The 72,041-nt window shown below is 34.7% G+C and overlaps 3 protein-coding genes, 1 non-coding gene and 1 pseudogene across 6 annotated transcripts; 3 read left to right on the forward strand and 2 right to left on the reverse strand.

The window, feature by feature from the left end:
* The first annotated feature begins 6,993 nt into the window (after positions 1-6,993).
* LOC100246478 (uncharacterized) lies at positions 6,994-10,629 on the forward strand. Of its 3 annotated transcripts, none has more exons than XR_009466583.1 (3): positions 6,994-7,240; positions 9,205-9,294; positions 10,596-10,629. It is a non-coding gene; the product is annotated as an uncharacterized LOC100246478 (transcript). The 3 variants fall into 3 exon arrangements; XR_009466582.1 differs by having other exon boundaries at positions 10,591-10,627; XR_009466581.1 differs by lacking the exon at positions 10,596-10,629 and having other exon boundaries at positions 7,002-7,240; positions 9,205-9,602.
* An 8,396-nt stretch (positions 10,630-19,025) lies between these two features.
* Positions 19,026-22,673, reverse strand: LOC100267194 (pentatricopeptide repeat-containing protein At4g31070, mitochondrial). Its single transcript, XM_010656723.3, is given in 4 exon segments — positions 19,026-19,361; positions 19,363-21,472; positions 21,712-21,847; positions 21,971-22,673. Coding segments are annotated over 2 exon segments (1,848 nt in total). The 5' UTR covers positions 21,085-21,472; positions 21,712-21,847; positions 21,971-22,673; the 3' UTR covers positions 19,026-19,235.
* Positions 22,674-22,807: 134 nt separating this feature from the next.
* On the forward strand, positions 22,808-24,805 carry LOC100256735 (3-ketoacyl-CoA synthase 15). Its single transcript, XM_002273762.4, has 3 exons — positions 22,808-23,325; positions 23,466-24,050; positions 24,164-24,805. The coding sequence occupies exons 1-3, from the start codon at positions 22,930-22,932 to the stop codon at positions 24,701-24,703; spliced, it is 1,521 nt and encodes a 506-aa protein (XP_002273798.1). The 5' UTR covers positions 22,808-22,929; the 3' UTR covers positions 24,704-24,805.
* A 993-nt stretch (positions 24,806-25,798) lies between these two features.
* LOC100251609 (glucan endo-1,3-beta-glucosidase 6) lies at positions 25,799-30,307 on the reverse strand. Its single transcript, XM_010656724.3, has 2 exons — positions 29,005-30,307; positions 25,799-27,114 (listed from the first exon to the last, which is right to left on the reverse strand). The coding sequence occupies exons 1-2, from the start codon at positions 29,337-29,339 to the stop codon at positions 25,998-26,000; spliced, it is 1,452 nt and encodes a 483-aa protein (XP_010655026.1). The 5' UTR covers positions 29,340-30,307; the 3' UTR covers positions 25,799-25,997.
* Positions 30,308-60,986: 30,679 nt separating this feature from the next.
* On the forward strand, positions 60,987-62,559 carry LOC100253320 (cyclin-dependent kinase F-4-like; annotated as a pseudogene).
* The last annotated feature ends 9,482 nt before the right edge of the window (positions 62,560-72,041 follow it).

Raw genomic sequence — 72,041 nt, forward strand, 5'->3', positions numbered from 1 at the left:
AGATAATAAGTTACTAGATAGATCTGAACTAGGAATGATCAGTGGTTTACCTGCAGGAGGATTTGTTCTTTGAGATGTGGTGTACTCGGCTAGTTCCTTAGCTAGGAAAAAGTGTTCATCAAAGATGACATGTCTTGAGATGTATACCCGTTTAGTGGCTAAGTCAAGACACCTATATCTTTTTTGGCAGTTGGAATAACCTAGGAAAATACACTTCTTACTTCGGAAAGCCAGCTTATGGTTGTTATATGGTCGAAGGAGTGGATAGCAAGCGCATCCAAAAACACGTAAGTCCATATAGGTTGGCTCAGTTTTGTGAAGTAAAAAATAAGGTGTCAGATTATCTAAGACTTTGTTGAGCAATCTGTTTATTAAAAACACTGAAGTAAGGAATGCATCAACCTAATATTGGGGGGACAAACTTGATTGAGCTAGAAGTGTTAGTCCCATTTCTTGGATGTGTCTATGTTTCCGCTCAACAATTCCATTTTATTGAGAAGTGTGTGGGCAAGTCAGTCTATGGAATATCCTTTGTGCAATCAAAAACTTTTTAAATTGGTTGGAAGTAAACTCTCCACCATTATCTGTTTGTATTTGCTTTATTGATGTTGAGAATAATTTTTCTACAATGGTTTTAAATTTAACAAAAGTTGCAAATACATCAGATTTTATGTGCAAAGGATATAGCCAAGAATACCTCGAATAATCATTAATAAATAAAACATAATAGGAACAACCACCAGTTGATTGTACAGGGGAAACCCATACATCAGAGTGGATTAAAGCAAGAGGAACAGAAGACTGACGACTAGACTCTAGGAAAGGTAGTTGCTTTGCTTTGCCAAGTTGACAAGTTGAGCAAAACTCTAATTTAGTTGAAGAACCTTTGACAGAGAGTTTATTTGAATGAAATAAGCTATTGAAAATGACACTAGAGGGATGTCCTAGTCTTGAGTGCCAAGTGTCTGCATTAGCTCTCACCTCTATTGTTGTTGAAAGACATGTGAGGCTCTTATGAAAAGTCTTGCACCCAGCTAGTGGATAGAGGCCGTTTTCAACCACACCTTGAAGTAGAATTTTGCCTGTCATGTTCTCCTTCACAACAAAATCATTAGCAGTTAAGATAAAGTAACAATTATTATCTAAACAAAATTGATTGATAGAGATAAGATTGGTGGCTGCTTGTGGGCAGTGGAGAATTTTGTTTAGATGAAAATTGGATTGGCCGAAGTTAAAGGTGGTAGAACCAGTATTTAGAACTTGCAAACCTGAACCATTTCCGACAGTTACAGTTTCTGATTCACGAAAGGGCTGCTGATGAGTGAGATTAGTTGCATCTGATGTAATATGGGCATTAGCACCGCTATCCATGTACCATACTTGATGATCAAATATGGCATTAGTCTCAGCCACCATTGCTGCAAGATCTTAAGGCGGAAATCGACCCTGATATGAATAATCAAAACGGTGAAAACAATCAATAGCAGTATGGCCAGATTTACCACAAATTTGACAAATTGGGCGATTGTTGGGGAGTTGTGGAAGAGTAGATCTGGTCTGTTGTGATCAATAATTAGAGGAAGCTGCATTCTGCATTTTAGTAGGAGGGAGTGGAGGTCCTTTCTTTTGCACATAAGTAGGTGCCTTGGATTTGTTTGCAGCAAATGCAAAGTGAGGACCATCTGTGTTATGAACAGAGTGATTGACATCGAGAAGATTTTCATAACCCAGCAATTCAGCTTGAAAGTCTTCAAATGTGAAGTCAATTTCACGGGATGCAAAATTAAAAGAGGTGACAAACGGTGTGTAGGATGATTGCAGGCCACCAAGAAGAAAGGAGATCAGGTTTTGATCGTCAATAGGCTTGCCAGCTGCTGCAAATTGATCTGCAAGGGTTTTGGCACTTTCAAGATACTCAGAACAGGATTTGGTACCTTGAGTCAATGTTTGAAGTTGACATTTAAGATGAGAGATTCGAGAACGCGATTGAGAAGAAAAGCGAGTCTGCAGGGCAGTCCAAACTTGCTTAGATGTTTCTAATCCATATATAGTAGAAACAAGTTTTTCTGAAAGAGATGCAAGGATCCATCCAAGGAGACAAACATCTTTCTTCTGCCAAACAACATAGGCAGGATTTAATGAACCAGAGGCAATATGTTTTGGAAGACAAGCTTTAGTGCCATCAATGAAGCCCATTAAGTCAAGTCCTCGGAGGATATTAAGGAACTGCATTTTCCATGCCAAATAATTGTGGGAGCCGTCTAGCATAACAGAAATAATGGTGGTAGATGGTGGTAGGATAGATACAGGGGTGGAGGTGTCATCGGTGTTGGCCATTTGGATGATGCGGAAGCTGGAGAAAGGATCATTTGAAAAGCGTGAGCTTATAGAATTATGCTCTGATACCATGTAAAACCTTAACAACTCAACAGAAAGATGAACACACAATATATCTTTGACTTGGCTCTCGCACACAAGTTGTGTAGTTTTTCATTATATTTATAGTTGTACAATTGAACTGACAAGCGTATAATAAGGAACACAAGTATGAGCAAAGATAAGGAAACAATCAAATACACATTTGTAGGAGAAAATAATGCTAACAGCTGGATCATTTTGAATCAGTAACAGAATGGATAGAGTGAGGAATGGGTGCAGATGCTTCTGGAATTTCTGTTGAAGATTCTAATAGTCTAACAGATTCCAAGGTATTGTAGTGAACTGGAGGAACTGAAGGTAGCATTCCATTGGCAACAAATTTACCATTGGCCAGAAAACAAAGGAAGATAGTGTTTGATTAAGCCCCATCAAGCTGACTTTAAGTTTTTCCCAGCAATTCATGGTTGCTCTTTTGCAACCCGATTCCACCTGTATACATTTCTGATCACCCTACTGAGGGATCTCATATCTTATAGACTATTATTTTCTTGGTGCAAGTCGACTGAATAGCAATGGGAGGAAGTGGATCAGGAAGATTTAGTAAGTTTGGAGCATTCTTCAAGTCCTAATTTCACTCCAGAAATGATTCCTGATATGAAGATGGTGGTTTGGAATGGGAATCACTACTTTCTGATACTAGCGAACCATTAAGAAGAAAAACATCGATAGACAGAGATATATCGATAGATTCAACATTTGAATTTTAAGAATAATAAATATGAATTTTGGAAGTGTATAAAGTTAGAATTGAGTTAAGAAATATTTGATTTTATTAAATAAAAATAATTTATATATAAATATAATACATATGATATTGCAATAGTTTTAGTATTAAATGAAGATTGACATGGTTCCATCATATTGTTAGATGAAGGGAGCCCATCTTGTTGAAGATAATATTTATTTTAAAATTTTTAAAATACTTTTATAAAATCCTGTTTTATTACATTTTAAATGAAAAATTAAATTAATTTATATAAAATATTTTATTTGAGATTTAATTTCTAAAATTTTATTAAAAATATGTGGTAATAATTTTTTCTATTAATATTAATTTATTTAAATAATTAAAATTATTAATGATTTATCTTATCAAATTAATTTTAATTCATAAAATATCGTTGATAAAAACCGACATTTCAATCCTTGTTTATCCTTACTATTTAATTTGATAACATCAAAATATAAAGAATGAATTATTATTATTATTTTAATCTTAATTCTTTATAAATAATTTTAATTTTATATAATATATAAATTATATATTTATTTTGTTATCGATTCAACCACGGTAATTTTTTTAGTTCAATGATCGATATGATTTTGAAAATATTGATAAATATCAAAATGAACCTTGATTTATTTATTTATTTTTATTGTCAATTTTCTATTTACATAGTTTTATAAATTATTTAATCCCAATGTAAATTTTATTCACAATACAATTTTATTTTCAATTAAAAAAATATAATGTTGCAATGGGTTGGATCAAAGTTGAAGATGGCAAAACATCCAAGTTGAGGGTAGCAATGGCTGGGAGAGAAGATCCAAAACCAGTTATGGTGGTGTTTGTTTTTTTACTTAATTTTAAATAGAACCTTAATAATTAATAGTGTTAAATATTAGGTTATTTGTTTTTGTAGTATTTTATTTCTATTAAGTATTAAAAGGTAGAAGAAAAAAAACCAATATGTTATTTTTTCTATTTAGAAAAAATTATATATTTTGGTTTTTTCTCTTTAATAAAAAGTTTATAATATGTCATGAAAAAAGTAGAAAAACAAACAATCTAAATTTTGAAAACAAATTGCTTTCAATAAAAAACCAAAAACACAAGAGACTACTTTTTTTTTTTTCTTTTTTTAACTCCAAATATATTTGGATGGCCAGGATCAAAACTTTTAAATCTAATGGCCCATATGTATTTTTGGTATAACATCGCTTAGGTATCGGAAAATTTTCCTAAAAACAATTCCGTTGAACACTTTCCCCTTGGAGGCATGATAATCAAATACAAGACTAAACAAGTGATATAATAAGGGGCAGTTTGGGAAAAGAAGTTTACAAGCTCTTCGTAATTTTATTTGTAATATATATATATAAATAGATTATGACTCACAATAAATTTAGAAATGTATATTTTGATATGCATTTTTAATAAAGAAATACAAAAGAAATCCAATCCAAACCTCATAAATTTAATTATTATAAGTAATTTGTATACATTTTTTAATCAAAAGTAGTACTTTTGATTGTTCGAATACTACTTTGACTTAAATTACTAGTAGTTTTAACATGAGAGTACATAAAATTTAAATTACTTTTAGTAATCACTTTTGTCATTAGCAACTTTATTTATTTTTCATTCTCAAAATGTCAAATAATGTATACATGAGGAAGTAATTTAAAATTAAGGCTATGTTTAGTTACGAGAAAGTTTGAACGAAAATTTGGTTCTCGGAAAATGATAAGGAAAGAAAAAAATTATTAAGAAAAATGATTTTCTTATATTTGGTTTCAACATCAAAAGTTGGAAAGAAAATTAAATATAATTAAAATTAAATAATTTTTTTTTATATTTTTAAATTATTTAGCGTGCGTTTGATAGTGATTTTATGAAGTGTTTCTAACTTCTATATCACTTCAAAATTTTAATTCTTCAAGTGTTAAAAATACTATAAATACTTCATATAATCATTGTCAAATGCACTCTTCATCTTTATATAGAAGAAGAAAAATAAGTGAAATGAGTTTGAAATACTATATAAGTTTTTTTATTGATTCTTCTACTTTTTTTTTTTTTTTTTTTTTTTTTTTTACTTTCCCTCTCCAATTTTTCCCTTATATTTTCCTTCATATATTTCGGGACCCAACATAACAAAAAAAAATTAAGGTTATGTTTAGTTCTTAAAAAGTTTGAAAAGAAATACTAGGAAAATAAAATAGATTGGAAAAGTATATAAAAATAAATAAATAAATATATAAATTTAAAGTGAAATGACATCATTGACATCAATCTCTATCAGGATATTTAATTTTGGTGAGTAGGATTGTCTTTGGTTAATGAAGGGAAAACTTGTTATGGGCTTTTGATCCCAAAAAATTAGGATTTTCATCAGGGAAAATCAAGAAATCCACGTTGATGCCGAAAATATTTGCGATTCCATACACTCTGCACTGAGGGAGTTTAAGTTCAAAATAATCCATTGGTAGAAAAAACCGGCAAGAATAGTACCCATCCCAAAATATTTATCAAATTAATCTTTTTGCATCCACGTAAGCATCTACATAGATTTTTTTTTAAGTGTATAAAACCATCGTTGGTGACTGTGGTTTTATAATTTTCCTTAGAACCACAGTTAGTAACTGTGGTTTCAAAATTATTTTTAGTTCATTCATGTTTTAATAGTATTATGATTTTAATATTATTTTTAAAATATTTTTTTTATCATAATAACCATAAACCACCGTTATTAATGAGTAACCTAAAATCATAATTATTAATATTAATTTTTATATGAAAATATAAAATTTTAAAATAATATAAATAATTTATTTAATTATTTTAAAATTTTAAAATAATATGAAAAAATAATTTTCTTTAATTCATATGTGATAAAATTCATAAAACAAATAAATATTTTATTTACCATAAATATATAAATTTTTATGGGAATGCAGACAAAATTATTTTCTCAAAATTTCAAGGAAAATATGAAAAAATAAAGATAATATATATATAATTTTTAAAAAATCACTGTTAGCTTAAAATTATTTTTATTTACAAATTATCTTTAATAAATTTTTTCTTTATTGACTGTTTTAAAATTATATATATATTATCTTTATTTTTTCATATTTTCCTTAAAATTTTGAGAAAATAATTTTGCCTGCATTCCCATAAAAATTTATATATTTATGGTAAATAAAATATTTATTTGTTTTATGAATTTTATCACATATGAATTAAAGAAAATTATTCTTTCATATTATTTTTAAATTTTAAAATAACTAAATAAATTATTTATATTATTTTAAAATTTTATATTTTTATATAAAAATTAATGCCAATAATTATGATTTTAGGTTATTCCTTAATAAAAGTGGTTTTATGGTTATTATGGTAAAAAATATTTTAAAAATAATATTAAAATCATAATATCATTAAAATATAGATGGATTAAAAATAATTTCTGAAACTTGTAAAACCACAGTCACCAACGATGGTTCTAAGAAAAATTGTAAAATCACAGTCACAAACTGTGGTTTTAAGGATATTTTTGAAACTTTTAAAACCATAGTCACCAACGATGGTTTTACACACTTACAAAAAAATCCATGTAGATACTTACGTGGATGCAAAAAGATTAATTTGACAAATATTTTGAGATGGGTACTATTCTTACCATTTTTTTTCTACCAATGCACTATATTGGACTTAAACTCGCACTGAGGTGTGCTTTCATTCCCAAAATGCCCTCCTCTTTCGTCCAGCTCAGCCTCCACATCTGAATACCAAAAAACCTTAAAAGCCCAAAAAAAAAAAAAAAAAATGTCTCACGTTTTTCACCTGGACACTAACTCAACGGAAACCCAAAACTCCATTTGCCCTTGTCCCTCCCGGAACCCTAATCTCTGCCTCGTCTTTCTCTTCATCTTGGAAACCCAAATCCTTGAAAGCCTAACCTCATTTGCGTAAATTTCATTTCGTGGAGTTCCATTCTTTTCGTTGGGTTAATCAATGGCTTGGTACAGTATGTAATCTGTTACAATTTTCAAGAATTTCAGAGGTAGCTTTCAGGTTCGTGAGCCTTTTGTTCTTTGATTTCTTGCAATTGAACTGGTCTCCCTTGTTTATATATATATATTGCTTTGAAATTATAGTTTCCTGAACCGGTGTCTCCCTTGTTTATTTCATTTTTTTTAATTATAGTTTTTTGAGGAGACATTTTGTGGGTAGGATTTAGTTCTTATGTAGGCATTGCCTGCATTGTAGCAGAGAGCGATTCTACCTAAACGTGTGGCCTTCTCATTTTTCAAAAAGAAAGAAATGGGGGATTGACAAAAAATCAAACTAATGGATGGTTGATGTTGCTTCAAGCATTCAGTTCGTTTTATGTTTCTATAGAAGAAATTTGATATATTTTTGACATTTTGATTTTGAGGTGTTTCAATTTATTGAGTTGGATGTTGGGATAATTGGTGATTTTCAATTTATGCTCTCCTGGTAAGAATCAAGTTTTCTACTTTGTTCTCCTACTCGGATAGGTCTTTGTTTTTGCCTTTAGCTCAAGGAAGAAGCCATAATTCTCAAAGGGCAATATTGATCTTATAACATAAAATAGTTTCCCATATAAGCTAAAATAAAGCTTCTACGAGAAATTAACATTTTCCCGGATTTCATATTATGTAGCTTTTAACTCTTTTTAAAAAAATTAGTTAAGCTCTTATTCAGTTTAAAAATAGTTTTTGGCTTCTTAAAGGCCTTTTCAAAGAAGGAATTAATTTGGTTGTTTCACCTATGGACTTATTTACTAATACAATGATCTAAACATTTATTAGGTCAAATGATTTACCCAATTGTTAGAAAGGTAATTACATATCAAAACAAACTGCAAAGCATTTTGTTTCCTTCGTTTAGGGAGGGAAAGCAAGATATGGATAATTAATATATTATATTTTCTTTTTCCATCTCTGTGATAATATGGATTTATCATCCTTTGGTATCTACTAATTTTGTTCCCATTATGCATTATATTTCATCCATAAAATTAGCAAGTTTTTACTAAGTGCTATGTTCATCGAACCCAATCTAAGAGCAGTTGTTTTTCATACTGAAACTACAGTTTTAAATCATTGAGCTGTGTAATAATCATGGTTTTAAGGATTGTTTTTATTCAGAGTGTGAGGCCTCCTCAGTTCAACTCAATATTGGTGATATGACTGTATCAATTAATATCCTTCCAATCCAGTCGGTTAATCCATCTTTTTTGATCCCTTATCATATGCGAAATGAATTTGCATGAGCAATTATTATTGCATTGCAGGCATACCTGATTTAGTAGTTTAGTTTTGTCATAGAATGCAGAGACCAGGTTGAACTGGAAGGATCAAATATGTGGTTGCTTCATGTGTGCCTGCCAGCAATGGTTGTCTGATGCATTTTAATTATAAATGGTGCTTTACATCCCCATATTCTATTTTTTCTTTTTTCAGATGAACCACCTTTTGTTGGAATCATTTATTACCCGATATCTCAATTTAAATGTCCATGGAGTTGGACATGCTTATTATTATTTGGTTGATGTATGCATTGCTCTGTTTTATTCTGCTGAATTTTTTTACTGTCTTAACCAAGTAGGCATTGGGAAATGTCTTTGGGAAAATAGGTTTAATTTAAGATAGTTTTCATTCATTGTGTTTCTTCATCTTTTGTTGATCATCTCTTTTCCGATGTTTCAAGTATCTTAGTTGATTTGGACAAGATTTGTATTATGAAACATCAAATAGTGGTTTACAGCTTATGTTCTATTTGAAGTGCTTGGCTTGAAGTTTGATGGAGTTTTTTTGTCTTTTGAAGAGTTCATATCTAGTTATTTTAGTGATGTGCAGACCCCCCACCCTACAAAAGTAGGAACCAGATAACCTCATAAGTCCTAATAGTGAAACTTAAACTAATAATATTTTCATCTTGAGGTTAAATTTAGAGATTTTTTCAAGTTCATTACTTTCTTCTTGAAGATTGACTTTCTGGGGGTTGTCTAGGATTTAACAAGACACAGCCTGGAAGTTTCTGGAGTTACTAGTGATTTTTGCTTGCCTCTCAACCTTCCATTGATAAAACAGAACAAAGAGGTATTTTTTCCATTTTATTTTGTCATACTTCCACTTAGATGATCATCGTGGATTCTTTTGGCTAATAAACTGTCATTCTGGACGTCTTTAATCATAGAAGAATGATGAGATTTGGTTCTTTATTTATTTTTATTGCTTTGGCTAAGAAATAAAATTTTCATATAGAGCACTTGTTTAATTTTATCTGCATAATCTTGTTTAACAAGTGTCTTAGTTTTGAGGAGATTTTGATTCAATATTCAGGGTCTTTTTCTGGCCTGGGTTTTCTATCATTGTACTTATCTGGAAAATACGAGCATTTGACAATAGAGGCCATGTTGCAAAACTGTGCATTGTGTTTCTTCCCCTACTCATTGCATCTCTTGTTGGCATTTCTCGAGTAAAGCCTACGAGCAGAGACTATCATTAAATGCAAAATAATCCACCAACATTATGAATAACCAACTCTTCAAATTTAAAATTTCAAAATGAGAAGCACAGTCAAGAATATCAATTACTTGAAATGGGATCAAATCAACAAAACTTTGTCTAGTCTCTCCATGCAACATCGAATTGTACTCCTCCACCAATTCAAGCAATCTTGGCTGTGCGAACTCCATTTACATCCTACAAAAAGGATTGACTTGAAGATGACTGACATCCATTAAAAAAATACAGAAGGATGAAAAAAAAAAAAGAAGAAAAAACTTGAGAGAAAAGCATTGATCCAAAGAGCTGAATGAGAAAGAAAAGAGACCATGAGAGGAAGAGATGCGGCAACCCTAACTTGGCCAAACACCTTTTCCCTTGCCTTTCATCCACGGTTTCTTCAAATTTTCTCGCACTTTCTCCCTGTTTATCATTGTTTCTGGTCTCTATAGATTGAAAAAATGGCAATAGTGGGAGTTCTTCTATTCAATAATGTTGCATTGACTTTTGAAAATGTCGGAAAGATGTTTGACGCTTCCATTTTAGGTCATCTTTCCTTCTGGGTCTGTTTGGTTGCCCAGAAAATAATATCACAATCCTCTAAATCTTCATAAACATTGGGGTAAAAGCCAAAATATTAATTAAAAAAAAGAAAGAGATATTGGTATTTGGAGATTTTTTCTCTTTTCTATTTTCAGATGCGCAAGGCTTGGCTGGCAAGGTGGAGGGCATTTTTGGTTTTAAAATACACATCAGCTCAAAGAGCATAATTCTCCAAATATTTTCCAATTGAATTATAAACTTTAAAATATGGAAAGTAGGGTTTCTATTTTGCTGATATTTTTATATCAGCATATCAAAACATAAGTTTCCCTTATATATCATCAGTATAGAAGGTTAGGGTTTCGGTAGCGAGATGAAGCCAGTGGTGGGGATGGTGGTGTCGAACAAGATGCAGAAATCAGTAGTGGTGGCAGTGGACCGTCTCTTCCACAACAAGCTCTTCAACCGCTATGTCAAACGAACCAGCAAGTTCATGGCTCATGACGAACACAACCTCTGCAACATTGGTGACCGAGTCAGTTGTTAAAGCAATCGGTTCCTTCCTTTCTCCACTTCTGCTTTTTCATAATGGATAAAATAACTTGTGAAACAACATTATCATTCCAGGTTAGGTTGGATCCTTCTAGGCCCTTGAGCAAGCACAAGCATTGGGTTGTTGCTGAAATTCTGAAGAAAGCTCGAATCTATGTGCCACCTGAACCTATTGCCAAGACTCAAGGTCCAGCACCACCTTCATCATCTTAAGGTTTGACTTCTGTTAATGTGACTCCTTTTTCTGGAATATAATGTTATATGTGTAAAGTGTGTCCTAGCATGACTTAAATCATTCCTTTCACCCTGCTAATGATTTGGGTTTTCTAACTTTACATGACAAAAATAGGTGACAGCAATTTAAAGCATGCATGATTTAAGACAAATCTAAACCTTTCAGTTGCTTGCATAATTGTAACATTAATTGGGGATGCATACCGAGAAACTTATTAACAGTAAGCTGATACAGTGTTGATTTCTGTTATGCCAATTCACATTTCTTGTTGTTTTCTTTTTTTTTATTTTTGGTGGATGAAATACATAATAATTCAAATACTACCATACTTGTTAGTATTAGACCACATGGGAATAGGAAGGGGGAAGGAAAAGAGAAAGCCTTCGACAGGGAGGGAGGACCAACAGACCAACAAGTTTGTTTTTTGGACCTATATCCTATATGAGCTTTAAAACCTAGATTAGGAAGAAGACGAAAAATGGAAGACATACCTGATTTATGATCTATGAAATGATGCTTAAGTTCAGGGGAGTGAATCAGATACATCAGATAAGGTGGACCTTATGGGGAATGGATAGAATGCTTGAGTTTAGTTAGGTTTGTCCATCATGAATATCGGGCTTGTTAAGTATAGTGAGAATTTTATTTCCATGAGTCGTGGTAGTGTAAAGCCTTTGGATAAGGCATGCTTCAAGAGAAAGCTTAGACCAAGATTCAAAGTTCTTAGTGACATGTAGAATCTAGTTTATAGGTTGATGAGGCTAAAGAGTTCGTATAAAGATCATTAGTTGGAATATTTGAGGGTTGGACTCTAGAAAGAAAAGAAGGGTTGTTCAGGATTTCCTTTGTCATGAATCTCTAGACATTGTAATGCTTCAAGAAACAAAAAGAGAGATGTGTGATAGGAGGTTCGTGAGAAGTGTGTGATCATCTAGGACAAGGAGTGGGCTTATCTTACGACACGTGGGACATCGGGAGGGAGTTTGATTATTTGAGACTCAAATAAGTATAGTTGCACAAAGGTGGAAGTAGGATCCTTTTTAGTTATGGTCAAATTGTTTTTGGATGAAGTTGGGATTTTCTAGCCCACCTTAGTGTATGGACCCAATTTTTCCTCCCTTATAAAGGATTTTTGGATGGAGCTTCTAGATCTTTTTGGTTTAACCTTTATGAAATGGTGTGTGAGAGTGGATTTTAACTTTATAGGAGGAATTTCAAAGAAGTTAGGTGTTTCTAGATTAACCCTTAGTATGAGGGAATGCTTCGTTTACTTGGCCAAATATGCAAGGATCCCCCCCTATATGCAAAAAATTTGGTAGATTTTTGTTTTCAAACGAGTGGTAGCAAAGCTTCCCACAAAGTCTCCATGAAGTTCTACCTTGGTTGACCTTTGATTGTTGCCTAATTGTTCTGGACGCCAACCCTTTCAAGTGGGTTCTAACCCTTTTTGAAAATATGTGGTTGCTCCACCTAAACTTGAAGGAAAAATTTAGCTTTTGGCGGAGAGAGTTTCAAAGTGAAGGGTAGGAAGGACATAAATTCATGAAGAGGCTTCAATTTGTTAAATCAAATCTGAAAGAATGGAATAAGGTGTCTTTTGGAGATATAAAAGGGAGAAAGAAGAATATTCTTGAAGATATTGTTCGAATTGATGTTTCTAAGCAGCAGGGGAGTTTGACTTCTGAACTTGCAGCATTGAGGGCTTTAAGGAAAAGGTAATTGGAGGAGCTATTGCTACAGGAAGAGGTGCATTAGAGTCAAAAGAGCTAGGTTGAGATGGGTAAAAGAATGAGATTGTAACTCTTTAAGTATTTTCATAAGGTGGCCAATGGAAGGAGGAATAGGAAGTTCATCAAGACCTTGGTGAATGAAGAAGAGACAACTCTAGATAATTTTGAAAGCATTTTAGAGGAGATTGTGCATTTTTTTTAGAAGTTATACTCTAGACCCTTTGCAAATTCGTGGAGGTTAGAAGACTTGGATTGACCCCTAATCTTGGCAGAGAGTGCTAATTGGCTAGACGATCTCCTCTTTATATAAGAGGAGAATTACAAAGCTGGTTTTCAATTAGACAAGGAAAAAGCTCTCGAGTTTAATGGCTTCACTTTTGCAGTGTTTTAGGAATGTTGGGATGTTCAAGGATGACTTAGTAAAGTTGTTCTTGGAGTGTTATAGTAATGGGTAATAAAAAAAAGCACCAACACTACCTTAATTGACCTTGTGCCAAAAAAGAGTCAGGCTAACAAAATCTTGGATTTTAGACTCATTAGCTTAGTCACTAGTTTGTATAAGATCATAGCTAAAGTGTTAGCAAGGTGGTTTCGAGTAGTCCTTCATGAAACCATCCACTCCACCCAAGGAGGCAAATTATGAAATGGTAGATGAGAAAAATTGCTAAGGAGAGGAAGGAGTAGTTTTCAAAATTGATTTTGAAAAGACTTATGATCATGTGGAATGAGGTTTTTTTGGATCATGTACAAAGGAAGGGATTTAGTATGAGATAGAGGTCTTAGATGAGGGGTCTACTACAAATTTTATGGGCTTAGTGCATGGAAGTGCTAAAGGTTGTTTTAAAGTAACTAGGGGATTAGGACAAGGAAATTCTCTTTCCCTTTTCCTTTTCACTATAGCAGCAAATGTTTTAAGCGAGTTGATGTTGGGAGCAGAGGAGACTAGTTTGTTGGAAGGCTTCGTAGTGTGTAGAAGTAGTTTTAGAATTTCTCATTTGCAATTTGTAGGTGACACCATCTTTTTTTCTAGAGCCTATATGGAAGAGTTGCATAATCTTAATATAATCTTGTTGGTTTTTGGGCAGATTTCTAGTCTTAATATTAATTTAAACAAAACACTCTATTGGGTATCAACATGAATGAGGATCAAAATATCTAGGTTGGTATTGGCCTTTATTGTACTTAGGCCTTCTATTAGGTGGTAATCCGAAGGCAATCACTTTTTAGGATATAGTGATTGGTGGAATCTCATGGAGACTAGATGGGTGGAAACAAGCTTTTTTGTCATTAAGCAGAAGAATAACTCTAATTTAGTCCTATTTGTCTTACATTCCTATCTATTTTCTCTCTTTTCAAGATTCCATTTTTAGATGAGTCTAAGATTGAGAAATTACAAAGGAACTTTCTTTGGTCAGGGGTGGGAGAATGTAGGAGAGATCACCTCATTAACTAGGAGCTAGTATGCAAGCCAAAGATGGAAAGGGGTTTGGGCTTTGGGATGACTTTCTTTGAGGAATCGAGCTCTTTTAGGGAAACGACTTTGGAAGTTTTGAAACGGAAGTTCTACTCGTTGGCACCAGGTTATTTCAACGGATGGGATACTGATATTCTAATCAGGTAGTCACACCAATCTTCCTGGAAAGCTATTGTATTGGTTTTTCAAGATTTTTCCATATTTACTCATTTTATTATGGTTGATATGGCAAGAATTTGTCTTTGGGAAAATTTGTGGTGGGGGACCAACCATCATGCTCCTAGTTTAGTTGACTTTTCAAAGTTGCTGCAATTAGAAATCTTCCTATCTTAGCTATCCTTGGTTCCTCTTCCCTTTTTCCTTAGAATCTAATTTTTTGCTGCAACCTTAATGACTTGGAGATTAAGGATCTTGAAAGTCTCATGTCTTGTCTCACTCGTATACACTTATCATTTGTTCTAGACGTGATAGCTTGGTCATGGTCTTTCACTGGTTTATTTTCGATAGTCTTTTTAATTAGCTTTTGTCCAATCCTTTAGACACAAGTCCTTTATTTGCAATTAATTTTATATGAAAATCTAAAGTCTCTTCTAAGGTCAAAGCCTTTGCATGGTTAATGACACATAAGAAGGTGAATGCTAATGACATGCTGCAATTAGGAAGACCTTACAACACCCTTAAGCTCTGAATGGTGCATTTTGTGCTCTAGGAGTGGAGAAACAGACGACCATTTTTTATGTTGCTTGATGACTCTCAGCCTATGGCAAAGGCTATTCAGATTAGCTAGTTTGGATTGCATTCCTCCTTGGAGCATTTATGATATGATGATCATCTCATGTAGCGTTTTGAGGAGCTCCATTAGAGGCAAAGCCTTGTGGCAAATAACTTGTCTTTTGTTGATATTACTTGTGTGGAGGGAAAGAAATTCTAGGATTTTCAAAGACAAGTGGAGGAATGCAAAGAGAATTTGAGATCTAATTCATTTCTATTCATCTTTTTAGGCCTCCTGTATCATGGCATTCAAGGGCATTCCTCTCAATATTATTCAGCTCAACTGGCATTCATTGTGTAGGCCATGAGGGTTTGAATAATAAGAAGAGGAGATTTGTAATGATCCTATCCAATTGAGATGTTGTTGTGCCTCATGGTGGTTAAGATGTTTAAAATCTCATTTGATTGAAAGGTTTTATACTGTGTTCTCTCTTTTGGTTCTACCTTGATGTATAGGTTATCTTAGTATACCAGATTAGGTCCTTTCTTTTTTGTTTCCCTTTTGTAAATCTTGGGAGGATACCTCATCCTTCTCATGCATTCACTTTGATCATTCTAATACATTCTTGTTTCTGATTTTTTATTAGAAAAAAAAAAAAAAAAAAAACCAAAGGAATACTTCAGATAAGGGGCTAAGAAGAGACTTTGCAGAGCACAATCCCCTGTTAAAGCTGTTAAATCGTGGTCTTGGACTGTCCTAGAGACCCAAGACAGGTTCTCAATATATCTTTTTAAGATGGCATAAAATGGTTTGATCAAAACAGCCTGAATGAACTGAACTCTATAATTTTGTTCAATAGTTCTCATAAATAATATTGCATGTAACATAGTCATACTCAACCTTTGACACAAGCTGGTTGCTTGGCTCAGTGGAATTTAGCATCCTCCTTTTTAGGGAATGATGGGTATCAATTCATTTAGTCCCTCTAGAATCTTTTTGGGTAGGTTGAGAGGATAGTCTATGAGTTAAGCTCTTATACACAAGTTTTGAAAAGGAAGTAATGAGGGAATCTGAACTTTGGGATCTAAAGTTGGCAGAAGAGATCTGGTGCAACAAGCCATCTCTCAAACAATCAAGTGGAAAGCACAAATATCCATTACTCTGTCCTCAAGATACTTTTGTAGACTTGAGTTATACTGCAAGACACAATAGTCCAATAAAGCTAATGGATGATAGATATACCAACTTGTTTCTAAACAAGCCAGCTATTCATATGAACACTGCATACTCTGCTTCTTTTTTCTTCTTACAACACCCCACTACCCCCACCCCACTTGTTAGTTATGAAAATTAATTCCTGGGTGGCAAGATTGCATGTTTAGTAAAGGGTCTTGTGCTGATAGTCAAGAAATATAGGGCCTTTTGAAAGTTTCCTTATGATAAAAGGTTTAACATCTTGGATGAGTAGCAACTGGTCTATGATGTCTTGGTTTGGTGTTCTATAATAAAAGTGCCATAGTTGAGTAATTTGGCTAATTTTTTGGCAATACGTAAAAAAACTTGATAACAATCAGCTGACAATAGTCAGTTAGTAAATTGACTAAGGAAGGCTTCTTAATCAAATCTTATTAACCATTATGCCAAAGTTCCTTCAAACTTTATCTACAGCAGTGTATTTTTTTAAAAGAAATTTAAATGTAAATTTTATTTTTTCAAATCAATATATCTGAAAATGTGTGAATGATGAGCTAGAAGTTTAACAATCCTCTGCTCTTTGCTGTGGTGATTTTTTAAAATGTTTTTATTCATGAAATTCTATTTGGTAATGTCTTTTCATTTGTAAGTTCGGTTTGTTCTTAAGAAGAAAACAATCTGATCAAAAGATGCTTGGGTGCATGTTTCAATTGAAACCAAGCCTTTTTTGTTCATGGAAAATCTCTTATCAAACTATGGGCTCTGCTGACATAAATAGGCATCATTAGTGGTAAAAAAGGAGAGGAAGCTTGTTCTGTTCATCATTCATTTGGTTGCATCAACTCATCATTGTTGATTGGACGGCCACTATTTAATTTGTAGCACAAAGTGGTTGAACAATGTAAAAAAGAAGAAGAAGAAGAAATTATTCAAATATTTTAATTGGATGATGAGTTTTGCCTTGAATTTCTGTTGGCAAAATGTTTTTTATAATTGTACCGGAAATGAAACAGAAAGTAGGGTCTTACATTGCATATTGCATTTGGAATTCATTATTGTAGATCTGCAACTGTTGCAATATTTTTTTTCTTGTATTTTCTCGTGCAATGCTTGTAATTTGCAATCATAGAATGACATGGATCCTTGGGGATTTTTTTAGAGATATGGTTTATTGTGGTACAGCACAAAGGTGGTAAGTTGGTAACTGCTGAAATTACTGCAAAATTTATGCAAGGTGGTTTAACCCTAAGCAGGTGGTCACTTGCTTTTATCATCTGAGACTAAATTGTAAATATGCTGCTTTTCTTCTTTTGGCCAGTTGAAGCATAACTTGGAGCACATTCAAAAGGCTGTGAAGATGGGCCTAGGCAGCAGTTTCAGAGAACTGATGACAACATTGCCAAACCACAAGAGCCCTTTTGGTGTTTTGTTTGAATTGTTGTTTGCCTCCAGACAAGTGAATATTTTATAGATTTTACCTATTTGAAATAAGGGATTTATTTATATCCACCTCATTGACCAGATTTTAGGAAAATTCTTTCAAAGGCTTTGTCATTATTAGTAGGATTTACATATTTGATGGTCTGTGGATATTGTCTCCATCTTCAAAGGTCTAAGTAGGAGTGAAGGTGCAACTAGAGAACATATTATAAAATTTAAAAGAGAGAATACTTCCTGAAATAGAGTCCCAAGAGTCTGCTTTGGTTTGGACAGGTTGAATATAGTGACCTAGCAAGAGAACCTGCTGCGGTCATTCATGTACATGAAAATCTTGCCTTCATCTTTAGATCATGAACTCCACAGCATGCATTCAACTACTCAAAACCAAGTTGAAAATGGGCTAGGTTTTTTCTGGACTTGTGCGAAAGAGGGAGATGATAATAAAAGGGACTTCCTCCAGGCTGTGAATGCTGCCCAATTCTTTTGAGTTTGTTTGTTGCCTACTCTAGGGCATTTTCACTTATCACAAAATGATTTAAGTAAAATCTATCCAAAACAAATTAAACCCTGGAAGCCTTAGAAGCTCTCTGTTCCCATTTGATGTCTTGAAGATCTTCTTGGAAAAGAAGAAAGAAGTCGTTTTTAGAAATAAAAAATAAAAAGAAAAAGTTGTCAAATTTATCCTTTTGTTCTTTATATCTATGGGGTGTGGTTTCCATCTATTTCTTATCTTTGTTTTGAACTTCCTTCTGGTTCAGTGTTTCATCCTGGTGTTCTTTTCAATGAGAAATGAATGCAGAGAAAATGAAGTAAAATGAAAATTCTGAATTGGATGTAAGATATCAAGATGCAGAGCAGCGGAAGCAAAGTTTTAGGCTGTTGTGGGATGATGTTATTAAAGCTTTCCTCCACTGGAAAGAACAACCTATCATTTAGTTTGTATGCCATGGGGTCAGCCAAAGAGATTAACCTCCTTCTTTCTTTCTTTCTTTTTTCTCTTTTGAAGGTTTGGAAAGATGGAAGGATGCTTGATGAGACCCACTTGAATATGGCAATCTTCCAACAACCATTCTGTCACAATTTATTCTTTCTATTACAAGTTGTTTACTTCCTTTTCTTTTATAGGTCTTGCCCTTCCAGCACTCAGCTTTACCTACAAATGCACCTTTAATCTCATCATATTTCCTTACTCAACTACATTTTGCCTGAATTTTACTTGATGGACATGTGTGTTTTAGATTTTTTTCTAAATGGATAATTCTTCCTCAAAGTTACAAGACACTAGTTGATCCTAAGAATTAGACCACGCAGCAAACTTGGAGTTCCTCGGTGGAAGGACCTGCAGCTCACACTACTAGTCTTATGATCTCACATCTTATATGTTGTAGTCCCCTCCCCAGACAGCAAGTTGTGTATGATGAAAATAATTGGCACCCTGAATTCTTCCAAAAAAAAGAAAACCTCATCATATCAGCCTGAGGTATCAATGTGGAAGCAAATCAAGCATGAAGCACTTGCAAAATCTATCTGATTTGTGGCCATATGCAAATCACATTACTTTCTGCGGCAAACAACTGCTAGTTTGCTTTCAAGTGGAGGTGGTGGCTACCATATAGATATGTAATAGCTCCTCAGTAGAATTCTGCCCCGCTATCAACTTTTATTCTCCAGTTCAATTTGGCTGAAGCCGTAGTTTTTCCTTAATCCTCTGTCTCTCATCACTTTCCTCACTTCTTCCACACCCATCCAGTTACTGGATTCAGCATAAACCATGCTTAAACAATGTATAGTTGGCAGCATTCCCAGGTTCTAGCTTAACAAGCTGATGTGCCAACATTTCTGCAAACTGCAATCTTCCATGGACCTTACAAGCTGATACGAAAGAGCTCCAAATTCTGGTGCTCGGTTTCATTGGCATTGTGTTTATCATATCACAAGCATCTTGGAGCTTTCCTGATCTTCCAAGAAGATCAATATAGCAAGCATAATGCTCCATAGTTAATGATATCTTATTATCCTTCATTGCATCATTGAAGAGCTCCTGTCCCTCTTTGACAAGTCCTGAATGGTTGCAAGCCGATAAAACAGCTAGAAATGTGATTGCGTCTGCATCAACCCCTCTCTCTTGCATCTCACGAAAGAGTTGTAAAGCCTTTTCACCCTGCCCATGAAGGCCATGTGCGCTGATAAGTGTGCTCCATGAAACAGAGTCCCTTCTGGGCATTTCTTGGAAAATTTGATGAGAAGACATGAGGCAGCCACACTTGGAATACATATTTATAAGGGAATTTCCAATGACAACTTGTGAACTTAATCCTGACTTGAAGGCAAAGCCATGGACTCCACGCCCGTGGTTATGTGAAGATAGATTGGTGCAGGCAGAGATTATTGGCAAGAGAGTTACAGAGTTGGGGGCAATGCCCTCCAGTTGCATCTCCCGGAAAAGCCTTATTGCTTCACTGTAGTTCCCACCTGCAGAATAGCTTCTGATGATTGTACTCCACATCACAACATCTTTACGTGTCATTCTCTCAAAAATTAGCTTGGCAGAACGCAGTGCCTCCCCGGATTCACCGTAAAAGTGTACAAGAGCTGCTGAAAAATGAAAATCCGATTCAAACCCATGACGGAAGGCATAGCCGTGAAGCTGTTTAGTATGTTTAGCCCCACCGAAATTGGCACAGGCTGGTAAAAGGGCAAGCAGCGTTACTCGGTTGGGTCTAATCCCTTCAACCAGCATTGCTCGAAAACAATGGAGTGCCACATCATAATTCCCATTAGCACAGCACCCCGAAACCATGGCGGTCCAGGACACATGATTTTTCAACTTTATTCTATCAAATACACGAAACGCCATGAGACAGTCCCCACATCTCAAGTACATGTCCAGCAGAGCTGTCGATAAAAAAACTGACCCCTGCTCCGATTCCAACTCCAACTCCTCCTTGATCCTTTGATCGGCAGTGACAAGAGCATGAATTTGTCTTCCTAATCTCAACTCTCCGGACCTACCACAAATGGATATAATGCTAGCAATAAGTTGGGGCTTTGGTAAAAAACCAGCCGTATACATCTCCTTGAGCATTTCCGAAGCTTCCTTGCAATACCCATTTTGTGCATAACAATTTACCAATGAACTCCATGTGATGGTGTCTCTGTGAGTCATTGTGTTGAACACTAGAAGTGCAGCTTCAACTTGTGAGAACTTGGCGTACATGGAGAGGAGAGAATTGGATATAATTGAGTGAGAGTGAGAACCCATTTTGAGGACCAGGCAGTGAAGTTGGAGGCCGAAGTCCAAGGACGGGGCAAGAGAAGTGGCTTTGATGAGGGAAGGAAAAATGGGGATGATGCCATGGAGGGCTGAGGGTGTGGAAGGGTGGAGGTGCTGCTTGTAGAATACTAGTGTTTGATCATATGCTCCTCTCACTACCATTTCTTTCACTTTTGATAACGTGGGGTCGGCATTGGATGTGAGCCCTTTTCTCATCACAATATGCATTGTCAACTCTTTAGTTGCGGTATCTAATACCGGAATTTGGCTAAATTTCTCTTGTTCATGCTTCCCACCAACATATTTATTATAACGTAAAATAGGAAAAAACTTGAGCTAATTGCTTAACATGGAGAGAAATATGTGTCTGAATTCCTGTACTTTGTTGCGATGAAAGAAACTGATGAGGGAAAGGCTACATATTAGTAGTAGGACAAGTTTAGAAGCCCCGTTTAGGAATGATACAAGGAAAACTTGGAAGGGAGGAGTCCTGATGAGGACCAGAGCTCTGCTCTTGTACCAGTTTTGCGAATCACTTTTAGGATGCGCTTGGAGTCCACATAGCCCATAACCGAAATCTTGTTCAATGTCACATCTATTTCCACGCACGTTACTCCTGCATACCAACTTCATAGTTAAGTTTCCCAGCTCTATTGCTATGTAAGGATTTCTGTATGCGTATCAGGCAAGTACCACAAAGCAATTTAGAAAATCAAGCATTTTCTGCGACTTTAGAACTAAATTTTGGAAAACCCAAAATGCATTTATCCCTACATTTCATTAGATACTGACTGGAAATGCTAACCATGTGGCTAGAACAGACTCTGAATTGATTCAGATGTACAAAATGAATACCTTTGGTCTTGCACAAGGCTTTGCGAACAGCCTTCTCACAGGCCTTGCAGTGTAGACGGACTCTTAACTCAATAACCTCTAACATGGCAATATGCATATATTGCGTCCAAATTCCCTAGCGATCACTTTGAGAGCCCTGTAGTGAATTTGAATGGAATAATTAAGCAGAGATTAAACCTCCTTGTGTGGAGAGAATGTGAACATGCATGATAGAGAAGGGAGTTCTATATATAGAGTAGCACTGAAATAAGAAATTAACGTGTAGGTGATAAGAGTTGGCACAAGGTGGGTGTGGGCGACATGATTGTTAGTTTCATGATAGCTGATGATGATGAATAGTATAGCATGCGGGGATGTGGCCCATCGTCCCCTGCACATTCTAACACAAACCGAGTGTAGCCTTCTTGTTTCTCCACTGACACTGCTGTACCCACTCCACGCTCATTACATATTCTGTTTAGACTATATATAATACCATTTTACATGATTAAAGCTTGAAGTTGAGTCATCCATCAAAGGTTACCCAACCGAGCAATCATCAAACCTTCCAAGTTTCAACTAGGCTTAGGGTGTGTCTGAATCGAAGAAGTTAATGTTTCCAAATACCAAAATGCAAGAGGATTTTTCAGGGGTCTTTTGATGGAGAATCAATTCAAGATCATGCACACATGGTTGCAGAAAATGGAGTTGCCTGCCTTTAACTACCTACAATACTACTAGTCATGGTTTTCTGATAGCTGGGCGGAGTGACTAGCCCAATTTTTCTATTCTTTGATTCGGAATGCCACACCCTAGTGCTACTGAAATTAATTAGACTTAAGTACATATATGGTGGTTGGGATTAATTTGAAATATAATTGCTGTTCCCATCAAATGAAGCTCATTGAGAATGCAGAGATACAATGAGCATGGGAGTCACATGAATCCCCATCACACACATATTTGCTTGCAGCTGAAAAAGCATTTCCACACGCACAGGTTGTCTAGTGCTACAAACCAGCTGCTCCTAGGATTTCATGCACATAAAGCCTCCATTCTGTTACCACCCCCATTATTTTTATTATTTTCTTTTCTAGTAATATATAGCTTCACTTGCATCCATACTCATTCAGAACTCCTCTTGTCCTTTGCATCATCATCATCATCATCATCCCATGGTTGTGCTTCTGAAATTTTTGGTCCTATTCTTGACCAAGTAATTAGGATCATTTCAATTTCATGGCAAGTCATAACCAGGAGCATCTTTCCACTGAGATTGTGAACCGGGGCATCGCTGATTCTGGTCCATATGCAGGGTCCCTGAGCTTCTCTGTGAGAGTCAGGCGTGGCTTGCCAGATTTCCTTAATTCAGTTAACCTGAAATATGTGAAGCTTGGTTATGGTTACCTTATCAGCCATGGCTTTTACTTTCTAACTGCACCTGTTGTCCTTGTGATTTTTGGTGCCCAAATAGGAAAGCTCACATGGGATGATTTTTGCTTGAAATGTGACCTTATGAATGCCCTCTTCATGATGGGGTTACTGAGCTTAATACTCTACATTCATCTAGATTTAAAGCCTCGCTCTACTTATTTGGTTGATTTTGCTTGTTATCGCCCACCTGATGAGCTTAAGGTAACCTGCCTTTTTTCTTTATTTAACGTCAAATAGAATATTCTTGTGCCAGCAGTTTCCAAGTCATGATCATTTTGTGTAAATGCAGAGTTGCAACTGCCATACATGTAATCAATTTTCTTGTGATTTAATGCACACAGACCTCAAAAGAGAAATTCATCGAATTGGCCAGAAAATCTGGCAACTTTGATGATGTTGCCATTGAATTTCAGCAGCGAGTGCTCAAGAATTCTGGCATTGGAGATGAAACCTACTTGCCGACAGGAATATTTCATGCCGGTCACAGGAGAACCCTCAAGGATGGCAGGGAAGAAGCCGCAATGGTCATGTTTGGAGCTGTAAATGAGCTCCTTGCTGCCACTAAAATCAAGATCAAGGACATTAGAATCCTCATTGTAAACTGCGGAATGCTGAATACGACTCCATCGCTCTCTGCCATGTTGGTGAACCACTTTAAGCTGGGGCATTATGTTCAAAGCTTCAATCTTGGAGGCATGGGCTGTGCTGCAGGAGTAATAGCCATAGATCTAGCAAGAGACCTTTTGAATGCCTACCGGGGCTCATATGCACTAGTTGTGAGCACGGAAGCTGTGAGCTACTCTTGGTACAGCGGGAAAGACATCCACATGCTTCTTCCTAATTGCTTCTTCCGAATGGGGGCTGCCGCCATGTTGCTCTCCAATTGCCACCTAGACCGATGGCGCTCCAAGTACGAACTCAAACAGGTATAGAGGAGGAACACAGTTAGTTTTTCCTCCATGCATGGGCTATGCCGCATGAATATATGTAATCCATCTATTTTTGAGTGTTGTTGAATTGAATGCATGTATGCATGCAGTTGGTCAGAACTCACAAAGGCATGGATAACAGAAGCTTCAAAAGCATACTTCTCAAGGAAGATGGTGAAGGGAAACAAGGGCTGTCAGTGAGCAAAGATGTGGTTGAAGTGGGAAGCCATGCACTTAAGGACAACATCACAACCTTGGGACCTCTAGTTCTTCCCTTTTCTGAACAACTCCATTTCTTCACCACTCTGCTCTTCCACAACTCCAAGCCTTATATTCCTAACTACAAGCTCGCCTTCGAGCATGTTTGCATACTGGCCACCAGCAAGCAGGTCCTAGATGAGATACAGAAGAACTTAAAGCTCACTGAGGAGTACATGGAGGCATCAAGAAGAACTTTGGAGCGTTTTGGGAACACTTCTAGTAGTAGCATTTGGTACGAATTATCCTACTTGGAGGCAAACCGAAGGGTGAAGAGAGGAGATAGGATTTGGCAAATCGCATTTGGGTCGGGTTTTAAGTGCAATAGTGTTGTTTGGAAGGCTCTTAGGAATGTTGGGATGCCCAAGCACAGCCCATGGTTTGAGAATTGAGAATCCTGTCAAGACAGGGTAGAGAAAACCAAAAAACTGTGGAATTGTTTGATAGATAATACAAATGTCTGGCTAATAAATGTGCACCTCAATCTATATCCATGTTTGGCACTTTCGGAAAGTGCATTGCTTAAAATAATGTTAGTAATGCCTTTTTCCCCCAAAAGAACAGTGCAACAAAGAGCTTTATTTGAAGCCACAGCTGGGCCCAAATGTTATTATCACCATTGGAATCTTGGATTCACTTATAACAATTGAGGAAGCATATTCAACACCAGACAAAATGGTCACTTGGCTGTAACAAATTGATTCTCCAAAGCGTTGCCAGCTACAATCGCCCATAAATAAAAGGACCATCCTTAAAATGCTATTCAAAGTGACATCCACAGGAAAACCATAACCATCCCCATCTGCTGATTTAATACACATTAATTTGCAGTCTCAGGTTTCTCTTGTGTGCTCTCCAGGTACGACTACTTACTTACAGTGGGCCACGATGGTTTTCACACCAACGTGTAAGCCACGTTGAGGGTGGCGTGGGGTGGGAAGAATCAGTTGATGGCTAGAAATAAGCTCTCAGAAACATGTGGGAAGACAAACCCATCCAAAAATTACGGAAGCCTGCCAGTCACCAGGGCATTTGAAGCCTTTACATGCTTAGTATACACTAGTCATTGGAGTCCAGTAATGCATACTTGAGCTGTCGTATGGCATTCAGATATGAAACATTTTGAGATTTCTATGCAACACTAAAAATTATTCTTTGGATACACAAATTGAAACAATGTGTTCTCTCTTCAACTCATGAGTTCAATCAAGAAGTATCCAAATGAGAGACAGGTGGTTTATACAACCAGATAGGGTTATGGGCAAGTGACGCTACAGTGATGGGCTTTAGCATCTACAACTTACCAGCAGAAAAATACAATAAAGGAAATCTACCTGGACACAAACATGGAGTGGGCGCCACCTGCTAGCAAAACAAAAAGTGAGAGAGGAACCACTAATCATATTTGGGACCTACAGAGCCATGTGGGCTGATCCATTATCGACTCCGTAGTCCACATTTCAACCCTGTTCCATTATAGCCTCCCAAATCACAAAATTTCATGCACTTCATAACATAAAAAACATCCAAGCAATTAAATTTTACATGTTTGCCTTCTAGATTGCAAAATTTGAACTAAGCTTATGCTATTCGTCGAATTGCTCTAAGCTTCTAACAAACTAGTCTAGAAAGCATTGAAAATGATGGAGACAAAATGATACCTGACAAACTAAAATTCCTCCAAGTTCACAGAACGGTCAACAAAAAGAGAATGAGATGCCCAACCAAAATCAATGGGCTTTGAAGACCCCCCTTTTTTCTATCAGCACTTCCATAATACTGCTGTATCCCAATCCTAAATATGCAAGTTCCAGTTGATGGGTCGGTTTTGACAATCTTTGAAACATTTGGAAACTGGCAGGCGGTGTCGAGCTGATTGTGTGTCTGGTAGTAACTATTAAATGCATAAGAAATGTTCCCCCGAGCATCTAAACCTCCACAAGATGTCTGATACCCAAGACTAGTGCAGTCAGCTTTTTCACAAGCATATTGCACACTTGGTGCCACTTGCGGATCATCAAGGCCAGCTGATGGCTTCATCACACACCATTTTTGCTCCAGATGTTTCACATTTCTTGCGGGAATCAAAGACCCTGAGTTTGTGGTACCAAGGTTGAATTGGTACTTCGGTGACCCATCAAAATAAAATACCCCCCAATGGCGCTCAAAACTCCCTGGCTGAATGCTCTTGGCATCCTCATCAATCAAACTAAATAAATAAGCATCTACAGGTCCAGCTCTCTTTGGGGTTCCTTTCCCACCAGAAATATGGGTCATGAACCCTTGGTTGAACCGCTGAGCATAATCTAAGTTTGCATTTTGATCCCCATCAGTGGGCCATCCAATTTCTCCTACTATGATGGGTAGGTTCCCAAACCCATTTTTTTCAAGGGCCCAAACAAGAGTATCGTAATTTGCATCAAACATGTTGTAATAGTATGTCCCACCATCATTTATCGGGGATGCATTGCCATCAAAGAATGCATACTCAACAGGGAAGTTGGAATCAATATAGAGGCTTATGAAGGGGTAGATGTTGACAGTAAAGGGCGCATTATTGTCCATCAAGAACTTGACAATAGGAATCATATAATCATGGATGTCAGTCCGAAAGTCACCTCCAGATGGAAGGCCACTTGAGCTCGCATAGACATCAGCATTAAGGGGGACAGTGACCTTCACTTGGTTGCCAAGGCCAGCTTTTATCAGGGCAGATTGAATATTCTGGAGGGCAGGGAAGGTTGTCCTGAGAAAACTCCCATTATATGTTTCCAAGAAAGGTTCATTTCCAACTGCAACATACCTGTGAAATCATGAGGATGACTAATTACATGAACAACTCAATAAAGTTTGGATTCACACACAGACATGCCCCCCATGTGCAAGCGCACACATTTTATCAATCAAAACCAAATGAATTTATAGTAACATTATGCAATTAATAGAAAATCTATTAATAGGAAAATGGCAGAGCATCTTACCTAAGCAGTTTGGTACCACCTTAACCCTATATGAGTTATCACTAACCCATGAACTTCAGAGAAAACAATTTCACTCACAAGAATACATGGAATAAATATTGAAAGAAAGAAGTAACAAACGCATTCAGGTAGCATTCCAATTTAGATACAAAAAAAGCCCCAGTGAATTATTAAGAGTAAGGCAGGGCAAGAGTCCCATGGAGACAGTCAGACAAAATTGAAGAGAGGGCACAGATGCAAATTGGAATTTGTTAGGAAATTGACCAAAATATCTCTATATAAAAAATTTAAATATAAAAGATAAATAGAAATATGAACACTCTTCATATGAAATATAAACTTAGAACTAAGAACAAATCATTATGATACATAGTTACTCTTTATAGAAAATGCATCTTTCAGTAAAAAAAAAAATGATTAATAACAATCCGGTTGAATAGAAGCATGTGGAAGAGAAGAAATTAGAAGAGAAGAATCAGTTATTCTTCAAACAAACCAAATATGATATGGAAACTGGCAATGCAGCCATCCAGCTCCCAAAAGCCCAATAACACCAAATAAAAACCCCCCTATGGTGAAGGAATTCAGGGGGAATAGGATCCTTAACAAACATCTCTAAGAAATTAGTTCAGCACCTATGGTTGTACAATGTTTTTGTCCAATCTAGACTTCCAACCAGAGGAGCATCTGAACCTCTAAAAAGCAAACTATTCTGCAAATCCATGAATTGTATCCCCAGTGGCCTCCAGCTAAAACCCAATTAGCTTAGAGGAGGCTAGAAATCTCCACTTCAATAGCCAAACCAAGCCCACCTAGATTAGGGGAGGCTTTAAAACACAGGTCCAACTTGTAAATGTAAAAGTTCAGTGTAAATGTGAAGACGCAATTTGATACCTTGGATTTTGGAGGATCTTTTTGAATTTTGAAGATAGTAAACGGGAACACCTTAACATGTTCCTAGATATAAAGCATTGAAAAAGTCAGTGCTTTGTGATATCACTCATCCTCTCCCATTTCCTGTTTGTTGATTATTATTTGCCAACTACATTTAAATGCATAAACAGGTTTTGCACACTAATAATATACGTACCCACCAAAGAGTGCTAAGATCCATCCAATGGATAAAAGAATAAAGATAATATACAGTTCCTTACGGCTGTGCACACCATGGAAACCCCATCAAGCCTTTTCAGGCTTCATGGAATATAAGAAACGGTTGCTAGCAACAGCAGGGCTTAAATTTTGCCAGGATCCAAAAAATACGTAACTCCATGGAAATGGAATTCAAGAAATTAACTATTCAAAAGTGATAATAAAAACAAAACAAACCAAAACCTTGACCAACTGATTACCGTGTGCACTAAGATCAGCTAAACTTAGTGGAATATGAAGTAAAAGAAAAGGTAGGGGTGGGAGTGTATACACCCATTTATCTATTATATGAAGTAATGAAGCTATTTGGTTGTTCAAGCAGAGTAATCACGGTTTCAGAATCCCAATAGCAATTATTCATGATTCAAGATTCAAGAATCCCATATTTCCTTGCATAAGAAACTCCACCATACATACATTGGAGAGGAGTTAGAAAGTAAACATGAGAAAAAGAAATAATCTAGATGCTGTTTTCAACAATTAATCCTAGCATCAATTTATCACAACCAATTCAAAGGGATCAAGTTCAAAGATGAGAAAGGTTGGTAAAGAGAAGTGACCTGATGTTAACATTATTGGTGGTCATATGTTCAGAGACATTTTTAGCAACCCATTTCTCAGCAGACTTGACACTGCCAGCCAGAGATGCAAGCATCTCGTTGGGGATGCCCACCATAACCTCAATCCGAGTCTTACCTAGAGCTTTCAAGTTTCCGTAATCAGCATCGAAAAGCTTAACCTTGTCAATCCCATTGTCCCTCAGCAGATCCACTACAGTTTCAGGAGGCAAAGGGTGGGTTGCCTGTGTCCCCCAGTTGGCACCAATGCCACTCACTGAATGCACCACCAATGAAAACACTGAAACCAACCCATATGCCACTGACAACCACCCCATGTTCTTGATCAAATCTGCTTTTCCAGCTTTATATGCCTCAAAAGCACCAAATCAAAGACCCAATTAAATGGTTCTGAAACTATAACCCTAAAAGAAACTTGGCAACAACCAGATTTTTTTCTTCTTCTTTTAAAAGGCGGCTTGGTATGATTAAAAAAAGGGGGTCTGAGGCCAGACTCTCTATCTGCTGTTAGATCATTACCTAATAAACACAGAAAAAGAAAAAGAAAAAGAAAAAAGAAAAAAGAATAAATGAGAGCTGATTGCAAAAATAACAATAACAGTAAGAACCCAACAAGAAAAAGGAAAGAGCTGATCTGAAATCACTAACAACTACAAATAAACAGCTTTTTCAGATGAACCCCCACATCAAATCCAGAACAGGGTGAGAAACATGTTTAAGGTTGGGGCTGTAAAATTCAAACACAGACAGAAACCAAGAAGATAAAACTGAAGCTAAAGGAAGAAAAAGAAAGAAAATAAAGAAGAAGAAAAAAAGAAAGAAATAAAAAAGAGAGAAAATAAGGGGTGGGTTAATGAGCAGTGATGGTGCAGATAAAGAAGAATCCAGCAACACTAGGATTCAGATGTAGAGCACAAAAGAAAAGGAATGGAATAAATGGAGTAGCAGTGAGGGAAAGTAGAGTGAGAGAGAGAGAGATAAAGGCGGTGGGCAGGCAGATAGATTGATGGATGTTGAAAGGAAATCCAAAAAAGGAAAGAAAATGAAAATAGGCTCAAAGAGATTTAGATTGAAGGGGCAGGTGTATGAACAAGTTAAGCATCCTGTTCTTGAGCAAGAAATGTGTTCAAGAATCCACTTATCTCATGCCACCAACATCAAAACAAAATACAGAAGAAAGCAAAAGGCAGCAGAACAAGGAAGGTGTGCGTTGTCGCATAAACAAGAGAATAAATAATGAATAAATTAATGAAAAGATGGTTGTCTTGATAGCTCTTCTGGCATCTTTTTACAGGACACTGTCCCGAAGCGGCAGTGTTGTTTACGACGTTAGAATCGTGACGTCCGTTAGTGTCACCGTACCGGTTTAGCCGTTTATAACCTGCTTTACTGACACGTGGGTGATACTCACTTAACACTTAACCTTTTTCACTTGATTTTTCTTTTTTGATATTAGGATGGACGGAAAAATGTTGACTTTTATTGAGCATTTAATGACGGTTTATTGTTTTGAAGTTGATCTTAAAAATCTGGTTTTATTTAAAATTTTAAAACATAGAAGAAAAGCGGATGTTCGGGTTCTTCAATGTTTCGTTGTTTAAGGCTAAGCCCACTAGCCCACTACTATCCACATTAAAAGATTCTTTAATTTTTTAATTAACAAAAATTAAAGAATTATTACTAGGAGAACTTGTTTCGCCAAACAATAATATTCTTGCTTTAAAAATTAAAAGACTTAACTTTATTGATCTTCCCGATATTTTGGTTAAATACACACAACCTCTGTTGGTTTGAAATTTTATTAAATATTTCTCCTCTCTTTCTCATTTATTATTTTCACTCATATCTCCTCTAATTTAAAATAAGAAAGATATTTGACGAATTTTCAAACAAGTGGGGACTTCTTATATTTAACTAAAACATATACTAAGTGCATTGTTTCATCCATGTTAATGAGCACTTGTATTATTATTTTGAGTTCAATTATCCTCTCTGCAATTCTATTTTTTTAATCAATTTTATTTTGGAAATTTGAGTTTCATTTCACTAGGTATTTTTATCCTATAGATATAATGCCAAAATGGTTTTGTTCTTTTGATAGAAATATTGGAAATATCGTATTAGCCTTCGCATCCAAAACTCTCAAGAAGTTTTTCTTCATGTTCCTTAGGTTGAGAGAGAGATAATGCATCTCATGAGGTGTTAAGGTAGAGTCCATGGGCATCATGTAGTGTTGTTATTTGTTGCATTAGGTACATAAAGTTCAATACAGGTATTGGATAATAAGACTTAGGATAACATTTGTTGGGTAAAACTGTGTATTGTTATTTTAATAGTGGATTAATGACTAGAGATCTTTGACCTCATGGTTCTTATAGCCACACAGTCTTTAAGGGACTGTGTGGGTGGTTTTTTAGGTAAAGATTGTTGTTTTATGTATTGTTTATTTTTTCCATTTCTCTATATCAAAGGAGGAGGTTAAAAACAATGAATTTTGGGCTAAAAAGAATTATACACCTATTCACCCCCTATATGTGTTTTCTAATCCAAATCTAAAAACTTTTAATTGGCAATAGAGTAGGAAGAAAAAAAAATTTTAAATAAAAAATTTTTCAATCATGCTACATCTAAGTTATGGAATCATAGAGAATTGGATCTTCTATTAACATCTTTCCCTATTTTGATAACAACAATTATCCACATTAGAAGGCTTGATTGGAGTTTTTCTAGAAAATACAAGGAGAATAGGTATGGAACTTAGTGGGATTTAGATGGGGCTGCCATTGAAATTGGATGGTATTGAGAAATCTACCGGAGAACTCAAGGCTAAATAGGAATGAGATAAATTGGATAACGAGGGCAATGATGTGATTGCTTAAGCTCTCTATAATATCTTTAATGGGGTTAGTCTTGATGAATTTCCTAAGATAGCCACATATAAGTGTGCCAAAGAAGCTAGGAATATTCTCTCAGTCACTCAAAGGGGTACTTCAACTATGAAGTTTTCCAAAATTCAAATGTTCACTATCAAGTTTGAGAGCATATGGATGCAAGAGGATGGGACCTTCTCTGCATTCTATTATGAGCTAAGAGACATAGTCAACTCAAGCTTTAACCATGGGGAGAACATTCCATAGTCTAAGGTAGTGAGAAAAATTCTAAGATCTTTTAATGGGGTTAGTCTTGATGAATTTCTTAAGATAACCACATGTAAGTGTGCCAAAGAAGTTAGGGATATTCTCTCAGTCACTTATATGGGCGCTTTAGCTATGAAGTTTTCCAAAATTCAAATGGTCACTATCAAGTTTGAGAGCATACAAATGCAAGAGAATAAGACTTTCCCTACATTCTATTTTGAGCTAAGAGACATAGCAACTCAAGCTTTAACCTTAGGGAGAAAATTCCATAGTCTAAGGTATTAAGAAAAATTCTAAGATGTCTACTAAAGAGATTTAGACCTAAGGTTACTAGTATAGAGGAAAGCAATGACATGACTCTCTGAAAATTGATGAACTTGTGAGATCCCTTCAAACTTATGAGATAGCCATTCTTGATATTCAAAAGCCATGACAAAGCTTTCAAGGATTCTAAGAATAAAGGAAAAAGGTCTGAAAGCTTTTACTAAGTAGGTAGAGAAGAGTTTGCTTTATTGTCAAAATGAATTAAAGATACCATGAGATTTCAAAAAAAAACTTTTCCAAAAACACAACTCAAAGAGAGAAAGAGAGTTGACAATTCCTTTAAGAAAATGGATAAAGTCACCTCTATGGGAAAAAAAATATTGAATCTTTTAATTGTGCAGGGATAGGACATGTGTCACTAACCATCCTTATCCCAAAGATATTAAAAAGGTCACGCAAGTTACTTAGATCGACACGAAATCAAGTTAGAGCGAGCCTTTGAGCCTTAAAGATTACAAGTATGAACAAAAAAACCTTTCTTAATTTCATTACATCTGTTGTGTCTAATAAAGATGTTACTAGTGATAGTGACAACAATATCAATTGTTATTAAACAAATGCATCAAGATAACTATTGCTTAAGAATTTCTAAAAATTGAGCATGATGTGTTAAAAGAAGAGAAAGTAAATTATGTTGAAAAAAAATATTTTTTAGAGAATGAACACAAATCTTTACTTGAGAGAAATAATGTTCTACCTCAGGAAATTGAACAACAAAGAAAAAAAGTCTTATCTATGTAAGGAACCTTAGATCACTCCGTTCTCGATCCTAGGATCAAGTTAGGCGCATGATTTTCTTCCTAGGTTTTTCTAAATCCTACGCATAGTGGAAAATATGCAATTGAAAACCTTTAACAAGATTTAGATATCAAAAGAGAAAACTTTACCTAGATTTGGACATTCCTAAATCAAATTTGTGCGGTGAAGAATCTGAATGAAGTCGTAGAATGCCTAGTAGACCCACGATATTCCATTGTGATGACTCATCCTTGCATTTGGCACAAAACCGATGGGAGGTATGGAGGGTGAAGACTATGACTCTATTCTCTTTGGATGGTGGAAGATGTCTAACATAAAACCTTAACCCCTAAAGGGGTATTTATTGGGTTCTTTAACTAGGCTTAAGTGACTTGAGCCCACTAAGGGCTTAGGTCACTTAATCTAACCCAAAATGAGTTCTAATTGATTAATTAACTACATAAGGTCATCTAATGAATCAATTAGCCCAATCCAAAGACTTTGTTCACTAACCCTTGTGCAACCTTTCTTAATTGCCAAAATGCCCTTATGCGCAAAAGTAAACCAAGAACCAATCTAATCCTCATAGACCGTGCCAACAAGGTATATGAGCTTAATTAGGGATCATTAGGATCCATAACACAATATTGGCTTCCTCATAATCCACTTTTAAAGTTAATTCAACATCCCATTACATAGAATTAATTGCATTCCAATATCTTATGTAAATAACAATGAGACACTAAGTGTTTAGGTCCATGACCTATTATCCATTGTGCTCAACCTCCTCATGAACTAATATTCGAAGTTTAACAAAGTGAAAGTTATTGACCTTTCAAGATTACCTCTACTATCCTTGAGTTATAGATCCTCCTATTGTGTGTTTAATTTATAAATCTTATTTCTTTAAGAGCTTATGTTAAGTTGTACTTAAACAACTACTATGACCATAATTTACATGAGTACACCTCCTTAGGATCACCTAAAGGAACACTGTTAAGAACCTTGGATTACTTCATTTCCATATCTTGGATCTTGTAAGGCACATGCATCTTTCCCTAGGCATTTCTTAATTTATCATAGCATAATAAAATGGAAATAAAAACCATTATTAACTATAGATCTAGAGATATAGTACTCATACCTAGATCTGGATGTGCCCAGATCAGTTACTCGCGGTGAAGAACATGTTTGAATAGTATGGAGGTCTCATACACCCAAGATTTTTCACCTGATGACTTGAATCATGATCTTAGCACTCCAAAGTGTGGGGTTTGGAAGGGTGAAAACATTGAAGCTCTCTCTTTCTCTGGAGGTGGAAGATGATTAACTAAAGTCATTAGGAAACCCTAACCCTAAGAGGGTATTTATAAGGTTGTCCACTAGGCTTAAGTGACTTATGTCCATAAGCCTTGGGTCATTTAATCTAGCCTAAAATGAGTCATAATTGATTAATTAATCATATAGGAACATCTAATTAATCAATTAACTCAATTTAGAGACCTTGTTTATTATCCCCTAAGCAATCTTGCATAATGACCAAAATACCCTTATGCACAAGAGTGAACCTAGAGTCAATCCAACCTTCATAAACTGTATCATCATGGGATATGAGCTTAGAGCGGAGACCATTGAGACTCATAGGAGTACTAGCTCTCTCAAAATTCAATTTTGAACTTGATTCAACATTCCACTAAAGAGAATCAATTGCACTCCAATACCCTATGTAAATAACAATGAGAAGAAGTTTGGGTCTGTGACCTACTATCCATTGCATACAAACTCCTCTTGAACTGATACTCATAATCTAACAAGGTCGTGCTATCACCTATCAAGAATACATCTCAAATCCTTAAGTTATAGATTTCACTTCTTATGTAATTAATTGACAAACTTTAGCTCCAATGAGTATATGTTAAATTCCACTAAAGGAATTACTACGACTATAAATTTCATGATCATATGTCTTTTGGATCACCCAATGGGACATATTATCTCAATCCATGAGATATCATAATGCTTCTATTGAGAATACTTGTTGTCACCAACCTTTATCAATAGTGACTCAATCCATAAGGATATATGACCATTTTAAGATATTACTCATAAGTTAAATCATTTTATTGATTTTGATACATGCTCAATATCTTCTCAAGGTTGAGAGTCCATGTAATATAGTAGTTTAGTGAATCATGACAATTGATAGCCTTGTGTCATAATTCACTATAGGTCATGTCCAATGTACATTACATACACTAGTACACTCACCATAGGAAACTCATCTTGACGACCAAGACAAGTCATCCCTCTAATTAGGAGGTGATGTACTACAGTCTTTACCATGTACTACCATCCTTAAAGACACACTTGTTTTATATCCCTTCCTATATTTGTTACATCCCACCAATCACACTTAAATAAAAAGAGTGTGTTTTCACCAAGATAATGTAGTTCAACTATATAAGTTATCACACAATAATAAGTAACACTACCATAAATTAGATATACATCTCTTGTACTTGCATAACTTGATATCTCTACGATTACAACTCCATTATTCTAAGTCTTTGTTCCTGACTTTTATAGCATGTAATTGATTGATGTGGTCCATGGGATGGTTTTTGTGTTCACTAGAATCCATTAAACTTTGATGAGTGTTAGATATAATTTATTTAATATATATTTTTAATAAATTATCAATTGTACTTTTAATTTGGGATTTGTATGTAAATTAAGCTAATTCATTAATGACTAAGGGTATGTTTAGGAACATTTTTTATAATAGTTCCAAAAAAATGATTTTTGGGAATAATTTTCAACAAAACAATTCTTTATGTTTTTTAAAATAAAAATCTGTTTAAGAGCATGAAATATTGTCAATCTATTTTCTATTTTTCACATGTTTCTTAAAAATAACTTTTATTGATCGTGTTTTATTTTCAAATATCCTTCATATTTGTATAATTAATGTTTAAAATAGCATCATAAAATAAGTGAAAATAACTTAAAATAATTTAAATATATTTTTTAAAAATAATTTATTAAAAAAAAAGAATCTTAAAAACTTGTTTTGAGAATAATTGAAAACCACGCATGCTTTTATTTATTTTATCTCAAAAGCAAAAAAAAAACCGTTTAAATATAGCCTAAGTTTTTCAATTGCAACTTTTAAGCATTACATGTTTGAATTAATAAAAATAGTTAATGGAAAAAATATAATAGATATTCAAAAAGATGAAGGTTATGTTTGGTTTCAAAAAATTTAAGGGAAAATATGAGGGAAAAAGAAAAGTGAAAGAAAATAAAAAATAGATTCAAAATTAATAAATTATTTTTATATGTTTATTCAAACTCATTTCACTTAGTTTCCTCTATTATATAAAGATTAAATAATTTTAAAATATATAAATTTCTAATTAATTTTAATTATATTTATTTCTTAAAAAAAAAAATTATGATGAAACCAAATATGAGAAAACCAGTTTTCTTAACATTATTTTTTTTCTTAGTTAATACTTTTTGGAAACTAAACATAGGCGAAAGGAAAAATCAAAGGAGCAAAAGATGTGAAAAGAAAAGGGATACTGTTGAAAAATAAAAAAGTGTTTAAAAAATTTTAAATTGTTTTTATTTCTTATTATTTCAAATGTAGTTTTACCTTTACTTGGGCTGATAGTGAAGGGTGTATGACGATGGTGGTTGGAATGATAAAGATATTATTGTCAAATCATTGTATAAATCACTTGATAAAGATATGTTTTCCACTTTAGGTGATATATAACCATTTGAAAATTCACTTTCAACTTCCCCATGAACGATTAGTCAAAGATTAAATTCTTCAAGGAATGAGAGTAGTAGCTTTCACATGAAATTCAGCATTACAAGGGACCTTGTATAGGTTCAGATAAGCTTACTGTTAGTGACAAGGCTGAATTACTTACTGGGAAAACTAGTTTTCACATGAAACTTAACATTAACATTAACATTCCTAGAAAATAATAAGAAAAAAAAACATGTTAAGGAAAATGACTCTCATGTTTGGTTTAACAAAGAAAAATATAATTAATTTTTTTTCAAAAATTTATATATTTTAAAATTATTTAATTTTTATATAATAAAGGGAAATAAGTAAAATGAGTTTGAAAAAATGTATGAAAAAAAAATTTATTGAGGTTAAACTTATTTTTCATTTTCATTCATTTTTTTTTCCTTTTACTTTTTCTCTTTATTCTTTTTTTTTTTTTTTATAAAAATTTTCCAAGAGCCAAACATAGTGTAAAAGAAGAAAAAAATATTAAGGAAAATGATTTTTTCGTGTTTAATTATAGTGTAAAAAATATGAAAAGAAAATCAAATATAATTATAATTAGTTAGAAACTGATATATTTTTAAAATATTTAATCTTAATATTGAAGAGTTAGAATTAGTGAAATGATTTTGAAGTAATATTTAAAAATTTTAAATCTAATTTTTATTTATTTTTCATTATTTCTTCTATTTTTTCGGTCTATTTTCTATCTTCTATTTTTTCGGTCTATTTTCTATCTTATATTTTTTCTGTCTACTTTCTTTCTTCTATTTTTTATTTATTTATTTTCTTTCTTCTACATTTTTTCTCCGATTTTTTAAGAACCAAACATATTCTAAGTGATATATATTTTGTGTTGATTTTCAAACACTTGATATATATGAAGCTAATTTTTCACTTTTCATTAATAAGCTCTCTAATGTCCCCACATTTTGGATATATATATATTTTTAAAATAAAAACATTAATATGTTGTGGAATTTTATTTTTCAATGAATACCTACAATTTGTTTTACCAAAATTTGCTCAAATGTTAATACATCACATTATAAGTAAAAGAAAAAAAAAATCATTTGACACTATTAATATAATATTCATTTTAATAAAAATTATAAAATGAAAAAAATTATTTTAAAAAAATAATATTTCCTTGGAACAAATAAACACAGACTTAATAAAAAAACACAATTATATAAAGTAATTTGTTTTTTTAATTTCTATTAATAAGATTTGATTTGATTTTTTTTGAAATTCCATTAAATATAATTTTTAAGTGGATAATTCTCAAACCAATTGGGCCAATTTTTAAGTCGACAGCAAGCCCCTCTCAAAGCCGGCACACTCAGAGTCAACAAACAACCTTAAGACGAATTGTTGAGGCATCTTACCCTAGGGGCATAAAGTTTTCATTTGGTAGCTGCTTGAGACAATCCAAGGAGGAATCCTCGCCAGCTCACCAAGCCCAATCGAATGAGGACACTAGCTTTACTTGGGCGTCAAGGAAGAGGAGGGGCGATAGAAGGTCATATTTATCTGACGCGATGTGAGCTCAATTGGGACCTTCAACACCAGGTATGGAGGTATAACCACGTATGTCAGAAACTTTAAGGGCCCATCTAAGTCCCCTAGTCGTAGCAAATGTGTCAGAACAACCCTCTCAGCTACCAAGGCTGTAGATAGAAGTACTGTTGACGTGAGCTCCGCCCGACTCTATCAATCAATAGTTGGATGACATGCTTTCCACGTCGTTCAACCCCCATATTATTAACAATGAGTCGCCCAAAGGGTTTGCAGTGCCTAAATTCACGATGTACGATGGAATGAGTGACCCATTTGATCACATCATGCACTCTAGACAACTCATAACCCTTGACATAGGGAACGATGCACTGATGTGCAAGGTTTTTTCGGCGAGCCTGCACAACCAAGCTCTCTCTTGGTTCCACCGTTTCCCATAGAATTCCGTGAGCACTTTCCAGGATATCTCAAAATCCTTTGTGGGCCACTACCTATGTTCTACTCACCAAAGTAGAATATAAGCATCTTGTAGAATATCAAGATGTAGGAGAATGAGTCGCTTAAAGACTTCATGAAGCAGTTCGGGCAAGCAGTGCTCCAAGTGGAATCTTATAGTATGGATATCATCCTGTAGATTTTCAAGCGAAGCATTAGCATGGGCAGACCATTCTTTGAGTCCCTCGCAAAGAAGCCGCCTGCAATGAAGGATGACCTATTTAGACGAGTGGAAAAATATTCTATACTCAAAACGATGTCCGATCAACTTCTCAACAAGTCTTGGTCACCAATCGTCCAACTAAGAATAACGAGATGGGGAGTTCTAGGCCATCGAATCAATCGAGGCAAGCTAGCAAAAGGAGAAATAGCCAGTAATAGTAGCAAATGAGACTCACCCTCATCAATATCTCCTATGAAAGACTTCTCCCACTGATCCGCAGTCTGTCAGACTTCAGATGATAAGAGCCAATCAAGATAGATCCGAATAGAAGGTGCTCCTATCATAAGGATCACCGCCACACCACCAAGCAATGCAAGAGTCTACATTACTTGGTGGAGAAACTTATTAAGACCGAGCACCTAAAACAGTATGTCCACATAACCAGCGGGCAAAGAGAGACGACGCAAAAGGCGGTCATCCAAACCCCTGCATCACTAACAACTCTAGAGCTGTCATTAACTACATACATGGAGGCCCCATAGATGATAGACACAACTCTAAGTGGAAAAGGCAAAGGTTGCTCCATGCGGCCTTTGTAAGAAAACAGATTAACTCCGTTCAACGCACTTTTTTAGAAGGAACTTTGTGCCCCATCGACGACACAATCACTTTCCCTCCAATAGATGTTAATCGAGTGTTGTAACCGCACAAAGACGCCCTGATCTTAACATTGGGAGTAGCCAAATTTGACATAAAGAAAATCCTAGTTGACCGAAGTAGATTAGTTGACCTCTTGCAAATGTCAGCCTACAAGCAAATGAGCTACTCACTACCTGTCTTAGAAAACCTAGGACATTTGTTGTCTGGTTTCAATGGAGCTATAATGACTTCACTAGGCGATGTTGTGCTGCCCGTCTAAGCTGGCCCAGTCACCTTGAATGTACGGTTCTTGATGGTCGACGATTTGTCCCCACACAATGCCATTATGGGGTGTGTATAGCTTCATAGAATGAAAGTCATTCCTTACATACCATTAGATGGTGAGCTACCTCATAGAAGAAAGATAAGTTGATCTCCTTGGTAGCCAGTTAGCCGCGTGCTAATGCTATCAAGTGACATTAGAGTCCGGACATCCGACCGATGAGGAAACATGTCCAGAATAATCAAACACAAGGGAGCAATAGCAATTACTGAGCATGAAGAAGAAAGATCCATCCACAGTTGATCCACTCCAACCACTGTGCCTCTCACACGACATAGATCAAATCACCTATACCGGCTCTCTACTTACCCATGGGGAATTAGAATCGCTAAAGAGTATGCTTAAGCGCAACAAAGACATCTTTGCTTTGACTCACTCGGATATGCCGGGAATTCATCCATCAGTGGTTTCCCACAAACTTAACGTCTCACTCACCTCGCGGCCTATCTGGCAAAAGGTCCAACATTTTCATTCGGACAGACAAAAATAGACAAATTATTGGTAGCCAGATTTATCAGAGAAGTTAAATATCCAGACTGGTTCGCAAACGTGGTGGTAGTTCCGAAGAAGGATGGAAAGTGATGAGTCTGTGTTCATTACACCAACTTGAATGACGTTTGCCTAAAGGATTGCTTTCTCTTACCCTAGATAGATCAGATAGTTGATGTCACCGCCAGGCATGGGATGTTCTCCTTTCTAGACGCCTTCTATGGATACCACCAAATCCCTATGTTCCAGCTAGATGAGGAGAAGACAGTCTTTGTTTCACCACAAGAGCTATACTATTACAGAGACATGCCACTCGGGCTTAAGAACGTTGACGTTACCTACTAGAGACTAATGAGGAAAATCTTCAAGCCCTTGATCGGTTGAACTATGAAAGTCTATATTGACGACATTATTGTAAAGAGCGAAACCGAGTTGAGCACTTCCAGCACTTGGAAGAAGCATTCTGTCTGATGTAGGCATACAACATGAAGCTTAATCTAGTTAAGTGTGTCTTTGGCGACAATGCAGGGAAGTTTTTAGGGTTTATGGCAACTCAAAGAGGAATTGAAGTTAATTCGGCTCAAATGAAATACGTCCTCGAAACACCCACTCCAAACAACAAGAAAGAGTTACAATGTCTCACAAACGATCTCACAACTTTGGGTCATTTCATAGCCTGTTTCACAAATAAGTTGGGGTCTTTCTTCCTCATACTTAGGGGAGCAAGCACGTTTGGCTAGATAAATGAATGTAAGCAGGCATTTGGAGTAATCAAGCGCTACCTTACTGAACCGTCCCTTCTAAGCAACTCCAAGTCCGATGAAGAACTCTATATGTATTTAGCTGTATCTGACTATGTTGTTAGTGCCGTTTTGTTTCGGCAGATACGAGACAATTTATAAATGCTTGTCTATTATGTGAGCAAGACAATGGTAGGCGTTGAGACTTAGAATTCCCAGATAGAGCAGACTACTCTAACACTAAAGGATGTCGCTTAAAAGCTTCTCCTATATTTCCAGGCTCATCAAGTGACCGTATTTACAAACCAGCCATTCCGAGTTACCTTCCATAAATCGGACCTATCCAGACGAATGTTGAAATGGGCAATTGAGTTGAGTGAGTACAAGATCAAGTATCTATCACGGTTATCCATGAAGTCACAAGTTATGACCGACTTTGTAGCTGAACTCCATAAAAAAACAAACACATCCGATTGATCACCCTAGAGAGCAATGGTGGACACTTCATGTAAACAAAGCGTGTGGAGTGTCCGGATTCGAAGTAGGTCTGATCCTATAATCACCAACTGGAAAACTAATGGAGCAAGCTATTCGTCTCAGCTTCTTTGCCTCCAACAACGAGGCAGAATATGAAGCTGTCCTAGCTGGGCTAGATCTTGCCCTAATATTAGCTGCAACCAAGTTGGAAATCAGGAGCGACTCTCAACTAATTTTTGGACAAATTCAATGGAAGTATGAAACAAAGACGAACACATGGCTCGTTATTTCACTATGGTGGAAGATCACCTGAAAAAGCTAGACGAGTGAATCATTAGATGAGTGCCACAAAAGGAGAACGGGAAGGCAAACACACTAGTTAGAATAATTACCACTCTCCTTATAAAAGATGCAGTGATGTTGCCCATCTACCTCAAAGTCGCGCACTCAATCACACCCAAGCCAGTGTGCAATACCAGTCAAGCGGACTCAGGTTGGATGCATGTCATCGTGAAATACCTCTAGATTGGGGAAGTACCAGAAGATGGGAAGAAAGCACACAAACTCCGCATATAGGTAGCATGCTTCACTTTAATTAATGATATGTTATATAGACGATCATTTGGAGGTCCATACCTAAAGTGTTTGAGTGATCCAAAAGCCAAATATGTCATGGCCAAACTCCATAAAGGCATATGCAGTAATCGCCCAGGCGGATGAACTTTGGCACACCACGCCTACATGTAAGGATACAATTGGCCCACCATGAAGTGGGACGCTGAAAGCTATGTTAAAAGATGTGATCAGTGTCAATGATACTCCCATCTCCCGTGTACCTTTAGAAGCTCTCAACTCGGCCACAAGTCTTTGGCCATTTGCACAATGGAAATGGACATAGTCAACCCCTTGTCCCTTACAGCAACATAAAAGAAAATTTTGCTCGTTGCAACCGACTATTTCAGTAAGTGGGTATAGGCAGAAGCCTATGCTAGCATCAAAGATAAAGATGTCTCCAAGTTCGCTTGAAAAAACATCGTATGTTGATTCCGGATTCCATGAGCGATTGTTACAGATAATGGACCATAGTTTGACAATATTGTCTTCCGAACGCTCAACTTGGAGTTAAACATAAAAAATTTATACTCAACATCATGTTATCCACAAAGCAACGGACAAGCAAATGTGACAAACAAAGCCCTGTTGAATGCACTAAAGAGAAGATTGGAAAAAACATTAGGAAAATAGGTGGATGAGCTGCTCAAAGTCTTATGGGCTTACCGAACAACATCCAAACAACCAACATGAGCCACTCCTTTCGCCCTTACTTATAGGGTGGAAGCCATTATTCCAATTGAAATTGGCATGCCTACTGCCAAAATAGTCGTGCAAGATTAAAAAGACAATGATGAAGAGCTCATAAGACAATTGGATTGGGAAGACGAAATATGAGAAGACGTAGCTATCAAGATAGCTTCTTACCATCAGAGGACAATCGCTCAGTACAACAAAAGGGCACGACCATGGTTGTTTCGATTAGGGTCTCTAATCCTTAGAAGAATCTTCGAGAACAAAACCGAAGTAGGAGTCGAAAAGCTACAAGAAAATTGAGAAGGGTCATATATTGTAACTAAGGTAAGAGACTCAGGGACATACCATCTTCAAATTCTAGATGACGTATTCCTGTTCTGCCCATAGAATGTAACCAACTTAAAACAATACTATCAATAAAGATTGCTTATGAAAATAATGCAACAAAGACAAATGACTAAAACAAGTATACTTAAATTAATAAGTGCATCCATTTTATTTACAAATTTGGAAGTTGAGGCCATAGCCGACCAAAGTAAAGAAATACAAAGTATCAAGCTCGCTCATAAGAGGAACCGCCTCCTAAAGCATGTCTGCTTCTCTAGGCAAGGTCGCTTAAAAACTCGTCTTCATCATCGGAGAGGAAGCTGGGAGTATCCTGAGCAATGCCATGCTTTTTCATACAACATCGATAACCATAGAAGAACATATCATCTACCTGTTTTTGGTAATTTACCTTCAAGTCTTCCTTTTGAGTGGCAAACCCTGCCCGAAGATCCTACAACTTTTGCCTCAGTCGAGCAACTTCTTCTTCAGCCTTCTCCTTATCAGCCGCCATAGCCACTTTCTCATCAGTTAGTTGACACGCTTCAGCTTGAGACCTCCTCCTCGGCCTTCTTCAACAAACCAACACCTTCTTCAGCCAATTTCTGGGTAGCAGCAGCCTCACTCTTCGCTGTCTCCAAGTTGGCAAGGAGATCCTCATTCTCGTCCATGTTATGGGCAACGTATGCCCTCATGGTGTTGGCTGCTTCTAGCCATTAGAAAAGGTGAACACATTGCCGCATAAGGTTATGGACTTTGGCTATCACCTAGGGGCAACAAATAAATCGTTATAAGACGAGAGACTAAGGCAAAAATGAAAAAAATCACAAGAGAAAAAAAAGAAGATGACCTACCACTTTGATTGTCTCAAAAGTTGTGTAGTCCCATATATGGAGAATACGGGCAATAATGGTGTTTGCAGTACTGTACGAAAACCATGCCGTGAATGATTGACTAGGATTTTTATCTATCTCGATTGGAATCTATTGAGTAGCCGGAAAGAACACCCTCCATGTTTTGAACTAGAGGTTTTCTTTCGATGAAAGAAGGAATACGACTCAAAAGCTCATACATCTTCTCCCAGCTGGGAATATAGGCTGGCTTTGGATAGGGAAGAGGAGAATTCATGCACTCGAATGATTCCTCGTTGAAGTTTCCTGGGACGATAAAGGGTTTTCTCATCTCATGATAATAAATCTCATCAACAAATGAGGGTTTCTCATCTGGCTCCGAAGTGACGGCCACAACAGTAGTCAATGGTGTTGGCATGGACGGAGGATCTGGGGCAGGTTTTGAGCAACCTTTCTTCGAAGGGGAAAGGTTGATAATAATGGATTTAGACAGGCAATTATGCTACCTCTCGCGGAATCCAGCCCTCAAGTTGGAAGCCACTTCTTCATCATTTTCCTATTTCTCACAAACAATAAAGGACACTAGTCGACCAACCCTTGTTTTGGTTCGTTGTTAGAGGACGAAGGAGATGAAGATGATGAAACTAACAATGAAGATGGGGAGATGGAGAGACAAAATGTGGATTTCTCGCTCTTTGGACAAAACGAGCAGCAAACTTCTTTTTCTTTTGAGTAGGAGGGTAAATAGTGGAATCGGAAGACGGACGGTCAGTAGCCAAAACTTGCCTAAATGTCCCCTCTTGGAGTTTTCTCTCCCATTTCTCTAGGCGAGCCTAGAGTGCCTCAAAATTTTCCAAACGAGCAACCTAGTAGAAAGGCAAATCCTTCAGCACAAAGTGTTCTCCAGGCACCAGAGACAGAGGAGCTAGCCAGGGAAATGTAGGGATGATAAACGGCTTGAGATTGTTGATCAACGCTAGTAGGTTCTTGTTTGATAAGAAAACCTTTTGAGCTCGTTCGACAACGTCTATTTCGAACAACTTGTTGAGTTTGGCGAATGAAGCCTTTTTCACCCACTCTACAAGATGTCTCCGTCTCTCCTTGCTTGCATTACACAAACAAAAAGATCATGAGTAGATTCACAACAAGGAAGAAATAACAACAAGATATAAAGAAAGTGACAGAAGCATGGCCTAATCGGAATCTCCAATGAACGTTGTGGAGAAAAAACTCCATCTAGACCCTCAAATGAATCATTCAAAAGGTTGGACACTAAAACATGCCCCTTGGCCTAACCTTTGCATGAATCCAAAACACCGATCACCAATTGGAGAGAAGGAATATGGGCAGACAAACTGAACCTTTCCTTTTGGCTCATCTTAACAATATAAATGAATAAGACTTCTAGCAGGGAAAGATCTAGCTAGAATAGCATGTCTAACATGCTACACCCCATCAATACCTAAACAACATTCGGACGAAGAAAAGTTGGAGGAATTTGTGTGAAATGAAGGAATTGTTTGAAGAGAGAAGGAATAGGAAGACAGAGCCCAACAACATATTGCTTCTTAGTAAAATACATCATGTTATTCAGAAGGTCAACAGAGGATAGAGTCTTGCCATCTGTTAGTTGAATCAGGATATTATCTGGAATATGAAAACGAGCTTGGAATTCCCGCTTGGATAGGACACCAATCAGGCGCTCCAGTCTGAGGTGCCTGGCTCTAGCATTTTTCCATCCACTTTTCTGAGGCCTTCCGCTTGTAGAAATGACTATTTCCCTTGCCATTAGACTAAGTGGATCTGGGTCGTGTAGAAACCTACGTGGGTCAACGCAGTTATTGGAATCAATCACCTGACTTATTCGCCATTCAACATTGCCTCAACAATACAAAAAGAGCCTAGATGGACCATAGTTTGAAGCTAGATGGATTTGGCTATCGAAACTTACAAAGCAAGTCTTTTAGCCAATGATAGAGGAAGAATCATGCTTATCACCCCAACGCGATGGTAGCGAAAAACATGAATCAATGACAAAAACATAAATATATTGACAACGCACCAATAGAGGATACAGAAAAGCCCCAAATCTAGCCATCGACACGTCCATCATCTCTCAAACAAGGCATAAAAAACGAGCAAAGAAACTAAGAAACCCTAAATCTAGACATCGATGTGTCCATTTCTCTCTAAATAAACAATAATCAATGCAATCAAAAGAAGAATAACAAGCATTGAAAAAGAAAGAGTGAGCGATGGAAAACTTACTAGAGTCAGGATTGAACACTCTTTAGCGGAGAAGAAATCCACCAGAAGCAAGTCCAAAGTCAATGACAAAGAAAAGGAAAGGCAGCAATCGGTGGCAAGTGCAACAACGACAAAAGAACAACGCGGGTAGGAGAATTCCAAAGCGGGAGAAAGCCAAAAGGTGACCCAACAGTATGGAGCCCACTATTCACAGGGATAAAAAAACCTTGGTAATCCAAGGGACAAGCCGCTTCGCAATGCTTTCCAAAGCCAAATGAAGAGATACATTGTTTGACAACTAACCTCGATTGATGTGACCCATCATTATAGCCCTAAATGACACTCATCCCTAGGCTCCCAAAGAACTTGAAACATATAATTCGTCCTACCTCAACTTGCTAGCTACCAGATTGGATAGAAGAAGACGAATTAAGAGGACATTGTGAGGGGTTTCCCTCCATGTGTCCTTCCCCAAATTCAAAACCCCTTAGTCCGTCCAAGGTAAGCATATGATCCGTCCGTCTGGCGCAAGAGAGAGATTTCTTTCTTTCTTAATTCCAGACGGAATTGACAGATCAAGCTGACTGGGGCTTCCAGATGAACCAACCAACACAGCCGGAGATTCCAAACATTGAATAAATGGTTAGTCACACCTAGTGATTGAGTGACGGCCTAGACGACATTTACGCCTAAAAATCAATGTCTCCCAATTGCTACATGCAATCAACAACATTGACATACATAAATGCATAGTCAACTACATGGTTTGAGACTCTTACTCGATAGCCAGAAAATGACACCAGTTAGCGACTCTTGCTTGGTATGATTGCCCAATCTGCATAGAGATTATGGTGTTGACTGTCTTGCTAAGGCTTGATTTTCGCTCTGATGGCAAGCATCATCGTAAGAAAGGCATGAATGCACAATCAACGCTATGATGATGGTGTCATCTGCTCTATAAAAACCCCTTGAGAAGCATGAAAAAGATACGCATGCACAAAACCATTCAAAATGTTTGGACTCATCCTCATTGATTTCTAACTTAAGCTTCAGAGAGGCATGCTTGGACCACCTGTCCAGACATCCTTTTGTGTAGGGAAAAAGTCTGTCTAACTCCAGTGAAACTAGATGGACCCAATTCTGGTTGGCACTACAACAACACCTAAACTATTTTTGGTTCCCAAAAAATAAAATGGAAAAAAAAAGTATTAAGGAAAATGGTTTTCTTGTATTTGCTTTCATCATGAAAAATACAAAAGAAAATCAAATAGAATTAAAATTTGTCAAAAAATTATATATTTTTAAATTATTTAATCTTTATATAATAGAGATAAATAAATAAAATAGGCTTAAAGAAACATACAAAAGTAATTTATTGAGTTTAAACTATTTTTCATTTTCTTTCACTTTTTCTTTCCTTATACTTTTCCTCTATTTTCTTTCTCTCACATTTTCCCTCAATTTTTTTTTTTGGAAACCAAACATAGCCCTAAAAAAGTTGAAAACAAAATTTAAATGCAATTAAAACAAATTCAATTTCATTATTATTTCAGATTATATTTTTATTAATTTATATATCACCTTAATAGAATTTAAATTTGAAATAGGTATTTTAATTTATTCAAAGTTGAATAAATATTTTAAATAAAATTTGAAAGGTATTAGGTGGTTAAAAAATGAAAAGTAAAATTGCACTATACTTGACAAACCATCCTTCTATTTTAAAATATCATACTATCTTTCATTGTCAAATTTCTTCTAGTTGGAACATAAAATAATTAAAATATTTCCAATTGTGATAAAGCAAAATAATGTGGTTTTGGGTTTTTTGTTTTTTCCTTTCTTCTCATTTTTTATATTCATTGTAACATGATTTTTTGCTTCTTTCATAGCTTAGTGGGTGTTAAGTAAACCAATTTAATATCTTAAAGAGACTTAATAAATTAATTTAAGTATATTTGGTAAAATAACTTAATGATATAATTTAAAGTAAAAAACAACTTTAAGTAATAAGTGAAAATAATTAACTTATTCTTAAGTTTACATTTTTTATTTTTTATTTTTACCCTTATTTACCTTAGTTACCTTCACGGTCCCTTTTGCTACTTCACAAACTCCATTGTTACTTGACCACTTTTGTCCTAATTATAATTTATGATGATAAATATGTCAATGTAATGATTTAAAATAAATTTTAAGTTAATTTATCAAATAACCTTAATAGTTAAAGTAAAAATGAAGTAATAAGTTTTAAGTCAATAATATAAGTATAATTTAACTTGAAGTCAACTTAAGTCATTAAGTAATAAAAATTAAGTTTTACCAAATACCCCCTTAGTTTTGATATATATATTTTTTTCCCATTTCTATCCTACTTCTTTCTTTTGGTGTTTCCTTTAAGGTATGTTTGGTTCTAGGGAAATTTGAAGAAAAATAGGAAGGAAAGAAAATAGAGAGGAAAAGTAGAAAGAAAAAAGAAGTGAAGAAAAATAAAAAATAGATTTAAAGTCAATTAATTATTTTTATATATAAATTTAATTTTTTTTCATTTATTTAACTCTCTTATATAAATATTACATAATTTTAAAATATAAAAATTTCTTAATAAATTTAATTATATTTAAATTTCTTTCATATTTTTCATAATAGAACTAAATACGAGAAAATCATTTTCCTTATTATTATTATTTTTCCCCATTTCTATCCTACTTCTTTCTTTTGGTGTTTCCTTTAAGGTGTGTTTGGTTCTAGGGAAATTTGAAGAAAAATAGGAAGGAAAGAAAATAGAGAGGAAAAGTAGAAAGAAAAAAGAAGTGAAGAAAAATAAAAAATAAATTTAAAGTCAATTAATTATTTTTATATATAAATTTAATTTTTTTTAATTTATTTAACTCTCTTATATAAATATTACATAATTTTAAAATATAAAATTTTCTTAATAAATTTAATTATATTTAAATTTCTTTCATATTTTTCATAATAAAACTAAATACGAGAGAATCATTTTCCTTTTTTTTTTTTTTCTTTTCCTAATACTTCTACCAATAATAGCTTTAATTTTCTTTTTCATTTTCAAAATGTCAATTTGGTTTTCTTTCTTTTGTGCTCAATTTTATTCTGCGTCCTGATTCTTCTTGATCTTCTTTTTCAAAGTCACACTCTAAGGAGCTCGATCCTTCCACAAATCATAATGCTGAGGCTTAATCCTTCTCTTTTGAAAAGAAGGGAAAAAAAATAAGTCATCCCAAAAATAGACAAAAACAAAGTCCCAACTATTTTTGAAGACGGTTTTGAAAAATAACTTTTGAGAATATTTTTTGAAAACTATTCTTCGATGTTGTGTACAACAAAAGCCGATTTGAAACCTAAAATGTTTTTAACATATTTTTAATATTTTTAAATATGTTTTAAAAGAAATTTTTATATCTATTGTTTTATTTTTAATCATTGCACATGTTTGTATACTTATTTTTTAAAATAGCACTTAGAAAATAAGTGAAAATAGCAAAAAATAACTAAATGCTATTTTTTGAAAACATCATGGCTCGGTTTGGTAATTGTTTTAAAAAATAGCTCTGAAAAACAATTTTTTAGAACAATTTTTGAAAATTATTCTTAATATTTTGTAGAACAAAATTCTGTTAGGAACTTGAAAATTTTTTAATCTATTTTTAATATTTTTAAATATGTTTTAAAAATAATTTTTTTTATATATAATTTTTTATTTTTTATTATTTTGCATGCTTGTATAGTATTTTTTAAAACAACCTTTAGAAAACAAGTGAAAACACCTCAAAGATGTTTTATGAAAATACCCTATTTTCCATTTTTAAAAATAAAAAAAATTAGAAAATAGCTTTCTAATTGTCAAACGTGGTTTCCTCTCTCTCTCTCTCTCTCTCTCTCTCTCTCTCTCTCTCTCTCTCTCTCTCTCTCTCTCTCTCTCTCTCTCTCTCTCTCTCTCTCTCTCTCTCTCTCTCTCTCTCTCTTTGTTCTACACAACAAAAAACTGTTATTGGAAACAGTTACCAAATATACCCCATGTTTTCTTTTAAGTATAAAATAGAAAATAATTTTTTATAGTCAAACTTGTTTTTCTGATTTTTTTTTTTTGTTTTGAAGAACAGTTTTTTGTTTTTCAAAACAATTGTCAAATATACCCAAACTTTAGTTTTGTATTTAACAAAAAATTTCTTTATGAACAAACAAAATGCAACATTAAATTCTCCAAAACTCTCAAATTTCTTCTTTGCAACTTCTCCTTCCAGAGCAAACCCTTACTTGTTTTCCTTTTTCTTTTTCTTAAATCTAATTCATCTTCAAACAAAATTAAAATGAATTTAGAAAAAAGAAAGAAAAACTAACATGAGGCTGTTTTGTCGTGGTTAAACTTATAAAATTAAGATTTCAGCAAATTTTGTATGCAATCATGTTAATCTCCTTTCCAATGAGTATTCAACACGTGTTAAAGCAAGAAACCTAAAAAAAAAAAAAAACCCTTCAATATTCAAATCTAATTATTTTTGTTTTACTTGAATGATTGTTTCACATGATGTAATCTGATATATTTTTTCAAAATAATCAAAAGGGTCACCAAAAGGAAGACTATAGTATAATAACAAATACACTTATGTAACATTATTGAAAGGCTTACAAGCATACAAACCCATAGAGAAGACTGCAAATCAAAATTTTATTAGATATAGCCATTATTCAGTTGGGGTGCTGCATGGATGATAATCGAGGCAGATCCCAAGTTTTACCCTTTTGCTTCATGGCATGTCCTCATCATTTAGATATTTGGCATATTTGACCCCTTGTTCGTACGCTGCCTTGATTTTGGGATCCTTAATATCCACAATGCCATGAACATTATCCTCTGCATTCTCATTCTTTACCGATTTTGCTTGATTAATCCATTGATTATAGGCCTTCACCCATTGTTGGTAGGTCTCCTTCTCGCTGTTGTTAATATCATTGACATCCACATCATTATTCTTTATCGATTTGGCAATTTCAACCCCTCGCGCATAAGCCGTCAAGGCATTATTAAGCGAGTTATCAGCAGCAGCAGCAGCAGCATCCTTGATATCCTTACTCATTACCCATTTAGCAATTTTGCCCCCTCGTGCATAAGCCGTCCAGGCATTATTAAGCGAGTTATCACCATCATCATTATTGTCATAATTATTGACGGCCTTGACGCCATAACTATTCATCTTATTCTTTACAAGTTCGGCATATTTGATGCCTTGTCCATAGGCCCTCAAGGATTTTGTTAACTTCTCATCATCAGCAGCTGCAGCAGCATCCTCGTCATCCTTGATATCCTTACTCGTTGCCGATTTAGCAATTTTGACCCCTCGTGCATAAGCCGTCAAGGCATCATTAAGGGAGTAATCACCATCATCATTAAAGCCATTGTTGTTGATGGCCTTAACGCCATAACTATTCATCTTATTCTTTACAAGTTCGGCATATTTGATGCCTTGTTCATAGGCCCTCAAGGATATTGTAAGCTTCTCGTCATCACCATTTGAATGATCTTCTTGCTTGGAAAGTTGTGAAAATGCTGGCTCGTCGTGGTCGAAGAGATCAGCCACATCATTCTCTTTATCAACACTGTTGGGAGCGACTTTGCTGAAGTAGAAGCTGTCCCTTCCATAACTCCTCCCTACAGAATCAGACAAGAGGACAGTAAGCAAGAGCAAGGAAAGGTGTTTAGCAAAGGAAGCCATGTTTCTTACAATCTGATTGGATAAGGTGTTGTGATGGCCTAACCTTTATACACACCACACTCCCATTTATTTATCCTACTCATTCACGGCAAATGATGCGCAGTATAAATTGTGGCAATCCATTTTAAGAGAAGATATGCCACACCTTCTTCTCTATTCCATTTTGGTCTGCCCTCCTTTACTATGACCCACCCTGGCTTTACTACTTCGCATGTTCTTACCAAATTTGCTAAGAATGTCAAATTCGCATGGTGATGTGAATTCATATTTTAGTTTCCCTTCCTTTTATTCCTCTCTTCTTGATTTTTTTTTTTCAAATCTTTTATGAATTTAATGATCAATGTATTTTCAAAATTTTAATGCCATACCTACAACCTAAAATAAAATTTGGAATTACTGATTTGCAGTTTTTAGATACACTCCATGAATATCATGTCTTTCATGGCTCGTAAGTTAATACATAATCATTTTTTTTTTGTTTCCTTTTTATTCCATATTCTCACCGGCTAGTATACCATATATTATTTATACTTATTAATTAAACCAATTTTTCTTTCCTCGTATTGGCAAGTTATGGTCATTTTCTATATATGTAATAGTAATTCCATTAATAATTCTAGTCTTCATCTTTAGGTGGGCTTGGTAAAACTTAATATTTAAACTAACTTTAAGTTAAATTATACTTAAATTATTAACTAAAAACTTATTACTTAATTCTTACTTTAAATATTAAGGTTGTTTGATAAAATTAACTTAAAACTTATTCTAAATCATCAAATTAATATATTTATCCTCATAAATTATAATTAGAACAAAAAAGATCGAGTAACAGTAGGGGTCGTGGAGTAGCAAAGGAGATTATAGAGATAACTAATGAAAATTTAGACTTAAGAATAAATCAATTGTTTTTACTTATTACTTAAAATTATTTTTGAATTTAAGTAATAACATTAAATTATTTTACCAAACATACTTAATTTACTTAATGACTTATATTATGTTATTAAGTCACTATAAATTATTAAGTTGGTTTACCAAATACCACTAAAAGTTGCTAACTTAAAACCTATTTCTTATTTTTTTACTTTAAGTATTAAGGTTGCTTGATAAATTAGCTTAAAATTTATTTTAAGTTATCAAATTGACATATTTATTCCCATTAATTTTAATTAATATTTATCATAATTAATTTTAACTAATATTTATTTTATTAATCTTAATGGGTGTTTGACAGAACTTAATACCTATTACTTAATGATTTAAGTTGACATTAAGTTAAATTGTTCTTAAGAAGGTGTTTGGTAAAACTTAATATTCATTACTTAATGACTTAAGTTGACTTTAAATTAACTTTACCTAAATTGTTGACTTAAAACTTATTACTTAATTCTTACTTTAAGTATTAAGGTTGTTTAATAAAATTAACTTAAAATTTATTCTAAATTATTAAATTGACATATTTATCCTTATAAATTATAATTAAGGTAAAAGAGGTAAAGTAACAATGGAGGTCATGAAGTAGCAAAAGGCATTATGGAGGTAATTAGGACAAATGAGGATAAAAAGATAAAATGAAGACGTGGACTTAAAAATAAGTTAATTGTTTTTATTTATTACTTAAAGTCATTTTTTACTTTTAAGTCACACCATGAAGTTATTTTACTAAACATACTTAATTTACTTAATAATTTAAATTAAGTTATTAAGTCACCTTAAGTTATTAAGTTGGTTTACTAAACACTCACTTAGTTTATTTTTCTTTAGATTTTACATTAATATCATTTCTATTTTTCCATTTTTAGTGGTAAGGCTCATTATCTTCTATCTATCTTATATTCTATTTATTCTAGTAAATAAGTTAAACACCTTATGTTTTTCCTTTAAATGTCATGTTTTGATATAATTTGTTTTCCTTCTTCAATGGTCATGCCTTGTTACACTAAAACTATGCACTTGTTTATAATATTACAACTAATCCATATAGCAAAATTTTCTTCTTTGTTAGCCATTTTTTGGGATTGGTTTTATGGCCCTTTTAAATAATTTCATTTTACATATTTTTTTGTTTACATATGTTATTTTCTCTTATTCTCTTCTATTTCTTAACTTTTGTCGGTTGGTATTTATATTTTATGCTCCTTATTGTAAAATGTTAAAGAAAAAAAAGGATTTATAAATATATTTACAATAAAAACCCTATAAAATAATACTCTTGGAATAAGAGTGATTATTATCTTAGTTGAATTATTAATCTATCGATAACTGCATATTTACTAATTTAGAGAGAGTATTATGTTCCTATTATATTTTTCTCGAATATGTGTGACTTATAAATAAAACAAACAATAGATGTGGTCAAAAGCTAATACATAGAAGTTTAAAGGACTCTAAAAAAGAAGAGATATTTATTAGTTGTAGAAGATAAAAAGACTCTCAAAAGGAAGATATGTGAGGTCTAATCTTAATAGTCTAAAAGATAAAAATATTTCAAGGATGTGATGACTTTGAAAAAAAGTTGAATTAAGATTTTAATATAGGGGGAAATGCGCTTTGTTTATTATTCAATACTATCTTATGAATTTTTGTTTATTATTATTTTTATATATTTCTTCAATTATTTATTTATATTACCATAGGCCCTTAAATATTTTTAAATAAATTCTTATGTTATGCATTTAATGAGGTTATTAATTTAGTACAGTGAAACTAGTTGGAACTACAAAATTTTATTATTTAAATGAAGATATTAACTTATTAGGATTTTAATATAGGGAAAAGTGTGTTTTTAGCTTATGATATGAAAATATCATGAAATTGAGAACCTAACTTTCCCATTTTCAAGTTTGTCGTGCTAATCTTAAAAATATTTTGGATTTTCATGCACTTTGGGTTGATGTGGTTTTTAATACGAAATTTATCCTCCCATTTTTCCCAGGTAAGTGTCCACATGTGAGGAAAAAAAAAAAAAAACAAACAAGCAAAAAACAAAAAACAAAACTCTCTCTCTTCACTTTCTCCACCAAACATCCAAAGAAACCTAAGATTTCATTTGTTTTTCTCTTTCTCCCTCTCAAAACACAAAGAAACCCTAAGATAAAAACTTTAGCTCCATCTCCATTTCCATCAATTTATCAACTCAGAAATATTAGGAATTCAGAAATCTCTCGCCTAATTAATTTACTTTCTTCCCATTCATTTTCATCATCATCGTGGTCCTCCAAGATTGGATTTCTAGGTTGGTATTTGGGCATGCTCGAAACCCATCCTCTCATCACCAAAAACATTACATTCTCCCTTATCTTCGCAGTTGCTGACTTGACATCCTAGGTCAACCATAAAATCTTGTTCTTTTTTTTTTTTTAGATATAATATTTTTGGGGATTTCATTATTATGTTTTCATTTTTTATTAGAAACTATCGCATAATTACAATGCAATTTTTTTTCAAAGATTTACAACATTTTAATTGAGGTGAAGAATGATGAATTGATTGAGGCAATAAGTAAAAAAGATAAAAAAATTATTTCACAAGATAATAATTTAATATACTACCATGAAACCAAGGTTTAGTTAATCTCGGTTTTGATGATAACAAAATAAGGTTTAGAACTAATAATTATATTTCAAGTGTGATTAGGCAAGACAATTTCCAAAGTGACAATCACAAAGACAAATCAAGTTAAGGAGAAATCATGAAGAAGAAGATCACCTCAAAGAGAAGTGTTTTTCAAGATCCAAGCTTCAAAAAATCTCTTTGTAAGGTTGTTGGTGCACTGGGATTTTCATACATTACATTATTTACTTATGCACCAAAATCATCCAAGAGTTATTTTGTTTTAAATATTTTAAAATTTGGATGATTTCATGTTTTCAACTAAAACCTTGTGTCAAATGTCTTTCCAACTTGTTTAAAAGGTTTTAAGTTGAAAAAGATGGTTTTTTGAGCCAAAAACGGCTCAACCAATTGAATTCGATGAGGAGCCGGTCGACCACCAACTCAACTGGTCAAGGGTATGAACAATAACTAGTCGACCCCCAGCTCAACCAGTCAATGGTATGAATAGTAATCGGTTAGCCCCCAACTCAACCGATCGATAGTGCAAAAAAACTTTCTCTTTCTTCTAGAACGGTTGTTCAACAGGTTGAGGTCCGGTTGAGGTCCGATCGAGGTCCAATGATCACCTGCCAAGCATTAAATGCTAACTGCTAGTCAACCGGTCAACCCCCAGCTCGACCGGTTGAACCCCCAACAGTTAGTTTGGATTTTTTCTTCTATAAAAAGACTCTAATCTTTATTGTCTCATAAGCTTAACCTTCCCAAACCTTTCTTGAATATATTTGAGCCTTGGAAGAGTGTTTTTTAGTGCACCATTGTTCTAAAACTTGCATATCTTTTGTGCACCATTCAATCCTAGTTTTCTTGTATCATTTGAGTTTAAAGTTTTTGTACTAGGATTTTGTGAGATCATTTATTTGTAAATCTTTATGATGAAGTTTCTCAAGTGTGGGGTATCACTTGAGGGGTTGTTCAAGAGTGGGATATCTCTTGAGAAGTGTAAAGGGTGCTTGGAGCCAAAAGTCCAAGAGGGTGAATTGGAACCATAATCCAATTGTATTGCTTGAAGGCTTGGTTTGGAAGCCTTGAATTAGTGGAACCTCAAGCTTGGGATTGAAGCTAGAAGAGAGTAGATGTAGGCCGGGTTACGCCGAACCATTATAAAATCTTGTATTTGCATTCTCTCTTCCTTAATCTTTTAATTTATATACAATTGTCTTTATATTGTTTATTATATACTTGCATATAATTGTCTCTTACATTTACATAGTTTAAATTTGAAAAAAGGGACCATCACCCTATTTAACCCCCTCCCCCCTCTTCCCCTCTTTAGGGTGATTACCATAGGTTGGATTAACCTAATTTTTCTAACAACTACTATAATTTTTGCTCTTAATTTATTTTTCTCAACTATACATTCTTGTTGACTAATAATTTTATGTTTTCTATTCAGAAAATGATGTTGCTACCTTCAAGTTCTTTTGACCCAATTAGAACATTATAGATGATTGGATATGAGTTGTTCATTAACTTTGTGGCAAAATTCCTACCAAAGTGAGATGTGATCACTACCATCAAGAAGATAATCATGGGATAGGCTATCTATCTATATATGGACCTTTTGTCAAATCTTTTTTCTTCTTTGTTAATGTAGCTCTGCAAGTTACACAAAAAAATATGTATTTCATCTCTCAATTAAACAACATTGGTCTATTATTATTATTATTATTATTATTATTTCTTATGTCAATATGGGTAATTGTTTGGTTGCAAATTTATACATTTGTTGTTATTGTTGTCAACTTGTGTTTTAGCATCATATAAATTTAGAAGGCAATACGAAATGACCACCCTAAAAAGTGCATTCACATGAAAACATGTAAATTTTATGTTTTTGTAATACATATGAAAGTAAAGAACATTGAGGCCAAATAAAACATACATAGTAGAATGGTGGAGAAGAACTTGAGGAGCCAACCTTTACCTATCCAAAAAAAAAAAGTTAGGATAGAGCCCTTAAAAGCATGACATGATGTAACAAATTTGAAATTCATTATTTATTTAATGATATTCCAATTTCACTTTTATCTATCATATCCATGCATTATACCTTGTAAGCATTTTGACCGACATCTTTTGCATTGTACATGACTTAGGTGCATTAGGAGTCACACAAAAGATCCAAGTCACGGGTTCCTTGTAGTTAGATGACTTGTTCACAATTGGTTTATGAACCCATTAGAGGTTGTCGTGTACCACCTCCTAATTGGAGGAATGGTTAGTCTTGGCTATCGGGATGGGTTTCCCATGGTGTGTGTACTAGTGTATATGTTTAGACATTAGACAGGATCTACGGTGAGTCATGACTTAAGGCTATCAAATAGTTATAACCTTACCAAGTTGTTTCATTATGTTATTTCTCAACCTTGAGAGAATATTGAGCTTATGCTAAAATTAGCAATGACTTTGACTTATGAGTGAGATTGTAAGTTGATCATATATTCCCTATGAATTGGGTCACTATTGATGAAAGCTAGTAGCAATAAATATTCTCAATAGGCACCATGATATCTCATGGGATTGAGACAAAGTGTCCTATTGGGTGATCCTAAGGAGGTGTGTTCATGGAAACTATGGTCATAGTAGTTCCTTAAGTGAAACTTAATATAGGTTCTTTGAGATCTAAAACATGTTAGTTGAACACATAATAAGAGAATCCATAACTCAAGGATGGTAAAGGTAGTCTTGAAAGGCTAATAGCTTTCACGTTATTAGACTACAGATATCAGTTCATGGAGAGACTAAATGTAATGGATAGCAAGTCATAGACATGAGCACATAGTGTCTCATTGTTATTTACCTAGGATATTGGAGTTTAGTTGATTCTTTGTAGTGGGGATATTGAATCAACTTCATAATTGGATTTTGAGGGAGTCAGTACTCTTATGGGTCCTAGTGGATGATTGGAGCCAAAATCTATGCTCTAATGGCACATATTCAATATAATTCATGCACCATAAGACACTCAAATCATCTTAATTGTCCCAAATTGATGGTAAGGCCCTAGCCATGAGTTTAAATTACAGTTTGGAGAGTTATCTCAGGTTTAAGGAAAGAAAATGGTGAAAATTCAATCACTTTAGATTTTGAAAGATCAAGAAAGGGTAAAATAAGGAAACAAGCGAGTCAAAACTCATGAACTACGAGGAAAGGCAAGAAGAGCATATCATGAGTTTTGGAAATGAGGAATGAACATTACAAAGTAAGAAAGAAGGCACACAAACATGGGAAATGAAGTATGAGACAAAATTCATCAAGTAGCATGGAAATTTAAAACTTAAAATCTAGTGGCAACATGTACTTTGATTTTGTTGAAAAATGTAGATGTAGACCCTCCATTTTGTCCTCTTAGCAGAAGTGACACTAGATGTCTTCCCATACTTCTATCTTGACTCGTTGTCATCCCCTTGTGGCCCATTAACACTTATATAGTTTCATTTTCTAAGCCACCTTCAGGGACCCTTTGTTGAGGGACTCATTCGAACCCACATTGTGACCTTGGCCACCTTTCATCCTTAGGTTAGATCCCACTTAGGTTCACCTAGACTCACTTTGGTTCACATAGGCCCCTTTAAGCTCACTTAGACACACTTGACCCATTTAGGCCTAGTTAGCTTTACTTGACCCTCCTAGGTCACCTTTTGGGCATGTCTTGTCCGGTTTCCATGACTTGTGTTTGTAAGGTTGCATCACTTTTATTTTTTATTATTTTATTTTATTTATTTATTTATTTTATTTATTTTTAATTATTATTATTATTAGTTTCTATAATAATTTTTTGAAATGTTTCAATATAATTTTTTTAATGAATAATTTTTTGGTAATTATTATTACTATCATTATTATTATTATTATTATTATTATTATTATTTAATCACGTTATGTTTTCTTTTTCTTTTTTTTCTTTTTTTTAAATGTTTATTTTATTTACTTAGGCAAAAAATAAAATAAAATTGGAAAAGTGAAAACTTGGGGATGTGTTAAGGGTTTTTGGGAAGGAGTCCTGGTGGAGTTTTCAAGGTGTTTTGCATGGGAAAAGCAAAGAAGGGAGGTGAACGAGAGGCTGGGAAAGATGGTTAGTTTGGGGGGTTTCCGAAGGGACAAGAGGAAGAACTGAGAAAGGAAACTGAAGTTTTTGGAAGAAAAGCGGGGTCGTTGGCTGAAGAAAAAACAGAGGTTTGGATGAGGAGTTTTCAAGGGTAGCTATGACGTAGTCTGGGGGGTGGTATCAGCTATGAGGGTGAAAAACAGAGAAAAAGAAAAAAAAAAAAGGAGACCGAGATGGAGAGATGGATACAGTTTCCTTTTTCTGTCCGATTTTGGGAAGTGAAGGGAATGAACTTGACCGATTTTGGGAATCAAAATACTCTTGTGAAAAATTGAAGTTTGGATATCGATTCAAGGTGTGGTTGAAGGGCCTCTCGATGGGATATCTACCTTCTGATGGCCGATGATCAAATTCACTGGTTTTCAATTGTCAATTCTTTGATGATTGTTCTTTTCCTTTCTGGTATTGCGGGACTTAGATCTTGAGGACTTAATTTCCTTTCTTAAAACATGGAGCAAGCGTGCTTCTGGTCAACTTGCCACCAGTTTCGAGTTTTTTTCCATTCCAGGAAGTGCTCGACTGGCGGTTTCTCACCCTTGGAGGTTTCCTTCTTATTTCTTTTGTCAATTGCACTTAGCGCCCAACTTTACTTAGATGATCAGCACGACAGGCCTAATGCGATTTTTTTCTGAGATAGATGTTGGATCTTTAGTGCAGTTCTCCAATGCATTGTTGATACAACATCCATTCAGAATTTCTTGAGTTTCTGAGGGCCGAATTCCGCAAGTAAACAAATGAGAATTTGCTTACTCAGTTGATAATTAGATAATGTGTTGCATCGGATCTGTAAAGACTTGGTAGTTCTTAGTTATTCCTTCACCATTGCTGCTGAAGGCTTACTTTTAGAAGGCGAGAGACGAATTGAACGGAAGATTCTGCAACAAGTTTGAAGTAGCTAGTATAAATGTGATAATTCTTCTTAGTTCTTTGGTAGCCTTGGGCAACTGTATCTTGAATCGGAGATTCCTTCTTTGACCTAGAAGAATCTTTCTGCGCTGATCCGTCTCTGAGTTGCTCACAGGATGTTCTGCACTCGATCTTTATTGCAATCTCTGCATTGTTATTGTCGTCCAACAGTGGGTTTAATATATTTTCTGAATAAGGCTCTGAAGCTTGTCCATCAAAAAAGTATCGGTGTCACTCTCTTGCACATTGTCCTCGAAAATTAATGGTGGATTCAGCCGGACCAGCCAGGAAATTTGTTTATTTTCTGTAGTGTTTTTTTCTGCGAGTTATCAACTGAAGGCATATGACGTAAATTCATCTATGTGTTCTTCATTCTTTTCTTAAATAAGACAAAGAGCCGCAATCCGTTGAAATCTGTGCCTTGTGCTACAAGAAGAATGGATAAGTATACGATAATCAAGGAAGTTGGTGATGGGACATTTGGAAGTGTTTGGCAAGCGATAAATAAGCAGATTGGTGAAGTTGTTGCTATAAAAAAGATGAAGAGAAAATATTATTCCCGGGAAGAATGTTTAAATCTGAGAGAAGTCAAGCCATTGAGAAAGATGAACCACCCAAACATTATGAAGCTCAAGGAAGTTTTTAGGGAAAATGATATTTTGTACTTTGTGTTTGAATACATGGAATGCAACCTTTACCAACTTATGAAAGATCAGTTGAAGCTTTTTTTTCGGAAACTGAAGTTCGAAATGGGTGCTTTCAAGTGTTGCAAGGTCCTGCTTACATGCACAGGCGTGGATATTTTCATCGCGACCTCAAGCCAGAGAACTTGTTGGTTACAAAAGATGTAATAAAAATTGCTGATTTTGGTCTTGCTCGGAAGATCAATTCTCAACCACCATACAAAGAATATGTCTCTACACGCTGGTATCGAGCTCCAGAGGTTCTGCGTCAATCATCCACATATGGTTCTGCAGTCGATATGTGGGCAATGGGTACTATCATGGCTGAATTGTTTACTCTCCTTCCTCTCTTTCCAGGATCGAGTGAAGCAGATGAAATTTACAAAATATGCAATGTTATATATGGGCAGTCCAACTTAAAATTCATGGGCCGAGGGACTTAAACTTGCTAATGCTATCAACTACCAATTCCCACAGTTTTCTAGTATTCATCTCTCTGTATTGATACCATCTACAAGTGAGGATGCAATCAACCTTATTACTTCACTTTGTTCATGGGATCCCTACAAGAGGCCAACAGCCTTGGAGGCTCTTCAGCATCCTTTCTTCCAGAGTTTCTTTTATGTCCCACCATCCCTTCGTCCTCGAACTGTTGTGACTAGGACACCTCCAGCTGGTGAAACAAAGAGAGCTTTGGAGCATAAATCTGCTAGGAGGTGTTCAACGCAAGCTGGAAATGAATAATCATGATGTTTATAAGAATGATAAATCCTTGAAGAGCTCTCCTAAGCAGCCAAGATATCAACCATACCATGCAAAGAAGATGACAACAAGCTGCCACTTTGAGGACGTCTCGGGATTTTCATTTAGAACATACAGCATATAAAGCATCCGATTGGAAGGATTAAGAGCGTTCTAACAGCAGCCCCTCTTACACGGTGGAAGGTAAGTTCTCTTTTTTAAATTCTTGTTTTAGTTTAGTTTATATTTGTTCTATTAGTTTAGGTCCATTTATGATTTTTCATCCTTAATTTAATCGATCCTTGGTGTTATAGTTCATGCTTTGATTTGGTTTGATCCCATTCTTTTAGTTTGAGTATTTCTTATATTTTTGGTAAATTGGCTTCTAGGTGATGCAGTTTTTATTTTGAATTTGTCTTGATTTATCCTAATTCGTTTTAGTTAGTTTATAATTTTTCATTATAGTGTACTGTATATCTACATCTGTAAATTGGAATCTGACAACTTAGAAACCCTTTAAATTTTCTAGCTATTCTATGACATTCTAGACTCCTTGAACTTGATTTTAGAATCTTTCTTGGGTCAAATATGGTTTTCCAAGTAGGAGATATAAATCAATTTTTCAGAAGGTTCGGTTTTCACTTTGTTTTTTACATTTAGTCTTGTTTTACAAAATTAAATTACTAAATGATCTCTTTAATTTATTTGAACATTTTTATTTTAATCTAGACTTAAATTTAATTTTTGATATGTAAAATATTAATAAATAATTTCTGAAATAAAAGATATAATTTTATTTATTCTTGCACCCATTGCATGAGTGCTCTTCTAGAGCTGAGATATGTTTATTTATTTTTTAAATATGTTATGAATGTGTTATATCCTTAGATTATTTTTAATATAAAATAAACACATTAAAATAGTTGTGTGAATTTTCGTATGATTTTAGGACATCTATAAGTTAATTGTAAAAATCAATTGTTGAATACCTTTAAAAGATACTCTATTCTGGACCTATTATCATCATCATGAAATATGGTACTAAATGAGGACCGGTTAATTAATTTGGTCACTTACATGATAAACTAGACATATAGGATATGTTCTCTAAAAATTTTCTTGATAAAACTTAACTTCTAGGTATTTGTTTTAGATTTATTTTTTATAGTCTTCTATTCTAATCGTCTGCTAACTTTTTTTTTTTTTTTTTTCTGTGAAATAACCCCTTTATGAATAAATTTGTTATTGATTGGAATATAATCGATTAATTTGGCCTATTGGATGTTTATCTAGACATGTTAAAGATGTTACCTAATTTTTATTTTGGTGAGATAACCTTTCTTGATATTTATTTGGAGTTTATTTTGTGAATCGATATTCTACCCTTTTAATAATATTTCCTTGGCTTTTGGTAATTTAGTCACTTTTGATCATACTTGTGAACTTTCCTTGACTTGAGACATGCTAAGTGTATATATATAGTTTTAGTTATTTTTTTATTTACTATTTTTTAATCTTATCATTATTATCAGTGAATTAACCTCATTTTTATAGAATCACTGACGCTTGCTACACAAGTACGCTCTCTATCTTCCCATTTTAAAGTTCCATGAATATGTATGTCATTAAGAACTATATCCTCGTTTGATATTGACTTTGGGTGCCCTGATGTTCATTTGATTTCCTTTGATAAAATGCATGTTGAGTAATATAATACTTGAACTAACTTTGGTGTTTTATGATAGCATTTAAGTTATAGATCTAGGTATGCATATTATCCTTTCTTTATGATAGTGGTTTGAATCCTTGTTTAGCATGTTAGAATTAGTAGAGTTTTTTAGATCACCTTAACTTATCTAGGTATTCATAATCAACTGATTAATTGTCATATTTCCCTCAACTAAGCTAGTAGAGACCTTGTTAGGGCTTAGAGGGGTACTACCTCTTTAGAGGTACCTTCCTGATAGGTAACCTGATCCCCAAACCCAAACTCGGTTTTTTTCACAAACAACTTTTCCAAAAAAATCAGGAGTCCTTTTAGGGGTTTTATTCTTATTTTTCCCCCCTTAAAAATAAATAAAAGTAATTGGCGACTCCAACTTTTTATAAAAATCAGTTTTTCACTTTAATCAAAAGCGAGTCTCGCCAATTGAGTGGGAATGCATTATGAAATAATGTGGGTCCACAGTAGAGTACTTCCTAAATTCAATTTTAATCATGCTATATATTGTTTTGAATCTTGGGAAGTCAAGAGTTCGATGCTTCAAACGGTGTGCTAATTGGAGTTGAAATGAAGAAGTTATGGCCATCTAAAGACAACTACAGAAAGTTGAAAAACCATTTCGAAATAATTTTGAAATTCAACTTATGAATTCGAAATGACCCCAATTTTGAATTCACCCACTTCCACTTTGTTTTTTTTGCCTCCTCCACCCTAAGAATTGCATCTAGGGCACTCCGTCTGCCCTAAGTGAGCTCCACACAACTAGAAATCATAATTTTATTATTTTTTAGTCATTTTTAGTTTTTTTTTTTTTTTTTTTTTGTAATAAGTGGCCAATGAGAGTATGTCACATGTTAAGTAATTGATGATATTATATAAACTCTCTTAATTCTAGGGTTTAGGCATCTTGGATATTTTCCAGGAGTTTTGACGTTGGAGGTGAAAGAAGACGAGAACTTTGGTTTATTTCTTTTCTTCTTTATTAAGTATATTGTTTTTAGTTTTTCTTGATTCACATTATGGAATTTTACTCTTTTATGGATTGTGATTGTGGCATCACCCACATGGGAGGCTAAAAGTCAACTTCGAGTATAAGGCATGAAAACCTAAGGGCTAGGAAACCTATAGGGACAATGGGTAAATCACTATAACAATGAGATTATTTATTGGTTGAGTTACAATTTATCAATTTTGTGTTTGCCCTATCCTTTTATCAATTTATTAATTTATTAATTATTGGTTGATAGGTTATTACCTGATACTATTGATTCTTGGTAACTTTTGAGCATTAGTTATCCTAGTCTTCTCTATCATTATCTGTCCCACAACAAAGCTACAGGGAGTAGGAAGAGTTGAAAAGTCAAATCTTAAACTAGTAATTCATTTCATTTATTTGATGGGTTTAGGAGTTTGTTTTAAAAACAAAAATTAGGTTTCGGATGCAATCTTGAGTTTCGAGTTGATGTAAGTGACCAACGATCCTAAAGCCCTAAGACATATCACTTTTCACTTTAGGATCTTAAAAAAAGTGATTAATTTATTCCATAAGCTATTCTCTAAGGACGATACTCGGAATACTACAAAAGTCATAGTAGTTTTTTCTCTAAATTTTCTTGGCCAAAACTACTATGTATTAGGCTTAAGTATTTTGGTACAACAGAGAAAATCAGTCACGAAATTGGCATCGTTGTCGAGGATTGACAACTGTCATAACTAGGATACAATGCATTACTTTATTTTAGTTCTTTTAATTTTGTTTTTCTTTATATATATATATATTTTTCCTCTATTTTATGATTGGTTAGGAAAAAGATTTTTCAGGTAAACTTCAAAGAACAACTCAGGAATCTTAGCAAAATATGAAGGACACTAAAGAGTCCAACAACAACAACAAGCCACAACCACCTATCCAGGACTAAAGAACTATGAGAGAATTTCTAAATCCTCCAAGGTTGGGCACACCATCGTGTTTTATACTACCTCCAAATTAGGATCATGTTACCATTCAACCTCAAGTGGTTTCTTAATTACCCATTTTTAAGAAGGAAAATGAAAACCCATACTTTTACATCAAGGAATTTGAGAAAATTGTTTCAATTATTTTAGAAGCCAACACTTCTTTGAAGATCTTTTACATGAAGTTATTCCCTTTGTTATTGAAGAATAGAGCTTAGACCTGGTTAAATAATCTTAGACCCTATAGTATCATAAATTGGGGTAATCTATAGTCAATGTTTTTGAAAAAGTTATTTCCAACCCACAAAATTAGTGCAATGAAAAATGAGATCTTGAATTTCAAGGCTATGGAAGATGAGAATTTTTTTGCATGCTGAGAAAGATTCAGAGAGATGGTAGAAGCATGTCCCCATCACGGATTTGACAATTAGATGCTAGTATCGTATTTCTATGAAGGCATGACACCACCAATGAAACAACTTCTCGAGACTATGTGTGAAGGAGAATTCATGAATAAAAACCTCAATGAAGCATTTCAATTCCTTGATTTGTTGGTGAGGAATCTAGAAGTTGAAAAGAACCACTTAGAGATAGAACAATGAACATGGAAAGAGCTAGTGGAGTAAAACCTTACCAAAGGTTTTAGATGTCCAAGCAAAGTTTGCAACCATTATAAGGAGGTTGGAAGATTTGAAGCTAAGGGAGTTCAAGAGGTACAAATAGTCAATGAGAGAATAGCTCAACTGTGCTTGATATGTAAGTCCATGGAAAATGTTGTGCAATCTTGTCCCACTCTACCTATAGTGCAAGACATGATTTTGAAGCAAGCCAATGAGTTAGGGACAATTCTAGCAATTCCCCATATTCCAACACTTATAATCCGATTTGGAGGAATCATCTAAATCTATTATGTAGAAAATGTAACAATGGCCAATTTCAGTAGTAAAGAAATTGACTTATAGGTATTCAGACTAATGGGCAGCAAAGTTTTCAACCACAAGGTATGCCATCTCAAAATTTTTAGCAGCAACCTCATATCTCATCGTCTAACTCAAGCCTGGAAGATATGATGAGATAGTTCATAAAAAAACAAGATAAACGTTATGAGGATCAAAATAGGATAAATGCTTAAACATCTTAAGAACTATCAGATATCTGGAACACTTTGAGCCAACTTGTTGCAAGCTTATCTCAAGAGAAAGGAAAGTGTCCAACTCAACCGCAAAAAAATCCAAAAAAAGTGAATGAAGTTTTTGAAGTGCAAAAGGAAGATTGCAATGTAATTATCACACTCAAAAATGGAAAAGAATATGAAGGGCCTAAGATACTAGTAAGTGAAGATATTCCTACTAGAGATGAACCAACCGTGGAGAAAAATGTTAGGAATGAGAAAGAATCTAAAAAATATGAGGAAGTCTTTATGAGCAAAGATGAAGGGAGTGTTTCCAACCATTTTCCTTTCCTTTCCTTTTAGCTATGCAGAGACAAAGTGGGGGATAAGACTTTGGAGATTTTGGAAGATTTGAAGCAAGCAATGTTATAGCTACAAGGAATATGAGCATATTGCATAAAATTGCAGCAAGAAATTCTGCAACTATTGTAGGAAAGATGGCCATATCATTAAGGAATGCCCACTATGACTTGAAAACAAATAGGCATAGACATTTCATGTTGATGTTCAAATCCCACCAGTGGATTCATATCTTTCACAAAATGTTGCATCCACTTCAACTGGACCAACTAGCATTAATCAGCTTGGACTCACACCCGAGATGGTGCAACAAATGATTATGTCAGCTTTCTCTGCTTTCGGACTTTAAGGTAAGAGTTTCCAACTCACACCTTCTTGGTTTGTGGATCCAGGAGCCTCAAATCATATGAATGGCAATGCTAATATGTTACATGATATTCACAAGTATGAAGGTGCCCAACACATTCAGATTGTCAATGGCAGTATGCTTCCTATTACTGTTGTTGGCACTCTTAGCCATGGTTTCAGTGATGTTTTTGTGTCACTGGGGTTGTCTACAAACTTGATTTATGTCGATTAATTGGTAGATATTAACTATGATGTGCATTTTTCTCATGGTGGTTGTATTGTGCAAGATCAGGTGTCCAGGACGGTGATCGCGAATGGGCCTAACGTGGGATGTTTATTTCCTCTACATTTTTCTATTCCTAGTTTAATATCTTTGGCATATGCTATAGTAGCAAATAAAAGTGAGGTATGACATAAAAGATTGGGTTATCTAAATTTTGTAGTATTGACGTATCTAATGAAACATGGTCATTTCGGGAATATAGAGCAATTTTCATCTCTTAGTTTGTGTCTCGATTGTGCTACCTATAAACTTGGAAAAAACAAGAGCTTACATTTTTCTATGCATGGCAGTCATGCTATAAAATGCTTTGAGATCATTCATTATGATGTTTGGGGTGTTATATGGTTATTTCACATGCTTAGTACAAGTATTTTGTAAATTTCATCAACGATTATAGTTGTTTCACCTGGGTCTACTTTCTTCGATCGAAGACATATGTGTTCTCTGTGTTTCAAACCTTTGTTGTTTTAATTGAAACACACAATTTTTAGCTTGTAGTAAGGTCTAGCATTCTAATTCATGGGGAAAGTATATGTCTCACAATTTTCAAAACTATTTCCAGTAGAAGGAGATCATTTCTCAACGCTCTTACTCCTACACCCCACAACAAATTAGGGTGGCTAAGCACAAGAATCAGCATCTCTTGGATGTTGTTCGTACTTTGTTAATTGAATCCTCCATTCCATCTAAATTTTGGGTTGAAGCCTTGTCCATTACTGTCTACTTGATTAATCACTTGCCAATGTAGACCTTGCAATATGACTCTCCTTATCTCTGCTTGTTTGGTAATCATCCTAAGTATTAGTCCCTTCATACTTTTGGGTGTGTTTGTTTTATGGGGTATAGTAATGCTCAAAAAGGTTTTGTTTGTTATGATGCTACTACTAACAAACTTCATGTATCCCGAAAAGTGATTTTCTTTGAGAATCAATATTTCTTTTAGTCTCACTTTCTTTTGTAATCTTATCTTATCATGCTTCCCAATTTTGATAATGTGCCCCATGTTGTTGAATGCTTTAAGCCAAGCTTTGTGTAACAACAATGTTGTCCACGCCTAACAACGCCCCTTCCCACCATTGATTCCCCACCTGAGCTAGTGGACATTGAACCTCGACAATCTAGTAGTCACTCGACCTCCGGATAGGTATGGTTTTCCTCATACATCACTCACTACGACTTTGGATACTATTGTCGTGCCTCATTCTTATTCTCAGACATTTCTACAAACTTGTTTGCAAAGAGCTATGCAAAAAGAGCTTCAGGCACTACAAGACAATCACACTTGGGATATTGTGTCTTGTCCTCCTAGTGTGAAACCTATTGGGTGTAAATGGGTCTATTCGGTTAAGTTCCGATCTGATTGCTCTTTAGAGAGGTATTAGGCTCACCTAGTGGCCCTTGGAAATTGACAGGAGTATGGTGTTGATTATGAGGAAACTTTTGCACCTGTTGCTAAGATGACTACGGTGTAGACTGTCCTAGCCATTCCTGCCTTTGAAGGTTGGGCTTTCTTGCAAATAGATGTCAAGAATGCTTTTCTACATGGGGATGTTAATAAGATGTGCAACAACCTATTAGTTAGGTTTGTCATAACTTGAGCCCAAGCCCATTGAGGCTTGCGGCAGGTCTTTAAGCCCTATTTTTCTCTATATGCGATAGGTCTTTATTATTTTTATTTTGTACAGCTAGGTTTTTCATATAAGAGTAGCGTGTACAACTAGGGGATTAGGAGAAAATCTCTATTGTAATTAGAAAAAACACTGTGAAATTTTGTATAGTTCCTATATATATGAAAAGTATAAAGTCATGAAGATCATTTAGACAAATTGACATACACAACCATCGAAAAGAAACTCCTTGCAATGGTGTTCGTACTTGATAAATTCAGGAACTATCTTTTAGGAACATCAATAGTAATTTTTACTAATCAGTTGGCCTTGAAATAGCTACTCAACAAGAAGGATGCCAAAACAAGACTTATCAGATGGATCCTTCTTCTTCAAGAATTTAACATTCAAATCAAGGATAAGTAAGGGCTAAAGTATGTGGTTGTTGATCATCTCTCCCGAGTTAGAGTAAAGTCGCATTTCAATGATGCACAAATTAATGATGAGTTTCCTAATGATGCACTTTGTGTAGTTGAGAAGTTGCTTTGGTTTGCAAATATAGTCAACTACTTAGAAACTAGAGAGTTTCCCTCATAATGGAACATAGGGATGAAAAAGTTTTTTTTTTTTTTTTTCACAAGCAAAATACTATGCTTGAGATGATCCACATTTGTGTAAGTTTTGCCTAGATCAAATTATCTGGAGATGTGTTCTAGAGAATGAACAATAAGACGTATTATGAACGTGCCATGAGGAAGCTTGTTGAGATCATTTTGCTTCAAGGAAGACTTCGAAAAAAATTCCACAGAGTGGATTCCATTGGCCAACTATGTTCAAGAATTGTAACGCTCACTACAAAAGTTGTCCACAATGTTAGCAACTAGGAAAAATCAATACAAAGTATCAAATGCCACAAAATCATATTTGTGTTGTTGAGGTCTTTGATTGTTGGGGTCTTGACTTTATGGGACCATTCCCTCATTCTTTTGGTAATCTCTATATTTTGATGGGGTGGATTATGTCTCTAAGTAGGAAGCAGTGGCATGTAAGAGCAATGATCACAAAGTGGTGCTCAATTTTTTAAAGGAGAATATTTTGTTTAGGTTTGGCATTCTAAGAGCAATCATTTGTAATGAAGGTTCACACTTTTGTAACAAGCCCCTTTCCACTCTTTTTCAGAAACATGGAGTGAGACATAAAGTGTCCACCCCATATCACCCTTAAACGAATGAGTAAGCTGAGCTAGCAAATTGAGATATTAAGAGAATCTTTACCAAAGTGGTGAATACTACAAGAAAATATTGGTCTACGAAATTAAGTGATGCACTTTGGGCATATAGAATAGCTTGTAAGACTATCCTTGACATGTCACCATATCGGATTGTTTATGGTAGAGCATGTCATTTGCCTATAAAGCTTGAACACCGTGCATGTTGGGCTATAAAGAATATGAACTTTGATTCGGATCAAGCTAGAGTTAAAAGGAAATATGATCTGAATGAGTTTGAGGCATATCAAAATGAGAGTTATGAATGCTTATGTAATGCAAATGAAAAACACAAATTCTACCATGACAAGCTTATTTTATGGAGGGAGTTCAAGCAAAGTGAAAATGTGTTGTTGTACGACTCTAAGCTTCACATTTTTCTAGGAAAACTTAGGTAAAGGAGGAATGGCCCTTATATGGTCAAAGAAGTCATCCCTTATGGCACAGTGACCATTCAAAATCCAAGGACTGGTAATGAATTCAAAGTCAATGGTCAACGCTTAAAGCATTTCATCAAAAGATTTGAGACACAAGAGAAAAATCTTCATTTTCTAGGTGAAGATGTTCAAATGGGTTGAAGTATTTTCTTAAAATCCAGTAGGTAAAATTAGATTTAGGTAACTATATTTTCTTCTTTGATTTTATTTTTTCCTTTGTTTAGTTTTGCATCGTTTATTAGTTATTAGCAATACGGTTAGCTTTTTTTTTCAATTTTTTTTTTTAACTTACTAATGAGTTTATGAGTTATAGCTTTAGCTTGCAAACATCCGGGTGATATAGGTAAATGCAAACTTCAATGGAGTGAAAAAGTAAGCCTCTCATGTGTTCAAGGTGACAAAGCTCCTATAGGTACACTGATCCATATTTAAGACAGTAGATCTCCCAAAATTTACTTGTGAGGATTATTGGTGAACTTTGAATACAAGGATAAAGTACAAAACTAAGTAGCCCTTAGGAGAGAAATCCTAAATT

The sequence above is a fragment of the Vitis vinifera genome, chromosome 9, assembly GCF_030704535.1.
Source record: "Vitis vinifera cultivar Pinot Noir 40024 chromosome 9, ASM3070453v1".
Taxonomy (NCBI): Eukaryota; Viridiplantae; Streptophyta; class Magnoliopsida; order Vitales; family Vitaceae; genus Vitis; species Vitis vinifera.

Excerpts from the sequence above, each read along its gene's own strand:
- LOC100256735 (XM_002273762.4), top strand. The coding sequence starts at position 22,930 with ATGGCAAGTCATAACCAGGAGCATCTTTCCACTGAGATTGTGAACCGG. Across the intron at positions 23,326-23,465 it reads GCCCACCTGATGAGCTTAAG|ACCTCAAAAGAGAAATTCAT; the intron begins GTAACCTGCCTT and ends TAATGCACACAG. Across the intron at positions 24,051-24,163 it reads CCAAGTACGAACTCAAACAG|TTGGTCAGAACTCACAAAGG; the intron begins GTATAGAGGAGG and ends GTATGCATGCAG.
- LOC100251609 (XM_010656724.3), bottom strand. The coding sequence starts at position 29,339 with ATGGGGTGGTTGTCAGTGGCATATGGGTTGGTTTCAGTGTTTTCATTG. Across the intron at positions 27,115-29,004 it reads ACCAATAATGTTAACATCAG|GTATGTTGCAGTTGGAAATG; the intron begins GTCACTTCTCTT and ends ATGATTTCACAG.